Source organism: Vicugna pacos, chromosome X, assembly GCF_048564905.1.
Source record: "Vicugna pacos chromosome X, VicPac4, whole genome shotgun sequence".
Lineage (NCBI taxonomy): Eukaryota > Metazoa > Chordata > Mammalia > Artiodactyla > Camelidae > Vicugna > Vicugna pacos.
The window spans coordinates 59,855,608-59,927,696 of record NC_133023.1 but is presented as its reverse complement, the minus strand read 5'-3'; the positions used below and the strand labels follow the sequence as shown (position 1 = coordinate 59,927,696).

Here is a 72,089-nt window from a genome sequence, read left to right as displayed (position 1 = left end):
ACACAACTCTATATGTCAATTTAAGAGCAATAAAGTGTTTGGTGGACTGTATTTGTAGGATATGGACATGATTAGGAATCATGTGCTTCACTCTGAGACTATCCAAAATGTGGAAACCAATAACCACAGACTGTGGTGTCATGGAAAGAATATAAAATTTGGAGGCAGATAACCTGAGTTTGAGTCTATATTGGCTGTCTAATCTTCACCTAACTTCTCTATTTTCTGATCAGCAAAATGGGGATAATAAGAATACTTGTATCTAATAATTGCTGTAGTGTGGATTAAATGAACTTATGTGACAGCCTCTTATAAGGTAAAATGCTATAAAAATACATTTTTATAATTATTATTATCCAGAATAATTCAGATTCATTGGAGTCACATCTGGCTCTATTGTCTGCCACCTTTATAACCCTGAACACAGTTCTTAACCTCTCTGAACCTGTTTTATTATGTATAAAATCGAGTTGATAATATTATCTACCTCATAGGGTTTTTTGAAAGTTAAATATAAGCCTCTTTGTCCAATGTCTGGCATAAAGTAAGTGTTCACTAAATATTTATTTTTTGTTATTGTTATTCAGAATTGTGTCAAGTTAACATTTTGCATTTGTAAATGCATTTGGTGGGTCCTGATAGCACCTGGCTCTTGAAATTTTCCAGCAAACAAGTGACTTTTAGTGGGATTGTACCAGTCTCTCTGGCATCTCTTGTTGAGACTCAGTATAACAAATAAATACAAAACTCACTATTTCTCTTTTAAAATCTAGGGTTTTTCTCCACATTACATTAGATTTCCTCAAAGTTTGTGTCTACCTGCATCCTCAGTGTCTAATATACTATACCACATAATTAATGTTTGCTGTTAATACTGTATGATTTGAAGGGTGGCTGAAAAGAGCATGTTACTAAATTATTTCAAATAACACATTTTAGATTTCTTAGTAAAACATTGACTTGAATTTAATTTTCTTTTAAAACACTAATATTTAAACTCATTCATATCAAGATGTCACGGACTTCATCATAGACTCATATATATAAGAAAAATGTCAAATTTGTTCCTTGAGGATAAGCTTTCCAGAGGAACACTGAGCACCATAATTAATAAAGATACATTTCTGTAAATATTATTGCTGAAAAAAATGTGTTTTCCTTAACTTACAGTTCAATTGTAACAGGGCCTACATTTTATCTAAACACTCACCAAGAGGATATATTATAATTTCCTTTATTTGATGTTATTTTAATAGGATAATTATATCCCATTTTGTGTTAATTTGTATTTATTTTATATTGAAATTGGATATTTTCTCATGCTTATGGATAGCTTGCATGTTTTTCGTGGATTCCCAGGTTATGTTTTTTGTCCATTTTTTCATTGAGATGTCCTTCTCTTGTCTTATTTATTTATAATTGTTTTTTAAAGACTGTTCTTTGTTGCATATGTTACAAAAGCTTCCTCCAGTTTAGTACTTCCCTTTTGACTTATTTATGTTGTATTTTGTTACAGATTTTTATTGTTTTTGTATAATGAAAAATTTTATGATTCAATGGCTTATGGTTCTTAATACAAAATTCAGATTTTGTATCACAGCTACAAGATCATGCATTATTTGGCTCACACTTACCTCTCCAAGTTTATTATATTCAACTTTTCTATAGCTCACTATTATCTGCCATAGTGTCCTCTTCATGTTTTATAAACATACTAGATCAGTTTTCTTCTCAGGGTCTTTAGACATTCCATCTCCTCTGCCGTTCTTACCCAAGTCTTTGATGGGTACCCTCTTCAAATTATTGAAGTTCCAATACAAATATCACTTCATCAAAAGTTTCATTGACCACCTAATAATAAATTAGTTCCCTTTAGGTATTTTGTTTCACATAAGTCCTTTTATTTCCTTCATTGTAATTCATACAATTAATAACTAGATTTTTTTCCTACTCTCCCAACTTCATGAAGGCAAGGACTGGTTTTATCTTGTTCACCTGTATATACTCAGTTCCTAGGAAGCACCTATCAAATAGTAAGTGCTCAACTGAGATCTAATAAATGGATATATCTTACTTTTTGAATATACTTTTTAAATATTTTACACAGTTGACTCATGTTATAAATGACTTTGTATATTCATGCCAAATCCAACTTTGCATTTTATTTTGATCAACATTATAACAAATATTTTCTTACATTATTAAAATATTTATAAAATAATTTTAATGGATCTATAACACGATGTAAGATGGATAGAGTATAGTTTTTTTTGCAATCACTCTTCCAGTATTGGTCATTTACACTATCTGCTGTCATTCGCTCATAATGAACGTCTTTGTCAAAAACATTTTTAATAAAATTTATTTCACTAAGTGATTCTTCAAAGTGAAGTTACTAAGTCAAATTTAAATTACTAAATCAAAGTTGAAATTGCTACAAACATTTGAAAAATTTCTGATACATTTTGCCAAATCGGTTTCCCAAAAAGGAGTCATCTTTTTTCATTGCAGTAAAATATTAGCAAGACTAATCTACACATTGTGAGAATCCAAAACCACTTCTACATGTGGTTCACAGAAAGCTGAACTTTGAGTGAGTGGGGCACTTGGAATTCCCACTATCAGTAATTCCTTTGTTTGCCACATAGTCTCCAAGTACTCTATTTGAAATATCCAGATATCCTGAGTGGTAACCCATGCTGCTCTCAGGAGGCATAAACACCTTATCATAGATTATATTATTACATAGAAGAGCTGAAATCAGAGCCCTGAAGGAATGGAACATAGATGAGGTAAGTTTTGGTAAGTGCATATATAAGAGAGAATGTAAGGTAGAGATAACCCAGATCTTAAAGAAATCCTTCAGTGGTGAAAAATGACTTATTTATTTCAATTTATGCCCTCAAAGATCTAGAAAGTTGCCTTTAACTTATTATGCTATCAACAAATACAGAATAAACAGTAAAACTATACTAATAGAACAGATTGAAGAGCCATTTCAAAGCCATTATTTATTTAATCTTCACAAAAGTCTTTGGAAAGCTTCTCTTTATATATAAGAAAACTAAGACTTGGAGAATTTCCATTAAATGAAGTAAACCTATTTGCCCAAGGTCAAATAGGTAATAAGTGGAAATATCAGGACTTGGATTCAGTCTTGTTTGACTCAGAAGCTGTGCTTCTTCTTCACTATGGTATTGTCTGAGTGAGTGAAAATGAATAAAAGTAGGTGTACTATCAAGACCAGTGAGACAAGTAAGGCAACATCTGTGTGTCCATACTGGAGAACTAAAACAAAGTCTAAAGGAGGTAGAGGTCAGAAAAAAGCAAGGTAAAACCAAGACAGATTTCTTCATAGAATCTCCTCCTCCCCTCTTCTCCTCTGTTTTTTTATATCTTTAAAAAGTAATCAGTTTTATTCTGATGTGCCTCTCCTATGGTTTGTGTTTTCCATCACAGGACATACTCGGTCACCCTCCTTTGGTCTGTGGTTGGAAGGAATCCATGTCCATGGCATCTTTATATATATGACAAAAATTCAAGTGTAACCACATTGCATATCAGAAACTACTGATTCATTACCACGGCTTGCAGATGACATAGAAAGAAGCTCAATAATGCTGGTTTAAACTAAGTTTGATTTTCCAAAGAAAATCAGGCTAAATTTCTTTCCATCAAATACTTCATATGTCTTGAGTAACAAGAAAAAATTTTTTTAATGCAGTGCAATGAAGACTTGTGTTTCTTGGTGGACCACTAATTAAATTATGAAAGTCTTTACAGTTATCATTCCAGAATACACAGTTCTCAGTTTTAAAATTTTGCCAGATGTCCTAAAAATGAAATGCTGGCCTAGGTTTTAACAACTGGTCTTTATTTTTTCTGTTTCTATATACAAAATTATCTTGCTTTTTGACCCTGAACAGAGACTGTCTCTTGAGATTGTTAACAAATGTTTCTTCTATCCCAAACCTGAGTGAAACTGACCACATACTTTGCAAACTGAACTCTACTGTCTTCTATGGACCAAGTATCTATAGGTTGCCAAAAGACTGAAGAAAATCAAAACATCAATTTTTCTCGGGCTCAATAGTCAAATCCATTATTGAATTCCATTTTTTGATAAAATGGTGATAATCAAATGACATATATATGCTCTTTGTTCTCTTTGACCACTTGATAATAGCCTATTAAAGCAATCAGATAATTCACATTGCTTTATTGAACTATCTCTTATGAACTGACATGATTTTGAATTTTCCCCTTAAAGTTGGTTTCCTTTTCTGTTTAGAAATTTAAAGGATTGATGTTATTAAGTTTGTTTAAAATTGGAGAAACTTTATGTTGAAATTTCCTTGTATTTTTGTACAAAAATAATGCTTAAATATGCTACAAAAATAGTACTTCAAAATTGCAATTTTAAGTTTTTAATGTATTGCTGAATTTTAGTTCACAGTATTTTATTTAGCTTTGAGTCTATTTATAAATAACAATTTATTTTTATGTATTTATTCTTATAAGGACCATATTACATTACAAAATTAATTAGACACTTATTTCTGTTTTTATATTTTAGGAGCAATTATTTAAAAAGGAAAGTATGTACTTATTGAAAATTATAAACAATACACTGTAAATAGTTACTTTTGGTAGAGATGTGTTTAATACTTTTCTTAATTTCTTATGCACTCAATAGTCTTAAGGACTTGTATTTTTATTTGCTAAAATTTTTATTGAAGTATAGTTGATTTACAATGTCATAGTAATTTTAGGTGTACAGCATAGTGATTTAATATTTTTATAGATTGTACTTCATTTAAAGTTCTAATATGATAACAGTTATATGTTGAATATAAAAAATACAACAAACTAGTGAATATAACAAAAATGTATCAGACTCACAGATATAGAGGACAAACTTGTGGTCATTATTGTTTAAAAATCAATAAATGAATCTTATGCAGCATGTGAGGTGGGACATTCCTCTCTACTCTGTCTCTGCCTTTTTTTCATTTTATATATATTTTTATTGAAGTATAATTAGTTTACAATGTTGTGCCAATTTCTGGTATACAGCACAATACTTCAGTCATAAGGAACATACATATATTCATTTTCATATTCTTTTTCACCATAAATAATAAGATACTGAATATGGTTCCCTGTGCTATACAGTATGAACTTGTTGTTTATCTATTTTATATATAGTAGTTAGTATCTGTGAATCTCAAACTCCCAATTTATCCCTTCCTACCCTTTCCCCTGCTCCCTGGAACCACAAGTTTGTTTTCTGTCTGTGAGATTGTTTATGTTTTGTAAATAAGTTTATCTCTCTCTGGTTTTTCTTTTTTAGATTCCACATATGAGTGATACAATATGATATTTTTCTTTCTTTTTCTGGCTTACTTCATTTAGAATGACATTCTCCAAGTTCATCCATGTTGCTGCAAATGGCATTATTTTATTCTTTTTATGGTTGAATAGTATTCCATTGTATAAATATACCACAGCTTCTTTACACAGTCATCTGTTGATGGACATTAAGGTTGTTTCTGTATCTTGGCTATTGTAAATAGTGCTGCTATGAACATTGGGGTGCAGATGTCTTTCTGAATTAAGATTTCCTCTGGATGTATACCCAGGAGTGGGATTGTTGGATCACATGGTAAGTCTATTTTAAGTTTTTTGAGGAATCTCCATACTGATTTCCATAATGGCTGCACCAAACTACATTCCCACCAACAGCATAGGAGGGTTCCTTTTTCTCCACAGCCTCTCCAGCATTTACCATTTGTGGAGTTTTTAATGATGGCCATTCTGACTGGTGTGATATGATATCCCAGTGTACTTTTGATTTGCATTTCTCTGATAATTAGCGATATTGAGCATTTTTTCATGTGCCTATTGGCCATTTGTATATCTTCATTGGAGAATTGCTTGCTTAGGTCTTCTGCTTATTTGGGGATTGAGTTGTTTGTTTTCTTATTTATTAAGTTGTGTGAGCTGTTTATATATTCTAGAGATTAAGCTCTTGTAAGCTTCATTTTTTGCAAATATTTTCTCCCATTCCATAGGTTATCTTTCTGTTTTGCTTATGGTTTTCTTTGTTGTGCAAAAGCTTACAAGTGTAGATGCAGAAAAATCATTTGATAAAATTCAACAACCATTTATGATAAAAAAAAATTCTTACCAAATTGGGTACAGGGGGAACACACCTCAACATAATGAAAGCTATTTATGACAAATCTACAGCCAGCATAATACTCAATGGTGAAAAACTGAGTCTTTTTGCTAAAATCTGGAACAAGACAAGGATGCCCACTCTCACCACTTCTATTCAATATAGTATTAGAAGTACTAGCCATAGCAATTAGACAAGAAAAAAATAAAATGGATCCAAATTGGAAGAGAAGAGGTGAAATTGTCATTATATGCAGATGACATGGCATTATATACAGAAAATCCTAAAGGCTACACACAAAAACTACTAGAGCTGAAAAGATAATTTGGCAAGGTATCAGGATGCAAGATTAACATATAGAAATCAGTAGCATTCCTTTACACTAACAATGAAATATCAGAAAAGGTAAATAAAGAAATAATCCCTTTTAAAATTGCATCCAAAACAATAAAATACTTAGGAATTAATCTGACCAAGGAAGTGAAAGACTTATATGTGGAGAACTACAAAACATTGACTAATAAAATTAAAGATGACTTAAAGAAATAGAAAGCTATCCCATGCTCTTGGATTGGAAGAATTAATATTGTTAAAAATAACCATAGTACCTAAAGCAATCTACAGATTTAATGCAATTCCTATCAAGTTACCCAGAACATTTTTCACAGAATTAGGACAAATAATCCTAAAATTTATACGGAATCAAAAAAGACCTAGAATTGTCAAAGCATTTCTGAAGAAAAAGAGTGAAACTAGAGGAATAACCCTCCCAGACTTCAGATAATACTACAACACTACCATAATTAAAACAACATGGTATTGGTACAAAAACAGACACATGGATCAATGGAACAGAATAGAGAGCCCAGAGATGAACCCACAAATTTTTGGTCAACTAATCTTTGACAAAGGAGTCAAGAGCATACAACAGAGTAGACAGTCCCTTTAGAGAGTGTTGTTGGGAAACCTGGACAGCTGCCCATGTAAAACAATGAAGTTAGAATGCTCCCTCACACCATATACAAAAATAAACTCAAAGTGACTAAAAGTCTTAAACATAAGACATTATAAAACTCTTAAGAGAAAACAGGCAAAACATTATCTGACACAAATAACAGCAATATTATCCTAGGGCCATCAACCTAAGCAATAAAATAAAAGCAAAAATAAACAAATGTCTCTGCCTTTTTAGAGGTTGGGCCTGCTCCTCTTTTCTTGGAGTAGAAGCTCTGAGGGTCAGACTTAGTGAGGCTCTATTCCTCTTTATTGAATGCCTTGACCCAAAGAAGAGGGGTGATGAAGCAAGTGAGGCCTGTGCACTCACAGAAGTCTAATGTGTGTAGGCATCTGTGGCTCCACACAGAAGCAGCCCAAAGTCGTATACCTTCTCCTTTTGCAGTCTTTCCAGATCTAGTGGAATGCTTTGGTGTGGAGTTTGTGGAGCTGGAGTGTTTGCTAGGCAGAATCTGGGGGTTAGGGCATTGTGGATGCAGGAATAGCAGTGCCTTCATTGATCTGGACTGACTATGTGGCAGTCTTCTCCTAGGACCTGTCTTCCCTAAATCTAGTGCCAAGATGTGGCATGGAGTGGGCTAGGTTAGAGCACTAAACAGACTGTAGTATGCTGATCACAGTGGTTCCTGGGGCACCACCCAATTTAGTGCCAACAATGGCCACTACTCTTCCACCTAGACCACACCCCATTCCCCCAGGCCGTTTCTGTGTCCTTAGATCATGTTTTCTCCTAAGACTTTTCTGTCTAAGATCTAGCACCAAGCTGTGGAGTGTAATGATTGGGCAGTCATGTTTGCCCCACTGGGACTGGAGACTGTGGTGGGGTGGCAGCTGCAAGTGCAGAGCTCTCTACCATGTTTGTGTGTGAGCCAGCACCCTCTTTGTGAGTGGAGTCTAGGCTTCTCCAGTCCTTTCTGTACTAGCAGTTCTCCCAGCAGCCAAGATGGATTGTCTCATCTGTATAAGACCCCAGGGTGAAGAAGCCCAGTCTGTGGCTCAAACTGCTCACTCCCTGGGGTGAGTGCCTATCTGTGTAAGCCTTCTCTTCCTTTCAGATCCCTCCCAGGGGCAGAAGTCCTTACCCTATGCCTTTTTTCCTTCCTATGAGGTTACATAGAAATCTTTCTTGTAGCTTTGGTTCTGTAGAAGTTCTTCTGACAGTTTCCAGTTAGTATTCCATGAAGCTTGTTCCCTATGCCAATGTATTTTTTGTATGTTTGGGGCAGGGGGATGTGAACTCTATGTCCTCCTAGTCAGTCATCTTGATCTGATATCACATTCAAGTCTTTAATTAATTTTGAGTTAGTTTTAGTGAATTATATAACAGAAAGGTCCAGTTTTAATCTTTTGCATATGGCTCTTCATTTTTCCCAACACCACTTATTGAAGAGACTGGCCCTTCCTCACTTTGAATTCTTGAATCCTTCATTGAAAATTAATTGACCATATATGCATGAGTTTATTTCTGGCCTCTCTATTCTATTCCATTGATCTATGTGTTTGTTTTTATGGGAAAAAAGTAATGTTTTGGTTCCTCTAGCTCTGTAATATACTTTGAAATCAAGGAGTGTGATGCCTACATGTTCTTCTTTCTCAAGATTGCTTTCATTTTGTTTTTTGTCATTTCATACAAGTTTTAGGATTGCTTGTTCTATTTCTGTGAAATGTGCCATTGGAATTTTGATAGGGATTGCACTGAATCTGTAGATTGTTTTGGGTAGTATGGACATTTTAACAATATTGATTCTTTCAACCTAATTTCATGGAATACTTTTCTAATTATTTGTGTTTTCTTCAAATTCTTTTTCTTTTAAATCAATGTCTAATCATTCTTGGAATACAGGTCTTTCACCTTCTCACTTAAATTTATTCATAGATATTTTATTCTTTTTGATTAAATGATGTAAATGAGATTGTTTTCTTATTTCTTTCTTTCTGATGGTCCATTATTAGTGTATTGAAGTGAAACCAGTTTCTGTATATTGATATTGTGTCCTGCATTCCTACTGAATTAATTTATTAATTGTAACAGTTTTTTTTTTCATTCTGGTGGAGACTAGAGTTTTCCTTGTCTTTTTCTTGATCTTAGATGAGAAGATTTTAGATTTCCACCATTGAGTATGTTCTTAGCTGTAGGATTGTCACATATGGCTTTTACTATATTGAGGTACATTCCGTCTATACCCACTCTGTTGAGTTTTTATTATAAATTAATTTTGAATTTTGTCATATAGTTTTTCAGCACTTATTGAGATGATTGTATGATTTTTATTCTGTATTTTGTCAATGTGGTGTACCTTGTTGATTGATTTGCAAAAATTGAACCAACTTTGCAACTCTGGAATACATGCTACTTGACCATGGTTTGTGATTCTTTTAATTCATTGTTGATTATGGTTTGTTAATATTATGTTGAGGATTTTTGCATTTATATTCACCAGATATATTGGCGTCTAATTTTCTTGTGGTATCTATGCATAGTTATGGTACCAGGATAATGCTGGTCTTGTAAAATGAGTTTGGAAGTGTTTTCTTCTCTTCTATGTCTTGGAAGAGTTTGAGAAGTGTTGGTATTAATTCTTTGAATGTTTAGTAGAATTGATTAATGAAGCAAGTTTTTCTGAACTTTATTTCTTGGAATATATCTGATTTCTGCTTTAATCTCCTGACTAGAAATTAATTTATTCAGATTTTCCATTTCTTCATAATTTAGTCATAGGTGACTTCATGATTCTAGAAATTTATTAATTTTTTTAGGTTGTGAAATCTTTGCTATAATTATCGATAGTAGCCTCTTTCAATTTTTTATATTTCTGTGGTATCAGTTGTAGTACTTCCTGTTTTATTTCTGATTTTATTAATTTCAGTTGTCTGTCTTTTTTCTTGGTGAGTCAGTTTTGTTTATCTTTCAGAGAAACAGGCTTTTGTTTCATAGATGTTTTCTATTATCTTTTTAAATGTCTATTTCTGCTATGAACTTTGTTATTTCTTTCTTTTTATTAACTTTGGACTTTATTTGTTTTTCTTTTACTAATTCCTTGAGGTGTGAAATTATATTCTTTATTTGAAATTTTTTTGTTTATGAGGCAAACATTTATTGCTATTGATTGATAGTCATTTTACAATGTTGTGTCAAATTCCAGTATAGAGCATAATTTTTCAGTTATACATGAACATATATATATTCATTGTCACTTTATATTTTTCGCTATGAGCTACCACAAGATTTTGTATATATTTCCTGTGATATACAATATAATCTTGTTTATTCAGCATTTTAAAATCCCAGTCTGTCCTTTCCTACCCCCCACCCCCTTGGCAACCACAAGTTTGTATTCTATGTCTATGAGTCTGTTTCTGTTTTGTATTTATGTTTTGTGTTTTTTTTTTAGATTCCTCATATGAGCAATCTCATATAGTATTTTTCTTTCTCTTTCTGGCTTACTTCACTTAGAATGACATTCTCCAGGAACATCCATGTTGCTGCAAATGGATTTATGTTGTCAGTTTTTGTGGCTGAATAGTATTCCGTTGTATAAATATACCACAGCTTCTTTATCTAGTCATCTGTTGATGGACATTTAGGTTGTTTCCATGTGTTGGCTATTGTAAATAATGCTACTATGCACACTGGGGTGCAGGTGTAATTTTGAAGTAGGGTTCCTTCTGGACATCTACCCAGGAGTGGGATTCCTGGGTCATATGGTAAGTTTATTCCTAGTCTTTTTTTTAACATTTTTTATTGATTTATAATCATTTTACAATGTTGTGTCAAATTCCAGTGTTCAGCACAATTTTTCAGTCATTCATGGACATATACACACCCACTGTCACATTTTTTTCTCTGTGATTTATCATAACATTTTGTGTATATTTCCCTGTGCTATACAGTGTAATCTTGTTTATCTATTCTACAATTTTGAAATCCCACTCTATCCCTTCCCACCCTCTAACCCCCTGGTAACCACAAGTCTGTATTCTCTGTCCATGAGTCTTTAGATTCCACATATGAGCGATCTCATATGGTATTTTTCTTTCTCTTTCTGGCTTATTTCACTTAGAATGACATTCTCTAGGAGCATCCATGTTACTCCAAATGGGGTTATGTTGTCGGTTTTTATGGCTGAGTAGTATTCCATTGTATAAATATACCACTTCTTCTTTATCCAGTCACCTATTGATGGACATTTAGGCTGTTTCTATGTTTTGGCTATTGTAAATAGTGCTGCTATGAACATTGGAGTGCAGGTGTCATCCTGAAGTAGATTTCCTTCTGGATACAAGCCCAGGAGTGGGATTCCTGGGTCATATGGTAAGTCTATTCCTAGTCTTTTGAGGAATCTCCATACTGTTTTCCACAGTGGCTTTCCTTGCTTCCCTCTCCCACTCTTAATGATTTAGATGTCTTCTTTTACAATTTTGTGTTTATTCTTTTTGTAATTCATGGCAGTTATCTCCTTTCCAGTATGAGATTCTCATTTTTGTAGCATCCTCCTTCATTCCTATTTAGTGTACACCTTTCAATGTTCCTTTTAACACGTGTTTAGTGTTGCTAAACTTTTTTTAGTTTTTGCTTCTCTGTGAAATTCTTTCTCTCTCCTTCTAGCCTAAGGGATAGCCTTGCTGGATAAAGTAGCCTAGGCTGCATCTATTTTTCATTCAGGACTTTGAATATATCTTGCCACTCCCTTCTGGCCTGTAGTGTTTGTGTAGAGAAATCAGCTGAGAGCCTTATGGGGGTTCCCTTGTAACTCACTCTTTGCTTTTTTCTTGCTGCCTTTAGGATCATTTCTTTATCCTTGACTCTGACCATCTTGTTTATGATATGTCTGGGTGTGGGTCTGTTTGGGTTCTTCCTGTTTGGGACCCTCTGAGCCTCCTATACTTGGATATCTGATTCCTTTAGGTTTGGGAAGATTTCAGTCATGATTTCTTCCAATACCTTTTCAATCTCCTTTGTTCTTTCTTCCCCTTCTGGAACCCCTATTATGCATAGATTTGTATGCTTTATATTATTCCATAGGCCCCTTATATTGTTCTCATTGTTTTTTATTTGTTTTTCTCTTAGTTGTTCTGATTGGGTGCTTTCTGTTGCCCTGTCTTCGAGGTCACTTATTCGTTCCTCTGTATTATCTTGCCTGCTTTGTACAGCCTTTAGGTCAGCTCTCATCTCAGCAAATGTGTTTACTAATTCTATTTGGTTCTTCTTTATAGCTTCTATTTCATTTCTGACATATTTTATATCTCTTAACACTATTTCTTTTAGTTCCTTCAGTACTTTGATCAGTCCTTTTTTGAAAACTTGATCTAGTAGGCCATCAATGTCTATTTTCTTGATCATGCTTTCAGGGGATTTCTCTTGATCTTTTAATTGGGAGTGGTTCCTCTGCTTCTTCATATTGCTTCATTCTGGCACTGTGGCTCAAGGAGTATCAGTTATCTAGTTCTCCTGGAGACAATGTGCTCTTAATGATTTTATTGAGAGTTCTTTGTGACTTCACTCTGTTTTGCGAACTCAGCTTGCTGTTTCCAGAGGTCCTCTGTTGGCACCCTCATGTGTGCTGCTCCCAGTGGCTGTCGGCTAGCAGATCGCAACCCCTCCCAACACTGGGTCAGGTGCTGAGCTGTTACCTGGTGGGCGGGCGGGTCACTCCCCCTCCTGATGCCACAGTCAGATGCTGCGCTCAGGCAAGGTAGGTAGGCAGATCATGCCCCCTCCCAGCACCGTGGTCAGGTACTGTGTTCCTGCCTGGAAGGTGGGTGGCTGCCTGCCCTCTCCTGGCACTGATCGCTCAGCTGCTCTGTGCAGCTGCCCACTCCACCTCGGGTCGGCACTCCAAAGACAGGTTCTGGGAAGATCACGGAATGGACCTGCTCCTGCTCCATGCCAAATCTCAGCTCCTTATTTGTCTTGGTGGTGTGAGTTCTCTGAGTTGCCAGGGCAGAAAAATCCTATCTGCCTCAGGCTGTAAACAAGTCTCAGTCCTGCCTAGGTGGTTGCAGAGCCCCTGGGTACAGATTCAGGCCTTGGCTCTGCCCCCGCCTGGGCACTGTGCACAGGAGGCGATGGCAACCGTGGCTGTGCCCCGCCTCTCTCCTTGTGAGACATGCCAGTAATGATGGTGCAGGTCTGAGGAGACAAAGGCTATGGCATCCCTCCCCCCAGGGCACATCAGCAGTGTTGCTTTGCTTTTTCCACAATTTAGGAGGGACCGAGGTTGTTCTGCTCCATATTCCCTCCCAGCCATGGCATGCAGCACCCTGCAGTCCCCCAGGACTGCCTCAATGCAGCCACCCCAGTCCTCTGCCCAGCTCAGGCAGCCTGTCCTGGCCCCAGCTGCTAGCTCGCATCTTGGGCTGGGTGTTGCGGGGATCCTTTGTGGCCATTTAACTCAGTTCTGTTGTTCAAGGGGTGCTCGGGGCTGATCTGAGCCTTGGAATCTCCCCCTCCATTCTGCTGGCCTCACCTTTGGAGAGGGGCGACCCAGTGAATGAGCACCAGTCCTCCTTTGCCGCTCCCTCCCTGAGGGATCAGTCCCACACTGTTTTGCTTTTTCTTCTTTCTTTTTTCCTTTTCTCCTTCCAGATTTTTGGCGTTGTTGTCTTTCAAAGAGGGCGATATTCTGTCGGAGTTCGGCAGGTGCTCTGGTTGGCTGAATAGGTCCGTAGATGTGAGCTTTGGTGTATTTGTGGGAGATGATGGGCTACAAGCGTCCTTCTACTCCACCATCTGGCTTCTCAACACTTATTGTTATGAGCTTCCCTGTTTGAACTGTTTTTGTCACATTCCATAAGTTTTGATATATTTTATTTTCAAGGTATTTTTGACTTCTCTGTTGAATTCTTCATTGACCCATTGTTTGTCTAGTATTATGTTGTGAAATCTTCACATATTTTTAATTTTCTAGGTTTCTTCTTATAGTTAGTTTCTAGTTTCATATCTCTGTGTTTGAAAAAGAGGTTTGAGATAATTTCAGTATTCTTAAATTTGTTAAGACTTGTTTTATGGCTTAATTTATGATCTACCCTGGAGAATGTTTCATGTGCAATGAGAAAAGTGTGTATTTTGTTGCTTTTGTATGGAGTTCTGTATATACGTTGTGTTCAATACATCTAATATGTCCTTGAAAGACAATGTTTCCTTTTTGAATTTTTTTTTTTGGTCTGGGATGTCTAGCCATTGTAATAAGTTGGCTATTAAATTCTCCTACTATTGTCATTTTGTTGCCTGTTTGTCTTTTTAGTTCTTTAAATATTTACTTTATTTATTTAGGTGCTCCTACGCTGGGTGCATAAATATTTACAAATGTTATGTTCTCTTGTTAGATTGACCCCTTTATCATTATACAATGCCCTTCTTTGTCTCTTATTGCAGACTTTGTGTTTTAATGTCTATTTTTATCTGACACAAGTAGGGCTATTCCAGCTTTCTTTTGCTTCCATTTTCATGGAATATTTTTTCACATCTTCACTTTCAGTTTGTATGTTTTCTTACACCTGAAGTGAGTCCCTTAAAGGCAGCATAGTTTTTTTTTTAGTTATTCAATCATTTTATATCTCTTGATTGTGGAATTTAATATTTTCATATTAAAAGTAATTATTGATAGTTATATACTTTTGCTATTTTGTTAATGGTTTTCCATTTTGTAGTTCCTTTTTTTCTTTCTCTTCTCTTACTCTCTTCATTTGTGGTTTTATAAATTTTTTAGTTGTATGCTTAGATTCCTTTCTCATTTTTTTTTTGTGTGTGTATCTACTATAAATTTTCCTTGGTGGTTACCATGAGGCTTACATATTACAACTTATACATATAATAGTCTAAGTTGATAACAACTTAATTTTAATGTATTCTAAAACTCTGTACTTTTACTTCCCTCCACCATGTTTTATGCTTTTAATATCACATTTTACATCTTTTTATTTTGTGTATACTTCAACTAATTATTGTAGTTCTTGGTATTTTTAGTAATTTTCTCTTTTAAGTTTTATACTAGCATTATAAGTGTTGAATCTATTATCTATCTATGTATGTGTGTGTGTATATATATATTTATATATCTTTTATGATGAGATGTATATTTTCATATGTTTTGTTACTAACTAGTGCCTTTCTTTTCAGCTTAAAAAAGTCCTTTTAACAAATCTTCTAAGGCTGCTTTAGTGGTAATAAACTCCCTTACCTAGAAAAAGTTATCTTTCCTTCAATTCTGAATGACATCTTTGCCAGATAGCTTATTCTTGGTTGGACTTTTTTTCCTTCAATACTTTGAATATATCATGCCACATCCTCCAGTTTACAAAATTTCTTCTAAAAAAACTGCTGCTAGTTTCATGTGGTTTCCCATGTACGTAACCAGTTGTTTCTTTCTTGCTGCTTTGAAGATTTTTTCGTTGTCTTTACTTTTTGACACTTTAATTTTACTGTGTCTTAGCTTGATTGTCTTTGGGATTATCTTATTTGGAATGCTCTGGGCTTCCTGGATCTGTACATCTGTTTCCTTCCTCAGATTAGGGAAGTTTTCTGCCATTATTTCTTCAAATAATTTTTCTGCCCTTTTCTCCCTCTCTTCTCCTTCTAGTACTCCTATAATGTAAATGTTAGTCTACTTGGTGTTGTCCCACAATTCCCTTAACTATCTTCATGTTTCTTTTTTGTCTTGCTCTGATTGGTAAGTTCCTATGCCCTGCATTTGAGTTCATTGGTCTTTTCTTTTTCTTTATCTAATCTGCTATTGAATTCCTCTAGTATATTTTTTTAGTTAAGCTAAGTGTTTTTCAGCTTTGTGCCTTTTGCTTAGTACTGCATAGTATTTTCTATCTCTTTGTTGTATTTCTCACTGTGTTCATTCATTTTTCTCCTGATTTTGGTAAGCATCTTCATGATCATTACTTTGAACCCTTTACCATGCAAATTATTTATTTCTATTTCATTTAGGTTTCTTTTTTTCCTAAGATTTTATCTTGTTCTTTCATTTGGAGCATATTCCTTTGTTTCTTCATTTTGTGTGACTCTCTATGTTGGTTTCTATGCATTAGATCAAACAGCCACCTTTTCCAGCCTTGAAGGGTTAACATTATGTAAGATATAAAATTTATCATTCAAACCTACCCTAGTGTTTGGTTGTCTCCCAAATTTTTGTGATTGTTCAAGCAGCCTATTTCATTTTAATAACTCCCAGTGTTTGAAGTTATGCCAAGACCTTTGGGACAGTCAATGTCCCTAAGTAGAGGATCTCTGTCAGTAACAGATTTATGCTGATTGAAAGCTAAACCCTCAGGCATCAGCTTTTAAAGTGTACAACTATATATAGTCTTGTGAAACTGCAAACACAAGCCCCATTGGTCACCAGAGCCAGGTGATCACGAGGTGTCCCTTAAGAGAAAGTCACAAGACTTTAGGTTCCAGATAAGTGTATAAGCTCCTTTCTAGATGATACCAATGAACTGTAGTGAGGAAGTGGGAGGACACAAAGATGACCCCCTGGCTTACATTTTCTGAGAACACCTCAATAATCCCTAGATGTGTACCCTGGATTCAAACCTGAATCTTGACCCTAACACTGACACTCCAAGACTACAAAGAAGGCTTTTTTCATAGAAAGGCTGAAGGTGTGTTTCAGTCTGTTATCTTTGCAGTTCCTGGGGGTGGTAGTCTGTCAATAACTGTTTCTCTGATTATTACATTCCCATCCCAAGCCCCCTTGACTATCAGAGCAAGACAATCAAAGGAGTATCAAAGGAGTATCTCCTTAGTAGTAGCTGCAAAACCAACAGACCAGATACTAAATAGGTCTCTTTCACAGAAAGACTGAGCTCTTTGGTCTGTTGCCTCTTGCTGTGTCCCAGGGGATGGTAGCTGTTTAAGAACTCTTTCTCTATTGGTTATAGTCTGTGGGACCTGTGAGGGTAACCCCACTGACCATGAGAGCCAGGAGATAGAGATGTGTCTTTTGGCAGCAGCTGTAAAAATCAGGGCACCAGATAAGGTATAAGCTCTTTTCTGGAAGATATTGGTGAGCTGGAGTGAGATAGAGGGAAAGTGTAAAGTTTTGTATCCCTAAACGCCATTCCCTGAGGACACCTCCATAAGCCTCAAAATATGTGACAAACCAAAAGCTTACCCTTTAGGCCAAAGCTCCTGGACAAGCAAATATGCTTCTTTCTCAGAAAGACTGAGAGTGCATTTTGGTCATCCGTCTTTGCAGTGTCCTGGAAGTGGTAGTCTACCAAGAAACCTTTCTTTAATTATCACAATCGCACAGAATCTGGGATCACAAGCCCCCCAGCCTCCAGAGCCAGGTGATTAAAAGACATTCTTTTGGGGGCAGCTGCAAAAATCAGGTCACTAGATATAAAAATTAGGTAACGAGATGTGTGTAGGAGCTCATTTCTGGAATATACTAGCAACTCTGGAACATGGCAAAGGCTGAGTGCAAAGACGGTGACCACTGGCTGCAATGAGGCAGAGGGGGAATGCAAATAATATACCTGCCAAAAAAAGATAAAAAAGAAAAAAAGGAAAAGGAAGAAAAGAAGAAAAGAAAAAGGAAGACAAAAAAATGAAAAAAAGTTGGAAAAAAAGAAGAAGAGAAAAAATCACATGGCACTTGTGAGCTGTAGCAAGGCAGAGGAAGAGCACAGTTGATACCCACCAGCTTCCATCCACAGAGAGCATCATAGCAGGTCCCTCAGACTAATACTATAAAATTAGCAAATTAGTCTCTTTTGCATAACATCTAGGCACTTTTCAAAGGACTATTTTGTGCTGGAACTTTGAGCAGGTGAGGTGCATGTAAGTCCTTTAAGAGTCATTTTTCAGTCCACCCTATCCCCACTAATCTTGTGAGCTTGAGCCCTGTTGGCCTTGGAAGTCAGATGTTTCAAGGGTTCATCTCTCAGCTCTTGATATTAAAAGTTGGGGTGCCAAATGTCTGGTACAAACTCTACTCATCAAGTTGAAACTCTGTGTTTTGAGTTCCCTCTTGATTTGGGGTCACTATGGAGGAGATGGGGTTTATAGGGAGATTATGTATTAGCCTTTTTTACCTTCTTCATTGTGGTTTCTCTCTCATTTTTTGATATAAAGGGGTTCCTACACCAGTTTTAAGGCTTTCTTCAAAGGAAATTGTTCAATATATTGCTTTAGATTTGTTGTGTCCATGAGATTAGGTGAGTTCAGGATCTTGAACCATAACCAGGCCTCTACATTTTATTGCTTCATTACTTATTGCTCCTTTGTATATTTCTAGCCAAACTATAATATTCAGTACTAGTCACCTCCAGATTTTCTTATATTTCCACCCTTGGCTCAGGAAGATTTCCAATAAGAATGTTTACTCTTCCTTTATATTTAGAAACAAATTGAAAACATTTCCATCATGTAAGACCCAGTTCAAATGCAATTTCTCAGGTCACAGAAATCTTCACCTTCCCCCAACTCCAGAAGATCAGGGAATCTGCTAGTTTATATTAGCAGCTCCTGAAATTTTGCTACTCTCCTTCTTTCTCCTTAGTATGCAGTTTGAAATTCAGCTCCTATAAACCAATTATTCCCTCCCTACTTTATTAATTCTGTATATTAAAAATCCTGCAATATAATTTACTTACACAAAGTAATACCTATATAAAAATGGAAATGAATTTTCTGTTCCAAAAACAAAGTTATGGTTAATTATTAAAATATCAAGAAGCCAAAATTGTTTAATTATTCATTCGTGGTAAATTTGGAACTTTGTGAGATTAATTAACTCAGAGCTTTAGAGGATAATAGCATGTTTATGCTTATAATTATATATTGTATTTCTAATATACTTAAAGACACAGTATTATCTGTGAAGAGTTCATATGGCACTCACATTATTTATTACTTAAAAGAGGAATGTGGTTTAAAATTTCTATTATAAGCAGTAAACTTACTTTTATGGTGGCTTATATTCCTGGAAAATATGCAAAATAATTTAAAGAGAATCTAGTTTTCTTATAGAAGGAATTTTATAATAGGAGAGTTCAATTTTCAAATAAGTGTCTAATGCTTAATATTTTTTATAAAAATGACCACATACTTCACAAGAATCATCTATTTAATATATGATAACTTATATATATGTGTGTGTGTGTGTGTATATATATATATATATATATATATATATATATATATATATATACTGTGCTTGCATTTAAAAGTTTCTAAAGGTAAACAGCATAATCAATCACCATAAACTGCATGTATGATTATATAGATTATTGTACAACTTTATTATAGAACTCAAAATCTTTTCCTGTTTAACCAAAATTACCAGAAAGTTAGAGTATTTCATTAGGGTTATGAGATTCTGAGTAGTTTGCAGGCGCATTTTGACATGTGTCTTGCAGAGACTTGGGGACAATGTAGAGCTTTCCAGTGACTTTTTGAAAAACTGATTCAAGGATATATATTCTGCTGTCCTCTTTGTCTCACAGCATGTCCTTGTGATAAGTATAGGAACAACTATTCAAATTGTTAATTTTAATACCTCAAAGCAGTCTCACTGATTTCTTGAGGTGTTATTTAATAAGATCAAGCATTGTCACCTTTTCCCCTAACATTACATAGGGCATCCCTGTCTTTAAAATTCAAGAACCAATCATTGCTAGTTTTGGGGTTATCACCTTCTCTCTCACTGCAATAAGAATTCCCACTTCAGAAAAGGCCTGAAAATTTCACTTTAATGATGGATAAATGAAAGGCACATAATTTAATTTGGCCACTAATTCACAGATCTGGGTGCTTGAAGCACGACCTTTTGTCAACAACTTGAAAGGAAGAAATATGAAGTGTGATTATTTAGAACTGAAGTTCTTTTTCTTCACAAAGATATCAGGGTGCATATTTCCAAGTGGGTTCCTTTCAAAATTGTCTCTTTAGAGTGGGGCTGTCTATTCAATCATTCTAAAAATGCTACCCTTAACTCCAAGCATATCTGGAAACCCTCTTTAGGCAATATCTTCAGATACAAATTAATAAAGCACAAGAAATTCAGTTTCATTATTTCATAATCACATAACTCTCTTCTTCCCTAGAAACCCTATTTAAAAAAAAATAACTCCTCCTTTTTCAGTTGTCCCTACTTCTGCTTCCATAGACAGTCTGTTTAAATGGGTATTCTTAGGACTACCACTTCCCTTCTCTTCCCTGCACAACAAGTGTCTATGCTATTTAAATTGTAGCCATAAAAGAAAAGAGTAATGGATTGAGCTTCACAAATGCCAACCTGAAAGCTGAGGATTGCTTGTATTTAAGTCCTCCATAATGACTCTGAAAAAATAGCCATAACCTCTAGAAAAATGAAGATAAGAAGATTGCCAAAAAGAGGATACTCACTTTTCTCCCATTCATTCATGATGTTTTATGTTTCCAAGGCAATTCTGTGAGCTCTGTTTACAGAGAAGTCTCTTAATAAACACAAATTTGTTCAAAGAAGTGTACAGTAATGTTTAAGAAGAACAGTTGGGCAAACTCAAAAAAAATCTAAATTTTATAGAATGCTCATCTTCCAGTTTTACAGCTTTCTTTCTTTCATCCATTTATGGGGTTTGTCTTACCTACATTTAACCGTAAAATACATTTTGTGGGAAATAATGAACTATTTGGGTTTCCTATACCTCTGATAATTAGGACTCTGTAGATTGGGAAAGTATTAGAACAACTTATCTATTGTTTGATATCTTGCAGCCTGAAGCCTGACATTCCATTCCCCACAACTCACAGACTTTTCAAATAATCTTGGGTAGAAATGGTCTCAGTATCATGTGGCTTAGCTTTAGTCTATGTTTTCACCATTCAAAACAAATTTAATATTGTAAAATAACAACACATAGAGGCAATAACTTAAGCAAATAACAACACATAGAGGCAATAACTTAAGCATATTTGGTATATTCAGGACAAATTTTGGCTCACTACTGTTTATCCCCAGGCAAGTTGCTTTATCTCTCTGAAGTTCCATTTATTCATTTATGTTGGAAACTTCTACACATTTATTAGAAGAGCTAAATGAGATGATATACATGAAAGTACCCAAGGAAGTGGCAACCCAGAATACAATAAGCATCTAGTACATTTTCTGTGAATGAACACATTTCAATACCCTTTATTTAGTAAGAGGTTTGTGTCCTGAAATTTATTCCCACATTACTTCAATATTCACTCCCTCTTGCCTGTGTACTTATCTTTTAGAAAGACTGGAGATTTTTTGCTTTTGTTCACAAATAATGGTCTTCATATGAAAAAGATTTATATTTACATTCTGGAAAATATTCATGTTTTATTTTATCTTTAACAATCATATTTACTAAATAAATGTTTAAGATAAAATATTCAATTTCCATTTTTTAAAAAAAAAATCTGTAAAACCTTGATCTAGGTCTCATAAGTAAGAAAGTGCCTTGAATTTCAAAGAGGAAACAGGCAAATCCCAACTTCCCTTACCCTCTCACATTTTTCATACTCTGCCTCCACCATCACACCACTGTAAGCATAACTATCACACAAGAAAACATTTACTTCTATTGTTCCCAAAGTTCAATTAAAGAAATTGTCTGGCTGATCATTGTGGTCTTTGGAAAAAGCCAGGGAACATAGTTCCCTTTCATTTTTAGCCAATCATTGATGAACCACTTTCCCTGCTCATGAGGCGGGAACGAGTCACAGAGCTGCCATGGCGGGATAGTTGGTCACGAAACTCCGAGGCCATAAAGTAATAGAGAATTGGATCCAAAAGGCAGCAGAGACTTGCAAGGCATAGACAAAAAGGGTGGAAATAGAGTGTGCTTCGGACAATGTAACAACTGCTAATGATGGCTTCCTTTACCATGGTGTAAAAAATAAAGTTAATATGATAGGGAGTGAAGCAGATGAAGAAGACTGCAGCACACATGAAAACCATCCTCAGTGCCTTCTGCCTCTCACTGATTCCTTGGAAAGCCACTGGTGGCTGTCTCAGGGATATAGTAGTTTTCCAGGTACACCATGCGATGATGACTACTGGGACCACAAATCCTGCCAGTTCAGCAGCTGTAATCATCCCAACCAAAGCCACTGCATTCATTTTCCTGTAACCAAGATCAGCAAAGCAGGACTCAGTGTTGTTGGCTAAGTCTGTGCTTCTCATGATGGGAAAAGGCAAACAGGCGGTCCCAACGATGACCCAGATGGCAGCACTGATGCCCACATCGTATCTACGCTTCCAGTCTCTTGCCCTGAAGGGCTTGAGGAGAAAGAAGCACCTCTGAAGGCTGATGCATGTCAGGAAACAAATGCTGGCATACATGTTGAGATACTTCAGGTAGAAGCACAGCAGGCAAAGGGCCCTCTGGAAAGGCCAGTGGTGACTGATGTAATAGTAAATCCGGAGGGGTAAGGACAGCACATGAGCAAGGTCAGCCACAGAGAGGTTGATCATGAAAATGATGGCTTTATTTTTCTTGCTGATGAAGCGGCACAGAACCCACAAGGCTGCACTGTTGGCCAGAAGACCAGGGATGAATATGAGGATGTAAGTGGTTGCATAGAGGGAGTAATGAAATGTCAAATTAGTGACATTGCAGTGAGTCTCAGCATTGCTGGTACTGTTACTACCCATCTTGAATACTTCAGTACATTCATCAAGGTAACCCGTGGAGTTATGATCCCTGCTCAAAACAAAGCAAGAAAGAATATAATGGTTAACCAGTTCTTTAGTTGACACTCAGATTTGTTTTTTATACTTACAGAGTGATAGAATATTAAAATTAGCAGGTGCCTGTTTACAGATGTAGAAGCAGATGCTCAAGGAAGATATACCATTAACTCAAGGTCACCCAGTGAAATCAGTTAAAGAACCATGGAATTGTCCCCAAACTTTTCTGCCCTCGAAGACTGTCTAAGCTCTGCCTTGCAGGCAAAGAAGTCCTGAAATATTTTGTCTATTGTTCTCATCACAGATTAAAAAAAGTGTGATATTTGAGTCTGTTTCTTTCACACCTAAATTTCTCTTGCCCCAGACTCTGGTTAAAATGAATAATGTTCACTCCTCCCCAGTTGCAATGGTAAAAATCCATTATCTTTAAGGTCTCCTTGCCTTTCCTTTTAGTGCCACCTCCATTGGGTGCTGACTTCCTAACTTGGCACCACAGCACTTGGATAATGGCTTTGCTTCTTTTAGTCTGAATTGCTAGTATTCTGGATGATATTCAGGATTGGTGGTTTTTGTACATTTTGTCTTTCTCTCTTAGCTTAGGTTTCATTCCAAATTTACATGAAAAACTTCAGTAATATTTGAATTCAGAAATTGAACCAGGATATTTCCCCTTATGTGAATGGGAAAGACCACTTCTCCATCTAAGGGAAATTCTGTACTGGTGTGACATCCTGTAGATTATTCAACAGTCACAGTGAACACTGTTTAGGGTACCAGCAAAATAGGCAACCAAAATTTTTTTTTTGGTAAAAAATTGAGATTTAATACTTTTTCTTTCATTAAAATAATCATTATAAGGAAAAAAGTTTTCTGGACTTCCTTAATCTTATTTTATGCTTTACTGTAGTTTTTATTATGTATTATACATAATACATGGGAATATATAATAATTTTTAGAGCTTCTAAAGGCCTGGCCATGGATTTACGCAGGCTATCTGCAAATAAGAATGCCAGGAGAGCAATAACCTCATTATTTTACTTTAAGTCTCTTATAGAATTTTAGACTGAAGGGGACCTTTAAAATTCAATTAATTCAGCCACCACATGATACAGGTAGAAAAAGCAAGGCCCAGAGAGGAGTTTTTAAGGACACAAATCTACTAAATAAAAGATCTGGGACTTAAAATGTGAGGATAAGTTGCCTACTTAATCTTTAGACACACCCTGCTGTTCATCATTTGTTTTCCTCCAAAGACAAATTTTACAAACATAACTTCTGTCCATACTGCAGGAATGTTCATTTCCTTTAGCACTAGAAGTGGAAAAAAGAAAGTAGTGAGGTTATCCCTCAGGTAGAGTAAGGGTTTTTGTTGATGATATTGTTTTTATTTTGTTTTATGTTAAGTACATTTACGAAAGCAAAGCTGTGGCCTGCTTTTAGATTCTTCTCATAAGTAGTAGAATGACTTCCTATATCATTCTAAGTCCTACTCCAGGAAATAGAAATGTGATTAAAGAATGAAACCCCAACGGATTAATTCACAGATAAAAGAGAGGCAGCTTTATAAGCTACCACTCCTATAAAGAGTACTTTCACTTTCTCTTCTCTTATAGTCTATTCTCCGTACTTGGCCTATATGTGCCATATTCTGAAGACTCATGCAGTCATCCTGCTTATGTATGTATGACTTTGAATAGAGGGTAGAGGGTTACTCACAGGTGAAAAGACAAGAAATAATTATCATGGTCTGACTATCATTGATTTACCCCTGAATCTGCAATGGAATTATTTACGGGCACTACCTAATTTAATTCTCACAACCATCCTAAAAGGTAGGTACTATTATTACTCTTATGATACAGATGAGGAGGCTGATGTTCAGAAATATTCAGTAAATTGTCAGATAACAAGTTAGCAAATGGTAAAAGTGGGATTAGTGATCATGCCTGCCTTGCTCCAAATCTTTCTACTACACCCTTTGCCTATCCTTGCTCAGGAGGGATTTTTTTTTAATAGAATGGGGTTCATCATGATATCAGTAAGGCACATTATGGCAGACTATTTCTAATCTCACAGTAGGACCTTATGATGTTATAACACAAAGATTAGTGTAGTTATGCCATCAAGATATAACTAAACACCTGTCCCTATACAAGGCATCCACCCCTCCTTACCACCTACTTTGACTTCAGTATTGATACTGTTTCTACTGTGAGAGAGCAAAGGAAGATGCATCAAGTGCATTACAGTTCTAAGAATGAAGAACAGTTTACACCCACCCAATTCACACTTCCACTTCTGCATTTTACAGATATGGCTCTTTGTTTCTGCTCCACTGATACAGAAAATTTTACCTACGAAGGGGGCATATTCTTTTCACACCTCTGTGCTAAATAACAGAGCTCTGTTAGGCCAAAACAGCAAGCTAGAGTTCAAGTTCACAACTTATTTTGTTTCTGTGGTTTCTTATGCCTCTATAATTCAGTTTATTTCAAGCTTAGATATTTACATGGCCTGCTGTCCAAAGCCCTTTCTCTTCTCCAGACTGAAGGGGAGGAAGGAAGGGTTTTTCCCCAAATCTGGTGACAATTAAATGTAAAACCCCTATGGTAAGGAGAGGCTGGGGGAATTTGTTTGGGGTAGAGCGAAAATATAAACTGTATCAGAGAAAGAACATTTAGCTTCCTCTTAACAATCTGTGACGCTTCTGAAATTTTAGAAAGGAGAACCTAAGTAGCCACTGACAGAAAAATGCTGAATGAAAGGGCTAAAGTTGGAATATGTTCCTTATCTCAGTCTCTGCCTCTGCTTCTGTCTCTGTCTCTCCCTCTTTGTTTCTGGCTCTATTGTTGATTTTTTTGGTTGGTTTATGCCCCCTGTGTTATCAATCTCTCTATCTTTCAATTAGATATATCTGGTTCCTGCCTTAAAGAGAAGTGTGGGATTGGTGATTCACCCTTGAGTCCAAGCTCCCCTTCTCAATCTGTGCCATGACTCTCCTCCCAGACACTAAGAATGGAAACTGGGAATTCATCCCACCCCTATCACTTCATTTCACCCATATCTAATCAGAAATGAGGTGATTCTCCCCCTTAAAATCTCTTAAATCTATCTCCAATCCATCTCCATTTCCACTGTTGCCTTTCTAACCCAAGCCATTGTCATCATTCATCTTGATTATTGTAAAAGATGTCTTACTGTATTCCCTGCTCCCAAATTTTCTTCCCTGTAGTTTAGTCTCCATACTGTGCTTAACATTAACACTAATTATGGCTACTGTATATTAAGAGTGACCATTTATTTACAGGCTAAGTACTCTTCACATAGTATCTCGTTAATCTTCATAGCAGCCCATAGATTATTTCCAGATTACAAATGAGGAAACTGCGACTAAGAGAGATTAAATAAATTGTGCCAAAATCATACAGCTTGCATAGTGTAGAGGTGGTATATTAGACTTGGAACCCATGCTTGTCTCCATACTCCCTTACCTCTGTCATGGCACTTACCACACACACACACTGAAATTCTGTTAACATGCCTTTTTCTTCAATTAGATTTTGCACTCCTATGGCAGGGACTATGTTATCTCTTGACTTCTTCTAACCCCATCCACACTGTGGCCTAAGTGAACTTTCTGTAAAATATCATGTCATTCTCCTGCCTAAAATACTTTGCTGGTTCTCTGTTGTATTAAGGCCAAACTTCTCACCGTGGTCTCAAGGCCATTTGTTCAATATCATGTCATGCCATTCTCTTCCTCATTCACTATTTTTTTTACATGTGAGCTTTTTAAATTGAAATATACAGTATAATCTTGTTTACTTCACACAGGGAAATATATACAAGATTTTATGGTAGCTCACAGAGAAAAAAATGTGACACTTAATATATATATATATGTTCATGTATAACTGAAAAAGTGTGCTCTACACTGGAATTTGACACAACATTGTAAACTGACTAAACTGCAATAAAAATTAAATAATTAAAATTAAAAAAATTGAAGTATAGTTAATATTGTACCCTCATTCACTATTGTTTCAACTACACTGAGATGCTTTAGGTTTTTAGAACAAGTCAAGCTTTTTTCTTGGCAAAGGCCTCTGCACATGTCATGTTCTCTGCCTGGAGTTATATTCCTCCACTTTCACATGTCTGGCTCCTTTTAAACCTGTTTGCAGATCAAAGACACCTTCACTACCAAAACCATTTAGACAATCTTATATAGCATTACATACTCTCATACACTGTGTAATATCTCTTTGTAGCATCAACACTTGTAATTTAGATGTTTGTTTTCTTGTTTATTGGTTATTTAAACCACTGTGCTTTTATTTTTATTAATGCCATAACAAGATCTATTCTGTTCATCACCGTACAGCCAGGACTTAGCCTGCTACTTAATAAGCACTCAAAGAAAAGTTATACAGTTGGATTGAATTACATGCACAATAGTTTAAAGTCCCTATTTGGAAGCAATAAGCAAAAATGCAAACCTTGATATGTCAACTCATACATTTTTACTGCCTGCTATTTCCCTAAAATGCTGTCTTTTGGTTTCAGCTATTATCAACAATATTCCCTGCACTTACCCTTTTAAACTCAGAAAAGTCATGCCTTTAGGAGCTGGAGAAAAGATCAAAATAATCAGTTTAGAATCACAGGTATTCAGACATAGCCTATGGGTAGAAACCAGCACAGTTCAAGGTCTCAGAGTACCATCAACACTATTACCTGGACCTCAGGAAGAGGGTAGTCCTTATGATATGCTTCCAAAAGCATCTCAGCTCTTTTTGTTGACCGTCATTCTGTAAATGAAAGGTACATCTGCCTCATCTCATGAGGAAATGGCTTCCTACACACCTATGCATGGAACTTGGAATGAGAGTGAGGAAGCTACATCTGTAGTCCCCAAAGCTCTCCACACATGGAAATCAAGCACAAAAGGAAAATCATTACTTCCTTTGCTTTTTGAGGACTCTGGCTGCCTTGGAGGCCATCACTCAATCAACATATATTTAGTAAACACCATCCTATGAACTCTGTGCTAAGTTATGTGGAGAATATAGAATCACCTGCAATAATCCATGTCTCTGAGAAGATTCTAGTTTGGTGAGGAAAATATTTTTTTTAATCTACAACACATTCACTGCATAACAAGAACTGAAGTGAATGGAATAGGTGATAAGAAATCTTCATGTTAACACAGCATCATCTCTATGAGTTCAACTGGGGAAAATACCAGTAATACTCTTACCATATTGTTTAGCAGACAAAGAGATGCGCTCAATACCCCTTCAAAGTCACAGGGTTAAAGTATGATGGAACTAGGACCAGAAGTCAGGTTTCTAGGCTTCTTATTCAATGTCCTTTCTACCATGTGAGGCTGTTTCTATTGAATTCTGACAGAGTACCTCGAGCCAGAGAATATGGCACCTGTGTCAAACCATCTGCAATTTTTATTGGTTCCTATAGGGACAAGGTTAGAGAGAAAAATACAGATGATGGCTGGGGAGGAGATAAAGTTAGCCTTATTTTGCCTGAATTAAACAGTATTATATTTAAATCTAAGTAGCCCTTCAAAGCTGTGGTCAAGTCCCATCTCTTCAAGAAAGCCTGCACTGGGTGTTATTAATACTACTTATCTGGGATTTAGCAATTCATAATTTCATCCAGCAAAGTCACATTCTGCTGTGTGTGTATCCAATATGCTAAGTGCTAAAGATAGTAGAGTGGGGTTGGAAATTTCAGGGAAGAATAATATGTGATTGTCGTCCTCAAGAAATTTGTAGTCATTTAGGAGAGATAGATGTAAGAATAAATAGCTATAGTAGATTTTTTTAATGTGCCATGAGAGAGATAACAAAGAAGTTTCTGTAAAGGTAGAAATGAATCCTGCATAGAACAGGAGGATTGGAAGCTCAACCTGAAGAATAAATCCATTTCTAATAAGCAGTTGAGGTGGGAAACATGTAGGAAAAGAAAGGATGGAATAACCTGTAATGAAAATGAATATATGTATGTATATGTATGACTAAAACATTATGCTGTACACCAGAAATTGACACAACATTGTAAACTGACTATACTTCAATTTAAAAAAAAAAGAGTGGACTTTCTGAATAAACAATTAAAGCTGACAAAAAAAAGAAAGAAAAAGAAAGGATGGAAAAACACTTCCAGAGTTTAATGAATAGCATTCAAATGAAACAATGAATGTAGGGTGAGTATAGCTCAGTGGTAGAGCAAATGCTTAGCATGCACGAGGTCCTAGGTTCAATCCCCAGTACCCCCATTTAAAATTTAGTTTTTAAAATAACCTATAGAAAGGAATAATAGGTGTTCTATACCAGCTGGAGAACAGTGTGTGATGGTGGGGAAGATGGAATGGGAGGTTGAGTGGGAAAAGGTAGTAGAAAGAAAAACAAGTAAAAAGGTAGATGCAACCAGATCATGAAGGGATTTATGGGGAATCATTGAGGGATTCTGAGAAGAGATGTGATATTACTACATTGTATTTTAGAAAGGTCACTCTGGCAAAAGTGTTGGAGATGGATTGAAAAAGTTGAAGACCAGAGATAGGAAGTCCAAATCAGTTGTGAGTCCAACAGTTTAGTTTTGCATGAGGGTTTCCCAGAACATAGTATTTTCAGTGATAAAACTATGACAGTCCAGGACAAACAGAATAGTTGATCACCTTACTACTGCAACAGTCAAGGAAATAAAAAAATAAGCCCTGACTTGATATGGCAGGAATATTAGAATTTCAAGTATAAGACAGATATGGAATTGATGATTGACCAGTTTGGGAGACTGTTTGAGGAGACAAACATAACTTATTTTATAAAATATGTGAAATGTTATACAAGGATATCACAGTTTAGGACTTTTCCAAAGCCTTTTCAGATTAGCAGCTCACAACATTCACCTCTCCTGACAATTTGAGTCAATTTACCTATTCCAGAACTTTTCAAATTTGTACTCTGTCAAGCTTCATAGATTCCTGACTCTTCAAAATGGTTTTCTTTCTCTAATATCACAATCACTGAACTTCACTGCAAATTGCACCATGCTAGTTTGCACGACAAATTCTCAGAGACCTTAAATTTCTAAATCTCTCCATTTCTTCTGGTCCAGCCTAGCTCCCTCCTTCATTTTACTTCCTTCCTTGTACAGACTAGATTAAATGATCAAATTAATTATTCTCACACAAGAACCCTCAACTTCCTTGTTTACCATTCTTCTGTTGTACCATCTGGTAAGATCTTGGTCCCAGATCAAGTCCACAATCCATTTTCTGTTTTACTATCCAAACCATAGTATATACTTGAGGTCCTAGCTGTATTGTTGTGAACCATCCAGATAGTGATGAGAGCTGAATTCCCAGTTCCACCAGTATCATCCTTATAGAAATAAACGCCTCTTAATTTCTCCAGTGTGCAGTGCTCTACCTAGGGTACACACAGCCTACATCAAAGGCCAGGACCATGAAGAGGGATGCCTCTTCACTTGAAAGAGGGGTCTGGTAACAGGAGCCAAATCTTTAAGGGAATGACCAGCAAAGAATTCTAATTAATAATCAGAGCAGAAAAATCAGCTACTATATTTGAGCTAACAAGATTCACTTTCAATGTGTGGTTCTAAGGATATTCCTGATAGTGAAGATTGGTATAAAGTTGTGACTAAAAGTCCATCAAGCTCCTTTCTCCCTTGGTCCCATCTCAGAAGCCAATATTTTACTCCTCTCTCAAGATCCCATCTCAACTCTCATCTTTTTCTTATACCAGGTAACCCTGTTCTGACTTCTTCCTTCTTTGTACTCTTACTGGACTTAGAGGCTGCACTATAAGAATGTAGTCTCTGTGAGGGAAGACTCTGTATCTTACACTTCTATATTCTTCACTTTGCTTAGCAAAGAGTTACGCATGCAGTAAAGGATCAGTTCATACTCATTGGCTTGTAAAGGTAAGTGTATGAAGAATAGGCACATATTAGCATAGCCTTAAGCAGTTTTACTTCTGATGTCTCTTCCATAGGCTACTCTCCTAAGCAACAACCAGAGTTTTCCTCCTTTTTCTACTGAGGAAAATATGATCAAGACAAGGATATAAAGTTGGAGTTGAATAAATATGGACACCTAAAACTCCAAAATTGTAACCCCAAACTTTTATTTAAAATCCAACAGGGATCCCATAAAGTCAAGTGAGAATTTGGTTAAAAACTTGACTTTATGGAAACAACTAAATTTTGTCTCAGAACACAATGGTATGTCAGGTCTTTAAATACGACTCAATGTACCTGAGTCCAAGAACTTAGTAGATACCGATGACATCTACCCAAAGACAGCTTCCCTTCCCAACCAACTAGCTCAATGCTGTGGTTTCACAAAGGTAGAGCCAAAGTGAGCTTATATTATGATGGCCTCAGAATTTGTACCAGACTCCTTAGTTTCAGTGAAATACTAAGTCCAAGAAGTTTCCTCATGCATCCTGCCAGTCACTAGTTAAGTGCTATTAATATATTACCTTTGATCTTTGAGAGAGCTCTGAGTTAATTATTATTATACCCCTTTACAGATCAGAAAATGAAGGCTCAGCAGAATTACATTTCTTTCTCAAAGTCATAGCTATTGTGCTTTTAGTCATAATGAGACTCTTCATGAGAGAAAGCTAAAATTCTTCTTATGCAAAAAACTTGTTGCACAAAAATATTTTAAAGTGGCATTTCTGTGGATAAGGCCATTCTTCAAAGATGCAGCTAGTAATCTTGGTTGTATTTCTAGCACTTTCATGACCAGATAGATAAATAGATAGCAAATGACTGCCCACCCGGTGTCAGGGTAGGGTTGTATCAAAACCAGGGATCTTTAGCAAGTTTTGCCTATGAACTCAAATCATAATAGATTTGTGGATAAAGCACTGCAACATGTATTTATACCAGTAATGAGCTGAATGTAGCAAGACTTGCAGGTTGTGGAAGACTCAAACACAGTAGAATATATTAAAAAGAATACTGGATTTGAAACTAAGACTCTTGGATTCTAGTAACTATTCAAATACTATCACTTTGTTTTGCCTTGCTAAGCCCCTTCCCTTACGTGGGTTTTATTTTCCTCATTGTTGAAATAAGACAATTGGAAATGGATGATCTTAACTCCCTTCCAACTCTAACTTGACATGACTTTATGAGCATGGCACCTCTAAACCCCTGCCTGTAATACCATCAGCACTGCCACTGCCATCATTAATGTAACTGCCACTGTCTCAACCCACCTGCTGATTTATATTTTACAAAGTATTATTAGGTCTATAATTGCTGTTAATTGTTATTAAATATGTGTGTATATATATGTGTGTGTGTATATATAATAAATTAGGTCAGAGGATATCATCCTCATTTTACAGATCAGGAAACTGAGACTCAAAGAAGTGACCTTATATACCTGAAGGTCACACAAGTGGCAGAGTGAAGAAGGTAGAGCCTGTTTCTGGCATCAGGGTAACTGTTCTTTCCCTAGTACAGCTCTACAAAGCTTTACCTTCTCAGTTCTATCCCTCATTTCACCCCTCATCATTAAGTCACTAATACCACTAAGTGAACATGTTTATGAAATTTGCTTCTCCTATTTTCTATGATAATAGAGCCAGTATGCAGGCTTGTCATCTTGGAAAGAAAAGGGAAAATTAAATAGGGAAAGATTGCTGACAAGGGCCCTTCCACTCTTCAGGGTAGAAGATTTACAGGTAGTTCGGGAATGTAACTTGTCTTTTTCTTAACTTTTTCTTACCTTTTTCTTCTTATTTAAACTACAAAAGTCTCACATGAATTACCTAAGCCAGTCTGATTCCCATAAACATGGTATCCTTCATTCAATCACTCATAACCACAGCCAAAGAAGAACAATTGGAATTTGGAACTCTGCCATTTCCTGAATTAATTTAAATCAGCTGTAAATAACCTGGCTTGATGTCAGAAACACAAAAGTTTGGATATATTCTGCAAGTCTAGACATTTTTCCCATAAATTAGAGAAAGTAAAAATTATTTTTATCCTTAAAATGAAATTAAATTAAATTAATTAAAGCAATTAGACCATTCACTAATAAATATCTTAAAGTTTGAATTGAACGTCCATACATGCATCTTCATTAGATTTTTAATCGGATAGGAAAGAAGTTTAATTATTTATCATTTTTGCAGTTGGGAAAGCATTTTGGAGATGGAAAGAATCATGTACCTTGGGCAGATCTGAGGTCATACGTTGACTCACTTATCAGCTGTCTAGCCTAAAACAACTCATTTCATATCACTTTGCTTCAGTTTCCTCATTTTTAAATTTAGGATTACACTGCCTGAAACATACATTATTGTGAACATTAAATATAAAACATACATAATTAAGTAGAAAATGTATCTATTTTCATGACTGGTACACAGTATACTTTAAATAAATATTAGTTCATTTCCACTTTACTTGCACAGAGAGTAGCTTCCATGGGCCTTTGGTTGGATTCTGCACTTTTCTGGGTTTAGAAAATCTCCCCCAAAATATAGGTGTGAAATATTTAGCAGGACTAATGCAATAATTCTTAAAGTGGAAGATTGGAAAACGTGTTAATTTAAAAAATTCCTTATTACAGTAAATACATTTGGAAATCAAAATTACTGTTCATATAATACAAACTTCTGAAAGTACAGATCTACAAAAGTCTTTTTGGCTGTTAGGCTTACAGTATTTGGAAAATGTCAACGTGATGGAATAGGTTTTTCTAGGAGTCCAGGGTCTGGTTTCTAGGGAGACAGGTCCACAGTAACATTGTAGTGAGACTTTTATGTTTCTCAAATGGAACTTTGGGTTTAAAACATTGAGAAACATTGAGTGAGTGACACTGTCATTATAGAAGTCAGATTTCAGAACTCTCTCCCTTATGTTATTTTTATTTTATCATTTAAAAAAAAAGGAAATTATTTACAAAACACTTCCCTGTGGTCTAAAAGTTGAAGTGCTTGTGATGAAATTATTCTGAAAAAAAAACATAGCAAAGATTATTGAATTCCCTTTGAGATCTAGAAGGTTCCCTGTAGTTAGATTTCCCTACTATGGTCCCATTATTTACCAACTCATGGTATATAACTCTTCTCAGGTACCAGGAGCCTTGAGTCAAATCATTGTATTGCTAGGAAGGAAATTAAAGGCCATCTATTTCGATCTCTCCCCCCTTGTTATAGGTGAGACCATTGAGACACAGAGAAATAAAGCAACTTGTCCAAGGCCAAAAGTGAATCACTGGCAGAACTTTAGCTAGAACCAAGACTTTTGTCTCTCTGTGCATCAATCTATTTACTTCATCACTCTGTCTGTGATGTAAGTGAACCAATACTAGAAAAAAACTTAGCTGCAAAATAATCTGACCTGGAATATAAGTAGACTTTTTGACCAAAAGTTTTTAAATAAAGCATAGACTCCCTACCAGTCATTGCCCTGATTGTTGGAATGCTTAGAAAAGGTGGTTTCACAACAGACAGCTCTGTCCTCTTTACTAGAGCTGTGACAAAGAGCTATAGACTGCCCTGCTTCTTAGGACATCGACTGACTTACCTCAAACACAACTAGCCATGAAGAGTCACCTCAAACAATCCAGAAGTATGTTCATTCATTTGAAGTCTTATGCTCCACTGCTGCCAGGATTTCAGCAGTCTGCACAATTTGAACTCAACAACTTTCCCAGTTGAGCCCAAAAAGGAACTGCTTTTGACCAAAGAAGGACCTGTGCTCAACAGGAACCACTGCAAAGAAATTACCCGGAATGTATGACCTGATTCTCAGTAGAGTTCAGGCCATTTTCCACCTGTATATACCAGCATATTACCTATTTTCAACAGTGAATAATTTTACTGTCATAATTGCTAAGGGATAAACTGAATTAATAGAAACAGAAATGACTCTCACGTTCATTTGAAAAACCAAAATAAAAATGTTCCCATTTGCAGAATTCTTGGGTTAGAGACTACTCCACTGAAAACTTGTTATAATTCTATCCGGAATGATTCTGGTACCAACAGTCGTGGCACCTCCCTTGTGAAGGAGTCCCCAGTTGGAGGTCTCCTTTTCACCCAGTCATCTTGGCTCAGAATCAGAGAGCTTACTAGCACCCAGAGTAATAAGAATAATCACTGAAAAGATAGATGCCTCTTTTAGGGGCTCTGCTACCCAGTATGGCTGAACTTGGATAAAAAGGCAGCTTTCAAAGGATCAAGAAATGCCTCTAAACAGACTCTGAAATCATTTCAACAGAGTTTGGGAAATATAAATACATGGAAATATAAATACATGTACAGTATTCTCTGATAGATACATGTTTCTATAGGGAAAAAGGGACCAAGATTTAGAATATACACTTTCTAGTTCCAGCATTGCCACTAACTAGCTGGGTGATCTTAAATGTCTTCACTGCCCCTCAGGTTTCCCATCTGTATGTATCGTGAAAGATTTAGATCTCTAAGAGCTCTTTCAGCTCCAAAATCTGTGATCTGACTTTCTTTCCTGAAAAAATTACTGTGAAAGTTAAACTTACCAAGGCAAAGAGCTTATACATAAAAAGTTCCCTTCATTATGCAACTAGGTAAATTATACAGAGAAGAATTTCAAATCTTTTTTTTCTGGCTGAATATGTCAAGTTGCCCCAATGAATCTCATTCACCACATTCCCTTCTTGCCACTTTGTGCCATCTTCCCTGGCTGATGAAGAAACAAAAAGCCCTCAGCAAACAGTAAGCTGTATCACAGACTCCATGTTCCTGGAATAATGTTGTGGATTGATGGCATTAACCCTAACTTTGTTCTCTAGTTAGACACAAGGGAAATCACCATTGCTTCTGCTCAAATGTCTGAAATGAGAAACCAGCGACCATTTTCTATTTGGACACTGGTCTCACATTTATCTCTGTCCTGGATCTTCATGCACTCACCAATCTTCCCTCATGGAATTATACCAATTCCCAGATATTAGGCTGTGACTTACCCTGGAGATTTGCCGGGATTAGCACTCTTGTTTCTTTGCAGGGAGCTGGGGGTGAAAAAGCCTAACTCTGGGTGTCACGGATCCTACTGATAACTGACAAATTTGTTGTTGAAAGAGGAAGTTGAGCACATTTGGTGTCTCACCACAGAAACCTTATTTGTACAGACTGAAGGTAAGTCCCTTGAGCAGAAAACACTACTCAAGTTTTAGTTAGTTTTTATTTCATTGGTGCAAAGAAATTCAGAAAGCAGAGAACCAAAAGCTGTGCAAAATCAAATAATGACTTTATACCAGCCTTCCTCTCTATTTCTCACTGTCTCCTTCCACCACAACCCCCATGCCTATCTGTCTCACTAGATTCCAGTAGGCTCTGTGGCAAGATGGGATTTTGAGGCAAAATCTGAAGAGAGTTTGCCTAAGAACAAGAAGACCCTAACTCCTTGAATCCTGAGGAGGCAAAGACTGAGAAAACCTGAAGTCAGAACTAACAGCAGTAGGACTACATTTGCTTAAGCTATTCCCTCCATTTGGAGTACCCTTCCTTCAACCTCTCATTTCAAGGTTCATAATTTAATGTGTAGTTTAGTTATTTTTGTACATTTCTTATCTTCTTAGTATACTGCAAACTGCTTCAGGGCAAAGATCATGTCTGACTCATCACTGTATTTCGGCTAGTACAGCACAAGGTACTTTCATGAATGCTTGCTAAATGAATAAGTGAAAGAATGAATGAAAAAATATTCAAATAATGAATTAATAAATGAATCATTTATATCACAGAGTCTCCCTCCAGTGTACTAAAGTTCTGGTCTTCATGTATAATGTCTATGGAGCCTTTATAAGTATGCAAGGAAAGAAAAATCATACACTTGGGGAGTATAGTGTCAGCCAAATCTGAGAACAGTTCTGAGAAATAAAGCTTGCAAAGCAGCACAAAGAGACTTCTGGATAAAAACAAAGGAGAAAGGAAAGTACTGTGGTGTAGATCAAACAGTAGCATTTGGATTTATAGAAAATACTGATTAAAGAAGGTAATGGATAAAAACAGTTTATAGGAGGGCAAACTGGATCTGCAAAAAGCTCTCCTTATAAGACTAGAATCATTTAAGAACCAGATGGAGTCATGCCAAACACTCAGAGATATCTAATATAAATTTCAAGGTCATCAAGAAATGGAAAAGAGACACTTTCAGTACTAGAAACTAAGATCTTGAACTGATGAAAAGACCATGACCTGTGAGAACTAGTAAAGAAAGAAGGTACCCATCCTGGCTGAGGTATATCAAATGAAACACATTTGACCTTGCAATACCTTTCTTAATTCTGATTTCATATATTTTTCCAGCCCCAATATGTTGTTAATTTCATTTTCTGACTTGGCATCCCTACAGAAAGGAGGATACACTGACAGGCCAACACATATTTCAGTCGATTTGGCAGTTCTGTTCTTTAATATAAATTGTTAAATTGGCTTTCTGGTACAAATCCATCCCTTGTGAGTTTGAGCAGCATGAGCCAGTTTTCCTAGGATATGATCTTTCTTTGGCCAAAGAAAGTTCCAGACCTGTTGATCTTTAAAGCCAAATCCTTGGACAGGAGGATAAAAGGATCACTTTCCTGACAACTAACTATCATCACTACCTCCCACCTTCTTTTTACAGACAAAATCTTACCATTGATAAGAAAAAAGACTGTCAGCTTACCTCATTGCTCTCTTGCATGCAATTATCTTCTCCTTTCACTGGCCCTAAAAAAGGAAGCAAAAGTAGCTCCAAAGTCAGTGACCCAGTTTAGGCAAAGAACATTTCAATTCAGGTAGAGTTTTGAGTGCTAATTAAAAGGGGCAAAGCTGTAGAAAAACCAAAAAACTAATAATTTAACAATCATCAGTTCTTAACAGATACTGATAATTGTGTTGTGTTGTTTTTATAACGTCTGATGAAAAACCTGGAACTAACTTATAGTCTGCTGGTTGCAAGTTTGGACATATTTCTTTGGTGTGCTTTTATTTCACGGTTTTATTTTTATGTCCTTGTCCATTTTTCTTTATTATTTTTCACCTGCTATTTATTTTTATTATCTTGCCTTTTAAATCATCTTCAATTATTTCTGGAACAATAGTATAACAAAAAGTGAAAAAAAGAGGAAATAGTGAACTGTGACCTCAATTCCTTTTGTGTTAGAACTAGTATTAATTGCTTTGATAAACTGTATTCAAGAGTTTCCCATATCTGATTCTATATCTACAGAGTATTCCTCCATTTTAAAATTAATCACTCAACAAGTACTTAAGGAGCTACAACAATGAACAATTTTTTTGGATGCGGAGTGGGAAGGGTGGAATTCAGAAGCATGAGATATGTCCTCTGTCTTCCGAGCCCACAGTTTAAATAAGTTAATCACTCATAGAAGAATTAAAAACACAGCACAGTCTATGATTTACTATTAAATTATGTAGAAGTTAAGATGAGTTCAGTATGGGCTAAAACTGTTTGGGAAGGTTGGCTGGTACTTGCTCAATAGACAAATTTGGTTTCAGCAGTATTCCTAATGGAGTCATGCAAGGTTATTTTGGTGGTACAAGGAATGGCTTTTTAAACATTTTCTAGTTATACATTTTGGGTTTTTTTAATGTAACACTTTAAAGACTTTGTTTTTAAGGCTTTAGTGAGATTAAACATACACACATACAAATAAAAGTATATAAGGTAAGCAGACATTACAAAAACAATGGAGGAATATTTATGTATCTTAAATTTGGCAAATACCAGCTTAAAGACAGGGGAGAAGGCAAGGGGCTGCAAGAGAGAGAAAGAATATTGCCAAGGATATGAATGAAGGATAAATGAACTATTTGTTTGACAGTGAGAACAAAGTTTTGACTAAACCACCAGACATGCTAAGCAACAGTTGGAAAGAGACTTAGAGGGTGAAACCAAACAAAGAAGAATTTAAGAATATAAAAACCATAGGATACAGGAAATCATTGAAGGGTTTTAAATAGAGCTGAAGGAGACTTTTATTTATTGTGTACTTTCTATGTACTGGCCACCATTCTAGGCAATTTACACACATAATCTCATTTAATCCTCAGAACAATCCTTTGGGGTAGGGACTAATATTATCTCTTATCCTACTCATAAGTAAATTGAAGCACTGAGAGGTTAATTAACTTCCTTAATATCATATAATAAATAAGTGGGAGAGGCAAGAGTCAGACCCAAGTCTGTCTGACTCCAGAATCCAACCTTTTTTCCACCACTCCCTGAAACATTGCTGAGAAAGAGGTGCACAGAATGGACTGGAGGAGAGGAAACAAAAGGTGAAGATCCTTTTTGAAGAATAAGCCAATAATTTAAATTTAAGTTAGTAAGAGCATGGATTAGGGCAGTGACATTAAGAATGAAGATAAAGAGTAATTTCAAAAGAATTAGTTTTCTCAAAAGAGCTCTTAAAATTGTAATCAGTGAAATGAAAGAGGAAATTAATCTTCACAAGTAGAAATAAATCAGTCTTTGAAGGGGTTTAATTTTGGCATATTTTTTCACTAAAATTTTTTTGAGATGTACACTAAAGTATCTTTCTTCAATGAGAAAAACATGCTTTGTAGCTGGAAGAGGAGTTAATTTCCCTGAACCTCCGAGGCTTGTTTTGCAGACAAATATTAGCACAGGGCAACATCTTGAGACCCTCTGTGAGGAAACTACAGTCCTGAAAAGGGAAATGGTTAATCTCACAGGATGCAAATTTCTTTTTTTTAACATTTTTTATTGAGTTATAGTCATTTTACAATGTAGTGTCAATTTCCAGTGTAGAGCACAATTTTTCAGTTATACATGAACATACATATATTCATTGTCACATTTTTTTCACTTTGAGCTACCACAAGATCTTGTATATATTTCCCTATGCTACACAATACAATCATGTTTATCTATTCTACATTTTGAATTCCCAGTCTGTCCCTTCCTGCCCCCCACCCCCTTGGCAACCACAAGTTTGTATTCTATGTCTGTGAGTCTGTTTCTGTTTGGTTTTGTTTTGTTTTGTTTTGTTTTTAGATTTCACATACAAGCGATCTCATATGGTATTTTTCTTTCTCTTTCTGGCTTACTTCACTTAGAATGACATTCTCCAGGAACATCCATGTTGCTACAAATGGCATTGTGTTGCCATTTTTATGGCTCAATAGTATTCCATTGTATAAATATACCATATACCCTACTTCAAAAAGACACCTGCACCCCAATGTTCATAGCAGCACTATTTACAATAGCCAAGACATGGAAACAGCCTAAATGTCCATCAACAGATAACTGGATAAAGAAGATGTGGTATATTTACACAATGGATGTGAATTTCTAAAGAAGTATGTTTCAGAAAATTTCCATAAGAAGAGGTTTCCTTCAGCTAAATATCTGGCTGGTTGGATATACAGGTTGTGAATTAGCATGAATGATAAGCTTTCCTGAAATTCTTGGTCATCTATTTGGTTTCTATATAGTCAAAGCCATGAACAATGGGCAAGAGGACAAGGGATGAGGCAAAGGTATTTCTTCTCTAAGTTTCTTGTTTTGAACTCCTTGCTATGAGGTTTACTATCTTTATAAATGTCACTAGGACTAATCATTGGGAAAATGATGGAATAGGTGAATGCTCTATTTCTGCCCCACCTTCCTTTTTTGGCCTTTTGTTTTAGCTTTCTCTCCAAGGATACAGTTCTTTTCCAGACCCTCAGGGTTCCAGTTATCACAAAGGAATTTGATGTGATTATATCTTTAATACTAAAAGAAGAAGGATTTTTAGGATCTGAGTACTGCAAACATATGAGAATGGATTCCAGGTGTCTGGAGTTTCAGGCATTGACAAGCAGCAAAGATTCCTCAAATCAGCAACTAATTAAATTCTTCAAATAAGCAATTCTCAAGCTTTTTTCTCAGGTCCCTTTATACTCTTAAAAACTATTTATGATTCCAAAGAGCTTTTGTTTATATGGGCTGTATCTGTTATAAATAATTAATGAACAAAAACCTCAATTAAATAGAGTTGGGAAGCCAGAAGGTGGAGCTCTGCAACTATCATAGAGCCCAACAGGAAGAAGAAGGACTCCTCTCCTTTCCTGGAAAGGACTCAGTGAATGAAACTCTTTGGATGTTTCTTTGGACTCTTGACATGAGCTTTATAAAGTTTGAAAATAAATAATTAAATAAAATTTATTAACCCCCCCAACATCTTTGTCCTTTCTATAAAACATTCTCCTTCTCTTGTTGTGTAGGGGCTTGCACTTGGTTCATCATGGTTACAGAACCCAAATTACAATTCTCTGTTGATTCTGATAAGCCCATCTTTGGTGCAGAAATAGCTGGCAGTCTATTTATTTCAAGTCAATATTATCAATATTTCCCATATTAGACATTAGAAATTAATACCATAGAAAAAAAACTCACGGTTACAAAAGGGGAGAGGAGGTAGAAGAGGGACAAGTTGGACTATGGGATTAACAGAAACAGACTACTATACATAAAATAGATGAGCAACAAGGATTTACTGTACAGCTTGGGTAACTATATTAAATATCTTGTAATTACCTATAAAGGAATATAATCTAAAAGAAAATAACTGAATCACTTTGCTGTATACCTGAAACTAACACAATATTGTAAATCAACTATACTTCAATAAAAATTAATTTATAAGTCCACTTAAAACAATAACAAATATATTGCATGTTAACATAAATAGCATATATTTTATGAGATATAACTAATTTACCAAAAAATAATGGTAAGAATGACATTGATTTACAGTTTTGCAAACCTCTTTAATAGAAGGTAGCTGTGATATATTGTTTTAGTTGTAATTTAGGAGAAAAAATATGGTCTTATATGGATGAGATGAAAAAGGGGGAGCATTTTAATAATCTTTTCATATAAATGTATATATTCTTTTTTACAACACTAAAGCTAGACCAGTAGTAGCTTTTTATGGGAAAATTGCAATGTGAATTCTGAAGGCATATCAAAAAACTTTTCCTACTCTATTTCATTAAAATTTATTGAACTATCTTGTATTTTGAATGGATTCCTTTAGGCTTGCGTTATTTGTAACCACTTTCATTGGTCTCTTGGAACATATTGATTCATTGATATATGCTATTGTTGGTACAATCCACTTTGCAGAATCAAAAATGCATCACATTGGTTACCATCACAACTGGTTTCATCAGAAGTCTGTAACAGAAAGCTGTCAAGCACATGATGATGGGTACAAGTTGTCCAAATTCCTAATTTACTTGAAGACTCAAATTTTAACATTCACAACTAACACTTGTCAGTTGTTTTTCCTTGAAGTGACAATTTTACTTTGATCTTTTCTAAGAAATATCTGCCCAATACCGAAATCTAAATAACCATTGGTTTCTTTCAGTCTTTCCTTCAAGTAAAAATGGTGTTCTGTGAAAAAGTATGTAGTTCAGCACAAAACTTAATGCACAAGTGCTTTTTTTTAAGATAACCATTATACTTCAATGTGCAACAGAAGTACTTTGTATATACTTCCTATTTTTTACACAGAGCATAAAAATGACTTTAATTTAAGGGTCAATATTTAATAAAACTAATATTTTTTACTGCTGCATCAAGGACATTCTTAACTAAAACTACTTTTTCTACCCATATAGGTATGGCAGTGAAGAATACTAGTATAGTTTGATACAGGTCCCTTGATTTATATTAAGGCATCCGAAATTTTACCTTTCATGGCTTTTGCACCATCAGTGTAAATGTCAATATAGTGAAAAGGTAAAAATGCCTTAGTATTATTATAAAAATAGTTTTGACCCTGAGGGCCCACTAAAAGAGTCTCAGCATTCCCAGGGATCTGCAGACCACACCTTGAGAACGCTTGTCTCAAATCATGTTTTAGAAGTAATCATTTAAGGGATTGTTAAAAAAAATTCAGTCAAAATGTCATGAGTAAATAATTACAGATGCAGTTAATATTTCATACTGGGAATCAACTTACAACATCTGTGTCATATTATTCTAACATTAACATGAAAGTGATATGTTCTTTGTAGAAACTTTTTGGCTGTCTTCAAATGTACCTTTGGTATTCTCTTTATTGTCTCCTCTATCATTACTTTCCTTTATTCATTTGAGTTCCGAGTAGCTATATTAACTAAACACTTACTAATTGAAAAATTCTGTGTTAGAACATGTTTGGGTGGATTCAGTGATGAATAATACAAATCCCTGTTCTTAAGGAATTTAAAATCTAATTTAGAAAGTTAGGAATGTATACACTTAGTGATAGAGTACAATGCAGGCTGAGATCAAGTTACTCATTTTTCCTCCTTCAGTGGCAACCACCATACTTAGGCTTTTATCTATGCTTTCACAGATACTCTATGCACGTACAAGGAGATATATATATATATATCCTTTCTCTCTCTATGTATATATCCTTACTGTCTTGTTTTTAATACAAGAAATTAGTAAACTATATACATTCATCTGAACCTTGATTTTCCACTTAGTAAATTATCTTAGCCATAATTACCTATCATAAAAATAAGGAAGTACCAATGATTTTTTATTAATGTCTAATAATTTATTTAATTATTCTCTACTGGTTATTTAAGTGCTTTGTAATTTTGCTTTTGCTATTGAAAATTGTTCTGTAACTAATATCCTTTTACATATGGTATTTTCAACATATGAATTTATAAAGCAATGTAGTAGAATAGTCTGGGTATGAATCCTAGCCCTTGTTAGCTGCGTAACCTTAAACAAGTTTCTTAACCTCTCTGAGCCTGTTTCTTTACCTTAAAATGAGGACAAATTAATATATGTGAAGAACTTATAGCAGTATCTGATATATACTAAACATTCAGTACATGTAAGTTATTATTTTTAACCTTCATAGGATCTATGAAGCTATCTCATGGGATCAGGAAAATTATCTTTAAAAGTCTGTGTGTATAAGAATTATGGGATCCCCAAAAATACAAGTACCACTACTGGGAATAATAATGATCATAATAATAAATACTTAGTCAAATAATTTAGATTATCTCTTCTTACAACATCAGCTCTTTTTGTATCATAGCTCTTATCTCAATTCCTTCAATGAATAAATGTCTAACATATAAAGTTTTACATCCATTATCTGTAATCCTCACAACAATACTGCAAGATAGGAATTTCCATTTTACTCATGATGTAACTGAAATTCAAAGAAGTCAGTTAATGAGCCCAAGGTTAAATGACTGGCAAAGCCAATATTTGAACTCACTATAGTCTGGCTCCAAAGTTATTTCAATTATACACTGCTAACTGTTTTTTCCTCCTCATTTGAAAAATTCCATTTTCCCCTTGCCAATACCTTCTCTATGCTCATTCTACAAATCAAATCCCTGAAATGTGGCTTCTACGTGCTCTTCTGTACTGAAATTGGTCTACTTAAAGTTATCAAATGGATCGTAATTATCCATTCTGATGGATCTTTCTTCAATATCTTCTTGGACTCTCTGACTTTTGGCATAGTTAACCAGTATGAAGGACAAAAAATTAGGTCTAGGTTCAGATAGAACTGGGTTCAAATCTTTTGTTGCCACTTATTAGCCAGGTTATTAGATGATTTACATTATCCATCTGAGCTTCAGTGACTCATCTATAAAATGGAGATAACGTAATTACTTCTTAGGCTGATTCTGAGAATTTATCGTAATTAAAGGGCTCTAACAAGAACCTTGTAATAAATGTTTGTTATCTTTTTTGATATTTCATGAAATGCCCTCTTTGGTTTATTAACAATGCACTATCCAGGCAGCCCTACATCTCTAATTACTCTCTCTCTCTCTCTTTTAAACCTATTGTTGTTTCCTCTTCCTCTTTCAAGCCTTAAATTTCAGTGTCCCAAAACATACCATCATTATGCATCTTTTCTTGTCTCTTTATTCCTCCTTGGTAATATCATCAAAAATAAAAACCTGTATTCTTATAATAAACCCAAGTCTCCAGAGCAGATATATCAAAATTGTTTATATTATAGTTCTCACATAGATTCAATGCATCCCAAACCTCATTGAATATGGTGCCTTCCACAAGTCTACTCCTTGACTGATGTGTTATCCTTCAAATTTTCTGGGCTAAAAATCTAAAGCAATCCCACTGGTAAGGAAGACTAAAATGTATGCCTAAAACTGTGCCCTCTGAGGAGAAATTTACACTTCACATCACAATAGAAATAGACTTCACTGAACAAACCTAGCCAAGTCATTAAAAAATTAAGCAATTAAACAAATAACAACAAGGCCCAAGGAGGATGACAGTTCAGTGTCAAGAACTGCTGCAACATACTATAAAAAATTACCCAGTTTAAAAAATTGTGATATATGCAAAGAAACAAGAAAGTGTGTCCCTAAATAATAAAAAAGAGCAAGCAATAGAAATTTCCTATGAGGGAGGTAAGATGTTGGATTTGGCAGACAAATAATTCAAAACAGATGTAATAAATATATTCAAACTACAAATGGAAAATGTGTTAAGGGACTGGAAGAAAAGTATGATGACTTTCCTTCTGTCATAAGATAGAGAATATCAGTAAACTGTTAAAATTATATTAATTAAAAATGGAAATTCTGGAGATAAAAAAGTACTATAAGCATAAAGAAAAAATCACTAGAAGGACTCAAAAGTATAGTTGAACTGGCAAAAAAGTAACAAATAAAATTGAAGATATATTGATAGAGATTATGCAATCCAAAGAACAGAGAGAAAGCGGGAGAATAAATGCATGGAGCCTCAGAGAAATATGGGATATTACTAAGTGTATGATACATAATGAGAACATGAGAAAGAAGAAATTAAAGAAGAAAAAATGTATTCAAAGAAATAATGACTTAAAAATATCTTAAATTTGATGAAAAACTTTAATCTACACATTTAAGAAGCTCAATGAATTCTAAGTACAATAGATTCAAAAGAGCAGAATAAAGAACCCTTAAAGAGCTCTCCCTGATAAAAGCAATATAAACACTAGAAAAGGTGTCAAAGCAACTTTTTTCAGTACTCTAGAAATTGACTAAAGACTTGCAACAACCCAGGAAATGTTTATTGGAGCAAAATAGATAAATCTTGTGAAAAATAGTGACCTTTCTGATGTTTTAACTTGTTCTATTTCTGTAACTCTTTCTTGAGATCTATAATAGCCTTGAAAACCAATAACCTGGAACCGCAGTGAAAACCTGCAGGTCAGCCTAAGTTTTGAGGCCTTCCAAAGCTATATTCCCAGATAATTGCCATTATTGGACAGGTCTGAACATTCCCTGGGAAATGCCAACAAGGCTAGTTTGAACTGACTCAGAGATCTCATCAGAATTTTTTTAATGTTGAGTGTTGAGAACTCTATATATCTGAGATAATAGTCATTTGTTGGATATATATTCTATAGATATATTCTACTAGTCTATAGCTTATATTTTTATCTTCCTATAAAGGGTCCTTCACAGAGCAAAAGTTTCAATTTTGGTGAAGTTCAGCTTATCACTTTTCCCTTTCTATGGATTGTGCTTTTGCTGTCAAGTCTAATTCTTTATCTATTCCTTGGTCCTGAAGATTTTCTCCTATTTTTTAATAATTTTTAAAATTCAAGTACAGTCAGTTACAATGTGTCCATTTCTGGTGTACAATACAATGTCCCAGTCATGCATATACATACATATATCTTTCATATTCTTTTTCATCACAGGTTATTATAAGATATTGAATATAGTTCCCTGTGCTATACAGAATAAAATTTTTTAATCTATTTTTATATACAGTGGCTCACATTTGCAAATCGCAACCTCAAATTTATCCCTTCCCACCTTCTTTCTCACGGTAACCATAAGATTGCTTACTATGTCTGCAAGTCTGTTTTGTAGATGAATTCATAGTATCCTTTCTTTCTTTTCTTTTTTTTAGGTTCCACATATGAGTGATATCATATGGTATTTTTCTTTCTTTTTCTGTATTACTTCACCTGAAATGATGATCTCTAGGTCCATCCATGTTGCTGCAAATGGGATTATTTTATTCCTTTTATGGCTGAGTAGTATTCCATTGTATAAATATGCCACAAATGTTTTATCCACTCATCTGTCAATGGATATTTAGGTTGCTTCCATGTCTTCACAGTTGTAAATTGTGCTACTATGAATACTGTGGTGCATATATTTTTTGAATTAGAGTTCCCTCAAGATATATGCCCAGGAGTAGGATTGCTGGATCATATGGTAAGCTTATTTTTAGTTTTTTGAGGAAGCTCCAAATTGTTTTCCATAATGGCTGCACCAAACTACATCCCTGCCACCAGTGTAGGAGAGTTCTCTTTTCTCCACACCCTCTCCAGAATTTATCATTTGTAGAATTTAGAATCATGGCCGTTCTGAATGGTGTGAGGTGATATCTCATGGCAGTTTTGATTTGCATTTCTCTGATAATTAGCTCAATAGATGCAGAAAAAAGTATCTGATAAAATTCAACTCCCATTTATAATAAAAACTCTAACCAAAGTGGGTATAGAGGGAACATATCTCAACCTAATAAAATCTATTTATGACAAACCATAGCCTTCCCACTAAAATCTGGGAGAAGACAAGGATGCCCACTCTCACCACTTCTATTCAACATAGTCTTGGAAGTCCCAGCCACAGCAATCAGGCAATAAAAAGAAGTAAACTGATGCAAATTGAAAGAGAAGAGGTAAAATTGTCACTATATGCAGATGACAGAAAAACTACTAGAGCTGATAAAAGAATTTGGCAAGGTAACAGGATACAAGATTAATATACAGAAATCAGTTACATTTGTTTACACTAACAATGAAATAGCAAGAAAAGAAAGTAAAGAAACAATTCCTTCTATAATTGCATCCAAAACAATGAAATACTTAAGAATAAATCTGACCAAGGAGGTGAAAGACTTATCAATGGAGAACTATAAAAAAAATGATTAAAGAAATTAAAAATTACTTAAAGAAATGTAAAGATATCCCATTCTCCTAGATTGGAAGAATCAATCTTGTTAAAAAGTTCATATTGTCCAAGGCAATCTACAGATTTAATGTGATCCGTATCAAATTACTCAGGACATTTTTCACAGAACTAGAACAAATAATCCTACAATTTATATGAAATCACTAAAGACTCAGAATTTCAAAAGCAATATTGAAGAAAGAGAATGAAGCTATAGGAATAAGCCTCCCAGACTTTATACAATACTACAGAGCTGCAGTAATCAATACAGCATGGTATTGGTGCAAAAACTGATATGTGGATCAATGGAACAGAACAGAGAACCCAGAAATAATCCCACAGACCTATGGTCAATTAATATTTGACAAAGGAGACAAGAATATACAATGGATAAAAGACAGTCTTTTCAGCAAGTGGTGTTGGGAAAACTGGATAGCAGCATGTAAATCAATGAAGTTAGAATACTCCCTCATACCATACACAAAACTAAACTCAAAATGGCTTAAAGACTTAAATATACAGCAAGACACAGTAAACCTCCTAGAAGAAAACATAGGCAAAACATCCTCTGACATAAATCTTAGCAATGTTCTCTTAGGGTAGTCTGCCCAGGCAATATAAATAAAAGAATAAGTGAACAAATGTGACCTAATTAAATTTATAAGCTTTTGCAGAGTAAAAGAAACCATAAGCTAAACAAAATGGCAACCTACTGAATGGTAGAAAATATTTGCAAATGATGTGACTGACAAAGGTTTAATGTCCAGAATATATAAACAGCTCTTACAACTTAATCACAAAAAAGGAAACAACCCAATCCAAACATGGGCAGAAGACCTTAATAAGTAATTCTCCAATGAAGACACACAAGTGGCCAATAGGCACATGAAAAAATGCTCAATATCACTAATAATTAATTTTAATAATATTCTTAAATAATATATAATAGCTTAATAATTTATTTTAAAACATTTAATTTTGAAATAAATTTATATTTATAGAAAAGTTGCAGATATAGTACAGAGTTCCTAGATATCTTACATCCATTTTTCATGAATGCTATCATAACCATGGGACACTTGTCAAAATAAGAGATTAACATTGATACCATATAATTAAGTAAAGACCATATATTATACAGATTTCACCAGTATTCACATTAATATCCCTTTTCTGTCCTAGGATCCAATCCAGGGAACCATATTGCATTTAGTCATCATGTTAGACATCATATTTCCTTAGTATTCCATACTATTTGGCAATTTTCTAATATTTATTTATTTTTCATAACCTTGAAATTTTTTTCATATTGTGGTAAAATACACACAGTATAAAATTTAATAACTTTTTTAAAGTATTTTTTTAAGTATGTTCATATTGTTGAGCAAACAATCATCAATACCATCCATCTTCAGAACATTTTTTATCCTGTAAAATTGAAATTCTGTAAACATTAAACAGTAACTCCCCATTCTTCCCTCCCTCAGCCCCTGAAAACCACCATTCTGCTTTCTGTCTCTATGAATTTGAGTACTCTAGATAACTCATATCAGTGGAATCAGAGTATTTCTCCTTTTGGGACAGGATTATTTCATTTAGCATAATATCCTTAGGGTTCACTCACAGTGTGGCATGTGTCAGAATTTCCTTGTTTTAAAGCTAAATAGCATTCCACTGTATTTACATTACCACACTTCATTTAACTATTTATTTGCCCATGGACAAGTGGATTGCTTTCACCTTTTGACCATTGTAAATGATGCTGCTATGAATATGAGCATATAAATATCTCTTCATTTCACTTAGGTATATCCTCAAAGTGAAATCATTGGAACCCATGATAATTGTTTTTAATTTTTTGAGGAAACATCATACTGTTTTCTATAGTGACTGCACCATTTACATTCCCACCACAGGTGCACAAGAGTTTCAATTTCTCCATATATTTTCCAACACTTTTATTTTCTGTTTGGTTTGATGGTAGCCTTCGTAATGGTTGTGAGGTGGTATCTCTCTGTGGTTTTGATTTGTCTCCCTAATGATTAGTGATGATGAACATCTCTTCATGTGCTTATTTGGTCACTTGTATATCTTACTTGGAGAAATTTTTTTCTTGGAGAAATTTCTTTTCAAGTTCTTTGCAATTTTTTAAATTTTGTGGTTTGTTTTCAGTTGCATTGAAGGAGTTTATTATATATCCTGGATTTTAATCTCTTATCAGATATATGATTTGCAAATATTTCCCCATTCTGTAGATTGCCTTTTTATTCTATAGACTGTGTATTTTGATACACAGAAGGTTCAAATTTTTATTTAGTCTAATTTATCTATTTTTACTTTTGTTGCCTGTGATTTTCATGTCATATCCAAGTAATCATTGCCATGTCCAATTTCAAGAATATTTTACATTATGTTTTCTTCTAGGAATTTTATATTTTAGCTCTTGCATTTATATTTATGATCCACATAAAGTTAATTTCTATGTGTGGTTTAATCAAGAGGTCAAATTTCATTATACACATGTGGATATCCCATTGTCCTTGTACTATTTGCTGAAAAGATTATTCTTTCCTCCATTGAATGTCTGGGTCCTCTGGTTGAAAATCAATTAATGATGAATGTATAGATTTATTTCTGGGTTCTGAGTTCTATTCCATTGATCCATATGCTTATATCTATGTGAGTACCACACAGGCTTTATTACTGTAACTTTGTAGTAAGTTTTTAAATTGAGAAGTGTGTATTTCCTTTCCAGTTCCAATTTGTTCTCCTCCCTTTGATTATAGTGTCTATTTTAGTTTTTAATTTTGATGACATCTAATTTATCTGTTTTAAAACAAATGGTCTTTCTTTTGGTTTCTTACTCAAAAAGTGATTGCAAAAGCCAATGTCAGGAAGCTTGCTCCTAATATTTCCTTTTAAGAGTTTTATAGTTTTAGGTATTACTTTTATTTAGCTCTTTGATCCACTTCAAATGAATTTTTATATGGATATTTATATACAAAATAAGGGTCCAAATTCATTCTCTTAGATATGGCTACTCAATTTTCTTAAAACAAATTTTTGAAAGAACTGTCTTTCCTCATTAAATACGCTTGACTCCCTTGTCAAAAAGCCATTTGACAATATATATGAGGATTTATTTGTGAACTGTCTATTCTATTCTGTTAGGCTGAATGTTTGTCTTTATGCTAGTAAAAACTGCCCTGATTACTATGCCTTTATAGTAAGATTTGTTATTATCAAGTATGAGATCTTCTACTTTTAAAATTATATTTCAAGTATATTCTGGTAATGTTGGGTTCCTGGAGGTCTCATATGAATTTTAGAATGGATTTTTCTATTTCTGCAAAAACGCCATTAGGATTCTGATAATGATTGCATTAAATCTGGGGATTACACTGGGCGGTATTGGCATCTCATTCTGATTCTTTTCTCATTTCCTTGTCGATATATTCTTCACAAATGTCCTTTATAGTTACCAACATGGATTTCATATACCATTCTAAATTTTTAAAAATACATTTTTAAAATAATATCCAACTTAACTTCAATTGCATACAAGAACTTATTTACATTTCATTTGTCATTATGTTATCAACAACCCATATTTCATCTTTACATAATGTGTACACATTAACATAGATATATAATTATTTTATGCTTTTCTTTTTTATACCTTGTAAAATAATAAAAAGTAGAGCTGAAAATCAAAATTACAATAATACTGGTTTTTATATTTGTCCTTGTATTTACCTTTAATGGAAATTTTTATATTATTGTGTTTATTCAGTTATTATATAGCATCATTTCATTTCAACTGAAAAGAATTACTTTAGCATTTGTTGTAGGCTAGATCTATTGTTAATGAACTCAACTTTTGTTTATTTGGAAATGTTCTAACTTTTCTTCCTATTTGAAGGACATTTTTTCTCCATATACAATCCTCAGTTGATAGGTTGTTTTCTTTCAGAACTTTTTATCATCACACAATCTTCAGGCCTGCAAGGTTTCTGATGAGATTTCTGCTAATTATCATATTGAGGATCCTATTCCCATGTATGTGATGGGTCATTTTTTTCTTGGTGATTTCAAGATTTCTTTTTGTGTTTGTTTTTGAAAATCTGACTTTAAAATGTTTCAGTATGGGACTCTGTGCTTATTTTATTTGGAATAATTTAAGGGTTTTTTTGTTTAGATTTTTTTCTTAGTATTTGTAGATAAATGAATTTCCTCAAATTTGGAAAGTTTTCATCTGTTATTTGTTCAAATATACTCTCTTCTATCTCTCAGTCTTATTCTAGAACTCCTATGTTGCACATATTAGTTTACTTTTTTCCCATAGATTTAGAGTGAAAATTAATTTTCCCAGTTTTATCAAGATACACTTGACATATAACTTTGTGTAACTTTAAGCTGTACAATGTGTTGATTTTATATTTATATAATGCAAAATGACTACACCATAGCCTTAGGTTACATCTCCATCATCTTACAAAATTACCATTTCTTTTTTTGGTAAGAACATTTATGATTTACTCTCTAACAGCTTTCAAATATATAATACAGTATTATTAACATAATTACCAAGCTGTATATTAGATCACTATAAACTATTTATCTTATAACTAGAAGATTTTATCTTTTGAGCAACATTTACCTATTTCCCTACCACCCAGTCCCTTACAACACCACTCTATTATTTGCTTCTTATTTGATTTTAATAGAGCTCACATATAAGTGATAGCATATAGTATTTGACTTTTTCTGGATGATATATTTCACTTAGCATAATGCACTCAAGATTCATCCATGTTGTTGCAGGTGGTGGGATTTCTTGCTTTCTCATGTCTGAACATATAATGTATGTCTATAGACAGATAGATAGATAGGTAGATAAGGCTACAGATTACATTGTCTTTATCCATTCATCTGTTGATGAACATTTAGGTTCTCTGTAAATTTTGACTATTGTGAATAATGCTCCAATGAATATGGGAGTGCAGATATATCTTCAAATCCTGTTTTCATTTTCTTAGAAAATATGTCCAGAAGTGGGATTGCTGGATCATATGGTAGTTCTACTTTTAATGTTTTGAGGAACCTTCATACTGTTTTCAATATTGATTGCACCAATTTATATTTCTACCAACAGTGTACAGGATTCCCTTTTCTCTACATCTTTCCCAACACTTGCTATCTCTTGTCTTCTTGGTGTTAGCTATCCTAACAAGAGTGAGGTGATATCTTATTTTGGTTTTGGTTGTCATTTACCTGATGATTAGTGATGTTGAGTACATTTTCATGTATCTTTTGGCTACCTGTATGTCTTCTTTGAAAAAACTGTTTATTTGGGTCTTCTGCCCATTTTAACTGAATTTTTGGGGTTTTTTGTTATTGAGTAGTATGAGATTTTTGCATATGTTGGATAATAACGCCTTATCAAATATTTGTTTTATAAATATTTTCTCAAATCTCATACAGTGCCTTTTCATCTTGTTTATTGCTTATTGTGTTGTGCATATGCTTTTTAGCTTATTTTTTGGTCCCACTTTTATCCCATCTTCTTCTAGCCTGCAAAACTTCTACTGAGAAATATACTAATAGAGTTATAAGAGTTCCCTTCCATGTGAGAACACTTTTTCTCTTGCTGCTTTGAAAATTCTTTCCTTGACAGTTTTGTTATAACGTATGTTAGAGAAGATCATTTGAGGTTGAAATTGTGGGTAACATATTACCTTTCTGAATTTGAAAGTCAAAATCTCTTTCTAGATTTAGGCAGTTCTCAGACATTATTACTTTAAATAACTTTCTGCTCCTTTCTCTCATTCCTCCTCGTGGTACTCCAAAAATGCACAGATTGCTTTTTTGATGGTATCCCAGGACTTATGTAGTCTTTCTTCACGCTTTTATTTTTTTCTTTTTGCACCTCTGGTTGAATGGTTTCAAATAAACTTTCTTCTAGTTCACTAATTCTTTCATTTGCTTGCCCAGGTCTGCTCTTTGAGCTGTATATTGAATAGTTCAGTTTAGGCATTGCATTCTTCAACTGTAGGAATTCTGTTTTTTTTTTTAATGGTTTCTATTTCTTTACTGAACTCATTTTTAATGCTTTTCTTCTCTAATTGCATTTAGTTATCTATCTCTGTTTGTTTGTAATTAACTGAATATATTTAGGAGGATTATACTTAATTCTTTCTCAGGTAGTTCAGAGATTTTCATTTCTTTAGGATCAGTTATTGGATATTTAATTTTTTTTTAGTTTTTTAAATTGTATTATATTTTCTTCATTAATCTTGATCCTTGTGACCTTATGTTGGTGTCTGTGTATTTGAAGAAGTAAGCACCTCTTCCAGTTTTTAAGGCAGGCTTTGGCAGACAAAACCCTTCAACAGTCAGCCTGCCCAGAGATTCAGAGTGGACCATGGGGTGGTGTATGCAGGCAAGCTTGCTGCTGAATTACTCAGGCCCACAGATCTGGTGTTTGGCTTAGCAGGTGAGCAAGCTTAGCACTTGGGAACATAGGGAACGGCCTGGTGACTGAGTCTTCAGGGGCAGGCCTGGAGCCTGGTTCACTAGGATGGGCCTGGCTTTTGCATCTCTGCTGATGTTCTGGTACCCACGTCTGTGTTGGTGGACCTGGATCTTAGATTCACAGGGGTCAACAAGTTACCAGGAGTCACAGGGATTAGACTAGGGTCTAGGTCTGAAGAGGTTGCCTGGTATGGGATAGGAGCTTAATTTTGTGGGATCTGGCTTGGGGTTAGTGCCATGAGGATTGGTCTCATGCTAGGATGATCCTGAAGCCTGAGGCCACAGAAGTTGGTTGGTAATCTAAGGCCTCAGAGGCTGGCCTGGATATTGGGACTGTGGTGGCCTGTCTGGCACTAGGAGCTTGCCTTGAGGCTAAAACCACAGGGGATGGCCTGGTGACAAGGTGACCTGGAAGCCTAAGTCAAGGGGAGCTGATCTGAAATCTATGTCTCTGGGGTCTGGACCTAAATGTGCTGGTATCCAGAGTCCTAGGGAGTATACTGGTAGTATGGTACCATGGGAGCATCCTGGAACCTCATGGTCCAGCCAGCACTGAGCCAGTGTTCATAGGATCCACTGCAAGGCTAGTATGAAGGAATCAGTTAGTACCAACCAAAAGCCACAATTCACAGGGTCCTATCAGGACCTTTGGACCACAGGAGCTGATGTGGTCATGGAAGCTAGCAGGTACTGAGGTGTGTCTGTTGCTAGGGTTCATGGGAGCCCACTAGAGCTTAGTACCACAGGAAACTCCTGAGTCAACAATAGCCACCCAGACCACTGGAGCCAAAGGGTACCAGAATGAGCCAGATACCTGGATTTGTAGAAGCTCACCTGGAGCCTAGTGCTAAGGATGAGGCCTGAAGCTGATGGAGATAGCAGGAACCAGGTCAGCCTAGGAACTGTATACATGGGAGCCCACAGGAAGCCACTTAGGTCAATAAGAGTCATCCCAGTGCTAGGGTGAGATGCCTCTGGTGTCCACACTGAAGTCAAGTGCTTAACTCTCCTCTTATAAAAAGTTTCTATCTATACTGGGATGCCTGGGCTTGGAGAGTGTGATGTGGGTACTGTGAGTTTTATCTATTCTACCTTACTCAATGTAAATTTTTAAAATTTCTATACTTCACCCAGATGCTATAATCCTTCCCCTGGAATTTTTGGCTCTTGTGGTGTACTTTCAAACACAGATGGTTTTTCAAATTGATATTTATTTGAGGCAGTGTCAGAATATTTTTATGTCGCCATTTTGCTGACATTACTTTATTTCCTTATTTTTCAGGGGTAATTAGCATTCTATCACATCCATATACCTCTTGTCATTTATCCATTCATCTGTTTATGGAGTTATTAAACTAATTTTTTTCCATGGAAATATTTTATTTTATTTTTTTAACATTTTTTATTGATTTCTAGACATTTTACAATGCTGTGTCAAATTCCAGTGTTCAGCACAATTTTTCAGTCATTCATGGACATATACACACTCATTGTCACATTTTTTTCTCTGTGATTTATCATAACATTTTGTGTATATTTCCCTGTGCTATATACAGTGTAATCTTGTTTATCTATTCTACAATTTTGAAATCCCAGTCTATCCCTTCCCACCCTCCAACCCCCTGGAAACCACAAGTCTGTATTCTTTGTCTGTGAATCTATATCTGTCCTGTATTTATGCTTTGTTTTTCTTTGTTTCTTTTTGTTTTTGTTTTTTAGATTCCACATATGAGTGATCTCATATGGTATTTTTCTTTCTCTTTCTGACTTACTTCACTTAGAATGACATTCTCCAGGAGCATCCATGTTGCTGCAAATGGCATTATGTTGTCGGTCTTTATGGCTGAGTAGTATTCCATTGTATAAATATACCACCTCTTCTTTATCCAGTCACCTATTGAAGGACATTAAGGCTGTTTCCATGTTTTGGCTATTGTAAATAGTGCTGCTATGAACACTGGGCTGCAGGTGTCATCCTGAAGTAGATTTCCTTCGGGATACAAACCCAGGAGTGGGATTCCTGGGTCATATGGTAAGTCTATTCCTAGTCTTTTGAGGAATCTCCACACTGTTTTCCATAGTGGCTGCACCAAACTGCATTCCCACCAGCAGTGTAGGAGGGTTCCCCTTTCTCCACAGCCTCTCCAGCATTTGTCATTTCTGGATTTCTGAATGACGGCCATTCTGACTGGTGTGAGATGACATCTCATTGTAGTTTTGATTTGCATTTCTCTGATAATTAGTGATATTGAGCATTTTTTCATGTGCTTTTTGATCATTTGTATGTCTTCCTTGGAGAATTGCTTGTATAGGTCTTCTGCCCATTTTTAGAATGGGTTGTTTATTTTTTTTCTTATTGAGTCATATGAGCTGCTTATATATTCTGGAGATCAAGCCTTTGTTGGTTTCACTTGCAAAAATTTTCTCCCATTCTGTAGGTTTTCTTCTTGTTCTAATTCTTGTTTCCTTTGCTGTGCAGAAGCTTGTAAGTTTAATTAGGTCCCATTTGTTTATTCTTGCTTTTATTTCTTCTATAAAAATTTTTGAAATGTATGTCAGATAATGTTTTGCTTATGTTTTCCTCGAGGAGGTTTATTGTATCTTGTCTTATAGTTAAGTTTTTGATCAATTTTGAGTTGATTTTTGTATATGGTGTAAGGGTGTGTTCTAGCTTCATTGTTTTACATGCTGCTGTCCAGTTTTCCCAACACCATTTGCTGAAGAGACTGTCTTTATTCCATTGTATATTCTTGCCTCCTTTGTCGAAGATGAATTGATCAAAAGTTTGTGGTTTCATTTCTGGGCTCTCTATTCTGTTCCATTGGTCTATATGTCTGTTTTGGTACCAATACCATGCTGTCCTGATGTCTGTAGCTCTATAGTGTTGTCTGAATTCTGGGAGAGTTATTCCTCCAGCCTCTTTCTTTCTCTTCAGTAATGCTTTAGCAATTCTAGGTCTTTGATGGTTCCATATAAATTTTATTATGATTTGTTCTACTTCTGTGAAATATGTCCTGGGTAATTGGATAGGGATTGCATTAAATCTGTAGATTGTCATGGGCAGTGTGACCATTTTAACAATATTGATTCTTCCAATCCAGGAGCATGGAATATGTTTCCATTTTTTAAAGTCTTCTTTAATTTCCTTCATCAATGGTTTATAGTTTTCTGTGTATAATTCTTTCACCTCCTTGGTTAGATTTATTCCTAGGTATTTTATTACTTTGGGTGCTATTTTAAAGGTGATTCTTTCTTTACTTTCATTTTCTTTTGATTTATCGCAAGTGTAAAGAAATGTAAATGATTTTTTAACGTTAATATTGTAACCTGCTACTTTGCTGAATTCTTCAATCAGCTCTAGTAACTTTTGTGTGGACCTTTTAGGATTTTCTATATATAGTAACATGTCATCAGCATATAATGACACTTTTACCTCTTCTTTTCCAATTTGGATCCCTTTTATTTCTTTCTCTTGCCTGATTGCCGTGGCTAGGACTTCCAGGACTCTGTTGAATAGGATGGGTGATAGTGGGCATCCTTGTCTTCTCCCACATTTAGGTGGGAAGCTTTTGAGTTTTTCACCATTGAGTACTATGCTGGCTGTAGGTTTGTCATATATAGCTTTTATTATGTTGACATATGTTCCCTCTATACCCACTTTGGCGAGAGTTTTTATCATAAATGGATGTTGAGTTTTATCAAATGCTTTTTCTGCATCGATTAAGATGATCATGTGGTTTTTGTCCTTTCTCTTGTTGATGTGATGTATTACATTGATTGATTTGCATATGTTGAACCAGCCTTGTGTCCCTGGGATGAACCCCACTTGATCATGCTGTATAAACTTTTTTATGTGTTGTGGATTCTATTTGCTAAAATTTTGGTGAGGATTTTGGAGTCTATGTTCATCAGTGATATTGGCCTGTAATTCTCTTTTTTTGTCGTGTCTTTGCCTGGTTTTGGTATCAGGGTGATGGTGGCTTCATAGAATGAATTTGGGAGTATTCCCTCCTTTTCAATCGTCTGGAAGAGTTTGAGAAGGACTGGTATGAGTTCTTCTTTGTATGTTTGGTAGAATTCCCTTTTGAAGCCATCCGGTCCTGGACTTTTATTTGTAGGGAGGTTTTTAATTGCTATTTCTATTTCCTTTCTAGTGATCAGATTGTTGAAGTGTTCAGTTTCTTCTTGATTCAGTTTTGGTGGACAGTATGTTTCCAGAAACTTGTCCATCTCCTCTAGGCTATCCAGTTTGGTTCCATGTAGTTTTTCATAATATTCTCATATGATATTCTGTATTTCTATTTTGTTTGTTGTAATTTCTCCATTTTCCTTCCTTATTTTGCTAATTTGTGCTCTCTCTTTTTTCTTCTTTGTGAGTTTGGCCAGAGGTTTGTCGATTTTATTTACTTTTTCAAAAAACAGCTTTGGTTCGGTTGATTTTTTCGATGGTCTTGTTAATCTCTATTGTATTTAATTCCTCTCTGATCTTTATTATTTCCTTCCTTCTGCTGCTTTTTGGGGCTTTTTGATCTTCTTTTTCTAATTGATTCAGGTGGTGGGTTAACTTGTTTATTTGAGATTGTTCTTCTTTTTTGAGGAAGGCCTGTATCGCTATAAACTTCCCTCTTAGCACTGCCTTTGCTGTGTCCAATGGGTTTTGAGTGGTTGTGCTTTCATTATCATTTGTCTCAAGGTATTTTTTAATTTCAGCTTTCATTTCCTCATTGATCCATTTTTGTCAATAACATATTGTTTAATCTCCGTGCTTTCCTTTTTTTCTCCTTTGTTTCTCTGTTGTTCATTTCCAGTTTCCTGGCATTGTGGTCAGTAAAGATGCTTGAGATAATTTCTATCTTCTTAAAATTGTTGAGGTTTCTTTTGTGCCCACGTACATGATCGATCCTAGAAAATGTTCCATGTGCACTTGAAAAGAATGTATATCCTATTTTTTGGGGGTGTAATGCTCTTAAAATATCCACCAAATCTAGTTTTTCTATTGTAGTATTTAGTATCTCTGTTGCCTTGTTTATTTTCAGTCTGGAAAATCTGTCTAGTGATGTTAATGCAGTGCTAAAATCTCCAACTATTATTGTATTCCCATCAATATCCCCCTTTATCTCTGTTAGTAATTCTTGTATGTACTTACATGCTCCTATATTGGGTGCATATATATTAACGAGTGTAATATCCTCATCTTGTATCATTCCTTTAATCATTATAAAATATCATTCTTTATCTTTGTTTATGGCCTTTGTTTTAAAGTCTGTTTTGTCTGAAATCAGTACTGCAACACCTCCTTTTTTGGCTTTTCCATTTGCATGGAATATCCTTTTCCATCCTTTCACTCTCAATCTATTTGTGTCCTTCTCCCTAAAGTGGGCCTCTTGGATGCAGCATATTGAAGGTTCTTGCTTTATTATACAGTCTGTCACTCTATGTCTTTTGACTGGAGCATTTAGTCCATGACATTTACAGTAATTAATGATAGATGTGTGTTTATTGCCATTTTGAACTTACATTTGCAGGTGAATTGTTACATCCTCTTTGTTCCTTTCTACTTCCTTTTGTGGTTTGGTAATTTTCCTTTGTATTATCATGGATTTTATTTAATTTTTGTGACTCCCTTGTAAATTTTTAGCTTGTGGTTACCCTTTTTTGTAAATCTATTAACCCATTACTATAACTATTTTTATTAAACTGATAGTAACATGATCTCAAACCCATTCTACTGTTCAAAAGGTTTAAAAAAGAAAGAAGAAATATTCTTTATTTCCCTTCCTCCCTCTCCCACTCTCAGTGATTTGTATGTTTTCTTTTTTAATTTCGTGTTTTCTTTATTTGTAATTCATGAGTTATCACCTTTCCAGTTGTGAGTTTCTCATTTCTGTAGCATCCTGCTGCTTTTCTATTTAGAATAGCTCTTTCAATATTTCTTTTAGCATGGGTTTAGTGTTGCTAAACTCCTGCAGCTTTTTTTTTGTCTATGAAACTCTTTATTTCTCCTTCTATCCTAAAGGATAGCCTTGCTGGATAAAGTATCCTAGTCTGCATCTTTTTTTTCATTCAGGGCTTTGAATATATGTTGCCACTTTCTTCTGGCCTGTTGTGTTTGTGTAGAGAAATCAGCTGAGAGCCTTATGGGGGTTCCCTTGTAATTCACTCTTTGCTATTCTCTTGCTGCCTTTAGAATCATTTCTTTTTCCTTGACTCTGGCCATCTTGATTATGAAATGTCTTGGTGTTGGTCTATTTGGATTCTTCCTGTTTGGGATCCTCTGAGCTTCCTGTACTTGTATATCTGATTCCTTCTTTAAGTTTGGGAAGTTTTCAGTCATGATTTCTTCAAAAACTTTTTCAATCCCCTTTGATCCTTCATCCCCTTCTGGGACCCTTATTATGCGAAGATTGGGACGCTTTATATTATCCCATAGGTCCCTTATGCTATTTTCATTATTTTTTATTTGCTTATCTTGTAGTTCTTCTGAATGGGTGCTTTCTATTGCCCTGTCTTCTAGATCACTAATTCGTTCCTCTGCATTAACTAGTCGGCTTTGCACAGCTATTAGGTCATTCCTCATCTCTGTCAATGAGTTTACCCATTCTACTTGGCTCTTCTTTATAGCTTCAATTTCATTTTTGACATATTTTATATCTCTAAACACTATCTATTTTAATTCCTTCAGCCATTTGATCACTCCTTTTTTGAAATCTTGATCTAGTAGGCTATCGATGTCTATTTCATTGATCTTTCTTTCAGGGGATTCCTCTTGTTCTTTTAATTGGAAAATGTTTCTCTGTTTTTTCATCTTGCTCATACCTTTCTGGCGCTGTGGTTTATGGAGTATCAGTTGTCTATTTTGGATTTTAAGGATTTTATCTACCTAATGCCTATTTAGGAATAGAACTTAGGAAATAAAAAGAAAAAATATGAGAGATAGAGAGAAAGAATTTTAAAAGAAGGGAGAAAGATGGTTTGAAAACAGTGTATAATGAATAATAGAAGCGCGAGTTGAAGCAGAGTATTTATCGGGTAGAGACGTCCTTTTAAAACCTTTAAAAAAAAAGGGGGTTGGGGAGATGAATAGATGTATTTGAAACCTGTGTCTAATCAATAACAGGACATCAAAAGCCAAGAGAAATAGAAATGAATTAAGAAGTAAAAATTAAGAGAGTGATAGAAAATAGAACAGGTAAAAACAGATTTAAAAAAAAAGTGGGATTTTTGGTGTTCTCCTTGAGTCTGTGTGCTTTTAATGTGATGTCTTTCTCTCTTCATCCTGGTTTGGAAGCTCAGCTTGTTTTCATAGGCCCTCCATTGGCGTCCTCTTCTGTGCTGCTCCCAGCACCTGTAGGCAAGCATATCGCGCCTCCTCCTAACACGGGTTCAGATGCAGCTCTCCTCTGCTGTGGGCGGGCGGGTCACTGCCCCTCCGGATGCCACAGTCAGATGTTGCAGACTGGCCAGGAAGAAGGGCGGGTCGTGTCCCCTCCCAGCACCTCGGTCAGGGGCTGTGTTCCTGCCCAAAAGGCGGGGGGCAGCTCTCCGTCTACCCGCGCCACCGGTAGCTCTGCTGCTCTGTGCGGCTGTGCGCTCCTCCCTGGGCGGTGCTCCGCAGGTGGGCTCGGGAAAGACCGAGGGACAGCCTTGTCCCTGCTCCGAGCCAAAACCCAGCTCCTTGTTTGTCTTTGTGGAGCAAGTTCTCTGAGGGACCAGAATGGAAGTATCCTATCTGCCCTTGGCTGTAGTCTCCTCTCAGTCTGGCCTTTGAGGCTGCTAAGCCCTTTGGTGAGGATGCAGGTTTTGTTCGCCCCCTGCCCCCGCCTGGGTGCTAAGCGCCGGAGGATATGGTGGCTGTGTCTGAGCCCGCCTCTCTTCCCCTGAAAAGTTTCCGTGGGTTTTCAGAGATGGGGGTATGCACCCTTCCCCCGAGAGCACATCAATCTTGCTGTTTTATGGAGGGCCCAGGTTGTTCTGCCCTGCACACCCACAGCCACAGCGCCCAGCCCCTTGCAGTCCCCCGGGGCTGCCTCTGTGCAGCCGCCCCCGTCCTCTGCCCGTCTTGTGCAGCCTGGCCCTGCCCGCCGCTGCCGGCCCGCGTCTCAGGCTGGGTGTCGGGGGGACGCTCTGTGCCCGTTTAACTTAGTTCTGTCTGACAAGGGCTGCTCTGTACAGAGCCGAGCCTCGGAGGCTTCCCCTCTGTCCCGCTGGCCTCTCGGAGAGGGGAGACCCAGCGAGCGAGCGCCAGTCCTTTACCGCTCCCTCCCCGCGGGACCCGTCCCGCGCTGCTTTGCCTTTTGTTCTTTCTTTTTTCCTTTTCTCCTACCAGATTTTTGGCATCTTTTTCTTTGAAGAGGGCAATGTTCTGTCGGAGTTCCGCAGGTGCTCTGATTGGCTGAGTGGGTCAGTAGATGTGGGTCTTGGTGTACTTGAGGGAGAGGGTGACTTATGCGCGTCCTTCTACTCCGCCATCTTCTCTGTCTCTAAACTTATTTTTTAAATTGAGTTAGAGTCAGTTTACAATGTTGTGTCAATTTCATGTGTACAACACAATTCTTCAGTCATGGATGAATATACATATAATCATTTTCATATTCTTTTCCACCATGAGCTATAGCAAGATATTCAATATATATTTCCCTGTGCTATACAGTATAAACTTGTTTATCTATTTTATATATACCAGTCAGTATCTGCAAATCTCAAACTCCCAGTTTATCCCTTCCCACCTCTCTCCCCCAACTGGCAAACGCAAGTCTATATCTGTGAGTCTGTTCTGTTTTTTTAAAACAATTTTATTGAGTTATAATCAGTAGGAATCTAAAAAAGAACAAAAATATAAATGTTTCTGTTTTATAAATAAGTTCATTTGTCTTTTTTCTGTTTTTAAATTCCAATTATGAATGATATTGTATGGTATTTTTCTTTCTCTTTCTAGCATGCTTCATTTAGAATGACATTCTCCAAGACCATTCATCTTGCTGCAAATGGTGTTATGTTGTCATTTTTATAGCTGAATAGAATTCCATTGTATAAATATACCACCACTTCTTTATCCAGTCATCTGTTGATGGACATTTAGGCTGTTTCCATGTCTTGGCTATTATAAACAGTGCTGCTGTGAACATTGGGATGCAGGTGTCCTTTGAATTAAGGCTCCTTCTGGATTTATGCTCAGAAGCTGGATGACTGGGTCATATGGTAAGTCTACTCCTAGTCTTTTGAGGAATCTCCATACTGTTTTCCACAGTGGCTGCACCATACTGCATTCCCACCAGCAGTGTAGGAGGGTTCCCTTTTCTCCATAGCCTCTCCAGCATTTGTCATTTGTGGACTTTTGAATGATGGCCATTCTGACTGGTGTGAGGTGATACCTCATTGTACTTTTGATTTCCATTTCTCTGATAATTAGTGATATTGAGCATTTTTTCACATGCCAATTGATCATTTGTATGTCTTCCTTGGAGAATTGCTTGTTTAGGTCTTCTGCCCATTACTGGAATGGACTTTTTGCTCTTTTCTTATTAAGTCATATGTGCTGTTTATATATTCTGGAGATCCAGCCCTTGTCAGTTTCAGCTTTTGCAAATATTTTCTCTTATTCTGTAGGTTGTTATTTTGTTTTGTTTATAGTTTCCTTTGCTGTGCAAAAGTTTGTAAGTGTAATTAGGTCTTATTTGTTTATTTTTGCTTTTATTTCTATTTCTTCTAAGAGAAAATTGCTGAGATGTATGTGAGATAATGTTTTGCCAATGTTTTTTCTAGAAGGTTTATTGCGTCTTGTCTTATGTTTAAGTCTTTGATCCATTTTGAGTTGATTTTTGTGTATGGTGTGTGGGAGTATTCTAACTTCATTTTTTAAAAATTTTTTAGACTTTTTAACTTTTTTTGTGTTATAGTCAGATTACAATTTTGTGTCAGTTTCCAATGTAGAGCACATTTTTCACTTTTACATGAACATACATATATTCATTGTTGCATTCTTTTTCCCTGTGAGCTACCACAAGATCTTGTATATAATTCCCTGTCCTATAAAGTACAATCATTTTTATCTATTCTACATATGCCTGTCAGTATCTTCAAATTTCGAACTCCCAATCTGTCTCTTCACACCCCCTTCCCCCTTGTCAACCAAAAGTTTGTATTCTATGTCTATGAGTCTGCTTGTGTTTCATATTTAAGGGTTTTTTTTGTTTTTGTTTTTGTTTTTGTTTTTGTTTTAGATTCCACATATGAGTGATCTCATACGGTATTTTCCTTTCTCTTTCTGGCTTACTGCACTTAGAATGACAGTCTCCGGGGACATCCATGATGCTGCAAATGACGTTATGTTGTCATTTTATGGCTGAATAGTATTCCATTGTATAAATATACCACATCTTCTTTATCCAGTCATCTGTCAATTGATTTACATGCTGCTGTCCAGTTTTCCCAACACCTTTTGCTGAAGAGACTGTCTTTATTCCATTGTATGTTCTGGCCTCCTTTCTCAAAGATTAATTGACCAAAAGTTTGTGGGTTCATTTCTATGCACTCTTTGCTCTTCCATTGATTCACATGTCTATTTTTGTACCAATACCATGCTGTTTTGATTACTGTAGCTCCATAGTATTGTATGAAGTCTGGGAGGTTATTCCTCCAGCCTCATTCTTCTTCTTCAACATCGTTTTGGCAATTTTGGGTCTTTTGTGATTCCATATAAATTTTACTATCATTTGTTCTAGTTCTGTGAAATGTGTACTGGGTAATTTGATAGGGATTGCATTAAATCTGTAGATTTCCTTGGGCAGTATGACCATTTTAACAATATTGGTTCTTCCAATCCAGGAGTATGAGATATCTTTCCATTTTTTAAAGTTGTCTTTAATGTTCTTAATCAATGTTTTGTAGTTCTCCATATGTAAGTCTTCCACATCCTTGGTTAGATTTATTACTGTGTATTTTATTACTGTGGGTGCTATTTCAAAAAGGATTGTTTCTTTACTTTCTTTTCCTATTGATTTGTCACTAGTATAAAGAAATGCAACTGATTTTTTACATTAATCTTGTATCCTGCTACCTTGGCAAATTCTTTTATTAGTTCTAGTACTTTTTGTGTGGACCTTTTGGGGTTTTCTATATATAGCAACATGCCACCTGCATATAATGATAATTTTACTCCTCTTTTTCCAACTTGGATCCTTTATTTCCTTTTCTTACCTGATTGCTGTGGCTAGGACTCCCAAGACTATGTTGAATAGAAGTGGTGAGAGTGGACCAACTAGTCTTGTCCCAGATTTTAGTGGGAAGGGTTTAAGTTTTTCACCATTGAGTACTATGTTGGCTGTAGGTTTGTTATAAACAGCTTTTATTATGTTGAGATATGTTTTTTCTATACCCACTTTGGTGAGAGTTTTTATCATAAATGGGTGTTGAGTTTTATCAAATGCTTTTTCAGCATCTATTGAGATGATCATGTGGTTTTTGTCCTTTATCTTGTTGATGTGGTGTATTATATTTATTGATATGTGTATATTGAACCAACCTAGTGTTCCTGGGATGGACCCAACTTGATCATGGTGTATCATATTTTTATGTGCTGTTGGATTCTGTTTCCTCATATTTTGTTGAGAATTTTTGCATCTATGTTCATCAGTGATGTTGGTCTCTAATTTTCTTTTTTGGCAGTGTCTTTGCTCTTGTTATCAGGGTACTAGTGGCTTCATTGAATTAGTTTGGGAGTCCTCCCTCCTTTTCAGTCTTCTGGAAGAGTTTGAGAAAGGCTGATATTAGTTCTTTGTATGGTTGGTAGAATTCCCCAGTGAAGCCATCAAGTCCTGGACTTTTGTTTGTAGGGAGGTTTTTTAATTGCTATTACAATTTCACTTCTAGTGATAAGTTTGTTCAAGTGGTCAATTTCTTGTTGATTCAGTCTTGGTGGACAGTGTGTTTCCAGAAACTTGTCCACTACTTCTAGGTTGTCCATTTTGTTTCCATACAGTTGTTCATAATATTCTCATATGATGTTTTGTATTTCTGTGGTATTGGTTGTACTTTCTCCATTTTCCTTTCTTATTTTGTTTATTTGTGCCCTCTCTTTTCTCTTCTTAATTAGCTTGGCCAGAGGCTTGTCAATTTTGTTTACTCTTTCAAGCAAAACATCTCTCTGTTTGATTGACTTTTTTTCTATTTTTAAAATTTCTATTTCATTTATTTCCTCCCTGATCTTTATTATTTCCTTCCTTCTGCTGACTTTTGGTATTTTTTACTTACTCTTATTTTTCTAATTCTTTTAGCTGGTGGGTTAGATTGTTTATTTGAGATTCTTCTTTTTTGAGAAAGGTCTGTATCACTATAAACTTCTCTCTTAACACTGCCTTTGTTACATCCCATAGATTCTGTGTGGTTGTGTTTGCATTGTCATTTGTTTCAAAGTATTTTTGAATTTTTCTTTGATTTCATCATCAACCCATTGTTTTTTAGTAGCATGCTGTTTAATCTCAATGCTGTAATGTTTTTCTTCTTTGTTTTTCTGTAGTTGAATTCTAATTTCAGGGCATTGTAGTCAGAAATGATGCTTGATAATTTCTATCTTCTTAAATTTATTGAAGTTTCTTTTGTGCCCGAGTACATAATCTATCCTTGAAAATGTTCCATATGCACTTGAAAAGAATGTATATTCTATTTTGGGGGGATGTAATGTCCTGAAAATATCAACCAAGTGTAATTGTTCTATTGCATCATTTAAGTTTTCTTTTGCCTTATTGATTTTCTGTCTGGAAGATCTATCAGTGATGATAATGGGGTGTTTAATTCTTTTGCTATTATTGTATTCCCATTAGTTTCTCCCTTTATATCTGTTAGTATTAGCTTTATCTATTTAGGTGCTCCTATATTGGGTGCATACATGTTAATGAGTGTAATATCCTCATCTGGTATTTCTCTTTTAATCATTATGAAATTTCTTTATGGCCTTTGTTTTAAAGTCTATTTTGTCTGAAATCAGTATTTCTACTCCTGCTTTCTTGTCATTTCCATTAGCATAGAATATATTTTTCCATCCTCTCAATCTTAATCTATGAGTGTCCTTCTCCCTAAAGTGGGTCTCTCATATGCAGCATATCATAGGTTGTTGTTTTATTATCCAGTCTGTGACTCTATGTCTTTTGAATGGAGCATTTAGTCCATTAACATTTACATTAATTATTGATAGATGTGTGTTTATTGCCATTTTGAACTTATTTTGAAGTTGATTTGGTATCTCTTCTTTGTTCCTTTCTTTTTCTTTTTGTGGTTTGATAATTTTCCTTTGTACTATCTTGGTTTATTTTTAGTTTTTGTGGCTCTATTGTAAGCTTTTGGCTTGTGGTTGCTTTATTTTGTATGTATATTAACCCATTTTTATATCTGTTTATTTTAAACAGATAGTAATATAAGCTCAAATCCATCCTATCAAAACCAAAAAAAATTTAAAAAGAAGAGAAAAACTATATTTTCTTGCTCTCCTATCCCACCCTTAATGATTTAGATACATTTTTTAAAATTTTCATGTTTATTCTGTTGTAATTCATTGTAGTTATCACCTTTCCAGTTATTATCTTCTCATTTTTGTAGCATCCTGCTTCTTTTCTATTTAGAGTAGACCTTTCAGTATTTCTTTTAGGGTAGGTTTATTATTGCTGAATTCTTTTAGTTTTTGCTTGTCTGTGAAGTTCTTTATCTCTCCTTCTACTCTGAAGGATATTCTTGCTGGATAGAGTATCCTAGATTGCAGCTTTTTTTCATTCAGAACTTTGAATATATCTTGCCACTTCCTTCTGGCAAGCAGTGTTTGTGTAGGGACATCAGATGAAAGCCTTATGGGAGTTCCCTTAAAACTAATTCTTTGTTTTTCTCTTGCTGCCTTTAGATTCATTTCTTAACTTTGGCCATCTTAATTATAATATATCTTGGTGTAGGTCTGTTTTGGTTCTTCTTGTTTAGGGACATCTGTGCTTCCTGTATTTGGATATCTGATTCCTTATTTAGGTTTAGGAAGTTTTCAGTCATGATTTTTTCAAATAACTTTTCAATCCCCTTTTCTCTTTCTTCTCCTTCTGGTACCCCTATTATGTTTAGGTTGGCATGCTTTATATTATCTCATAGGTCCCTTATATTGTTTTCATTGTTTTTTATTTGCTTTCCTGTCAGCTGTTCTGATTGGGTGATTTTTGTTATCTTGTCTTCTAAGTCACTTATTTGTTTCTCTGCATTATCTAGCGTACTTTTTACAGCCTTTAGGTAAGCTCTCAACTCAGCCAATGAGTTTTCCAATTTTAATTGTCTCCTCTTCATAGTTTCAATTTCCTTTTTGACATATTCCCTGTTTCTATTCACAGTCTCTTTTAGTTCCTTCAGTACTTTGATTACTCTTTTTTTTTAAATCATGATCTAGTAGACTATCAAAGTCTATTTCATTGAATGTTCTTTTGGGGCATTTCTCTTGTTCTTTTAATTGGGAGTGGTTCCTCAGCTTCTTCATTTTACTTATATGTCTCTGGCACTATGAATTATGGGGTATTAGTTATCTACTGTGTCTGAATGGGTTCATTTATTTACTTACTTATCTAAAACAGATGTGGAAATAATACTTAAAAATTTAAAAGAAGAAAAATATTTGAAAACAGTGTATAATTGATAACACAAGAGCAAAGGAAGAGCTGTAAAAATGAAATAAGACAAATTTTAAGAAAGAAAACATTTTAAAAGAAAATTTTAAAAGGGATTAAAAATATAAACAAAAAAATTTAAAAAATAATAAGAAAGATAAAATAAAAGAAAGAAAAAAGAAAAGAAAGAAAAAGAAGTGTGTGTGTTCCCATGGAGACTGTGTATTCTTAATAATTTTGTCAAGAGGTCCTTCTTAAGTATGAGTGGTTGCCAAGTCTTCTTTCAGTGCCTTTTGCCTGTTATCTGTTTTGCTGGGGGTGTGGCCAGTGATCTGGCATCCAGAGATTGCCCTAGCTATTGAGTGAAGCCTCTTTTTTGTTCTGTGGTTGTCGCCACTCTTGCCCTTGCCCTGCTATGCAAACTCCTCTCCCTGGTTCCAGGGCCCTCAGGTCACCTCCGTGAGTCTGTGCTGCTAACAGTGCTGGTAGGCGGGCAGGTTGCACATCCTTCCAATGCTGTGTCTTGGCACCGCGCTCATGCATGGTAGATGAGTGGGTCATGCCTCATCCCAATACCACATCTGTAGCTGTGCTCTTGCATGGTATGTGGGAGGGTCACACTCCATTCAGTGTTGCTCCCAGCACTGTGTCAGGTCTGCACTCCATAGGCAGGGCTCAGAGAAAACATCTGCACCAGCCCTCACCCCACTCTGTGCCAGAACTCTGCTCCTTGTTCATTTGTCTTAGAGGTGCAAGTTCACCGAGGCACTGGGGCAGAATGTTCCTATCTGCCTGGGGCTGTAAACAAGTCTAAGTCCCACCTATGATGTTGTGGAGCCCCTAGGTATGGATTCAGGTTTTGACTTCACCTCTGTCTGGGAGCTGTGCACTGGAGAATATGGTGGCTGTGGCAGAGCCCTGCCTCTCTTCTGAAAACATGCCTGCTATGGTGCCACAGGTCTGTGGGGACAAAGGCTATGGCACTCCACCCCCCCAGGGCACATCAGCTGTGTTACTTTGCTTTTTTCCCCTATATTATGGGGTACTCATGCTCTTCTAATCTGCATATCCTCCCAGCAATGGGACACAGCACACTACAGTCCCCCAAGTTTGCCTCTGTACAGCCAGCCTGAGTTCTATGACCAGCTTGGTCAGTCTGTTCCATCCCAAACTTACCAGTTCGTGTCTAAGGCTGGGGCTTGTTGGGACCCTTTGTGCCCATTTAAATTAATTCTGTAGATCAAGGGCTATTCCATACAGATCTGAGGCTTGGAGATTCCCCCTCCATCCTTCTGACCTCTCCATTGGAGAGAGGGAGACTCAGTGAATGAGTGCTATTCTTCTTTTGCTGCTCCCTCCCTGTGGGACTGGTCTCACACTATTTTCCTTTTTCTTCCTTTTTCCCTTTTCTCCTACCAGATTGGTGGCATATTATTTCTTTTGAAGGTGATGTTCTGTCAAATTTCAGCAGGTGTTCTGTTTGGATGGGTGGGTCCATGGATGTCAGTCTTGGTGTATTTGTGAGAGAAGGTGAACTACAAGTGTTCTTCTACTCTGTCATCTTCACCCTTCTCCAGCAGCAGTGTTTTTTAATGGGAGTCCTAGGTAGTTTTGTTTTGCACATACCCTCAGCCAGAGTTCACACAACCATTCAGTCCCCTGAGGCTACCTCTGTGCAGTGGGCCCCAGCCTTCTCCCTGGGCTCATCAACTTCCAGAAGCTTGTACCAGCCTATCCTTGCTTGCTCACATCTAGGACTTAGGATGCCAGGGACCCTCCATGCCAGTTTCTCTTAGTTCTGTCTGCCAAGTGGCTGCCACTTTCTCCTCCAAGGCTCAGAAGCTCCACTTCTGTCCCCACTGACCTCCTAGCTGTAGGGGGTGTCCCAGCATGAGGGTGCCTTTCTTCCTTTGCCACTCCCTTCCCACAGGACTGGTCATGCAGCAATTGTCTTTTTCTTTTTTTCTTTTCTTACCAGATTCTCCGTTATGTTGAAGTGAGAGACACTATGCCAGAATTTAGTGGCTGTTCTGTGCAATTAAGTAAGTTTGTAGATGTAATTCTTGGTGTATTTGTGGGAGAGGGAGCACTATTAGTCTCTACTTTGCATTCTTGGCACCTTTTCTCATCCATCAACATTTGAATGCATAAAGATGTGATATATATATATATATATATATATATATATATATATATATATATATAATGGAATACTACTCAGCCACAAAAAAGAATAAAATAATGCTATTTGCAGTAGCATGGTGGACCTGGAGATCATCATTCTAAGTGAAGTAAGCCTGAAGAGAAAGAAAAACTCCATATGTTATCGCTTATATGTTGAGTAAATGAAAGACACAAGTGAACTTATTTACAAAACAGAAACTGAGTCACAGACAAAGAGAATAAACTTACTGTCACCAGTGGGTAAAGGAGGTGGGAAAGGATAAACTGGGAGATTGAAATTTGCAGATACTAGCTACTATATATAAAATAGATAAATAACAAGTTTATACTGTATAACACTATGTTCAATATTTTGTAGTAACTTATAATGAAAAAAATGTTTATATGTATATGTATAAGTGAAACATTATGTTGTATACCAGAAATTGACACATTTTAAACTGACTATACTTCTATTAAGAAATAAAAAAAATGGACAGATGATCTGAGTAGACATTTTTCCAAAGAAGCAATGCAGATGGCCAACAGGTATATGAAAAGATGATGCTCAATATTGCTAGTCATCAGGGAAATGCAACTCCAAACCCCCATGAGATATCACTTCACATCAGTCAAAACAACTGTCATCAAAAAGAACACAAATAACAAATTTGGGAAGGTTATGGAGAAAAGAGAACACTCCTACAGAGTTGATGGGAATGTAAATTGATGCAGTCACTGTGGAAAACAATATGGAGATTTCTCAAAAAAAATAAAAATAGAACTACCATATAGACCAGCAATTCCACTCCTGGGTATACATCTGAAAAAAAACAAAAACAGTACTTCAAAAATATACATGCATATCAATGT

The 72,089-nt window shown here is 35.6% G+C and overlaps 1 protein-coding gene across 2 annotated transcripts; it reads right to left on the bottom strand.

Moving 5' to 3' along the window:
• Positions 1-21,111: 21,111 nt before the first annotated feature.
• LOC102539721 (putative P2Y purinoceptor 10) lies at positions 21,112-35,983 on the bottom strand. Of its 2 annotated transcripts, none has more exons than XM_006218296.3 (2): positions 35,877-35,983; positions 21,112-22,864 (listed from the first exon to the last, which is right to left on the bottom strand). In XM_006218296.3, exon 2 carries the CDS (start codon positions 22,813-22,815, stop codon positions 21,829-21,831), a length of 987 nt encoding a protein of 328 aa, XP_006218358.1. In that variant the 5' UTR covers positions 22,816-22,864; positions 35,877-35,983; the 3' UTR covers positions 21,112-21,828. The 2 variants fall into 2 exon arrangements, with proteins under 2 accessions (XP_006218358.1, XP_072812311.1); XM_072956210.1 differs by lacking the exon at positions 35,877-35,983 and adding an exon at positions 34,454-34,559.
• Between the last annotated feature and the right edge of the window lie 36,106 nt (positions 35,984-72,089).

Excerpts from the sequence above, each read along its gene's own strand:
- LOC102539721 (XM_006218296.3), bottom strand. The coding sequence starts at position 22,815 with ATGGGTAGTAACAGTACCAGCAATGCTGAGACTCACTGCAATGTCACT.